We start from the raw sequence: 72,089 nt of genomic DNA on the forward strand, positions 1-72,089 counted from the left end.
AACTCAAATTCTGATAGTTTAAATTCTTAAAACATTAAAAGACTCTATCTCAAAAAGTCAAATATAAATTAAAAAAAAAAACATATGCAGATCTTATAAAATTATACAAACCTCTTTTTCCCAAATTCTTAAGCATTTTAAAAATATTTCAAAAGTACTTAAAATAGCTACATTTTTTTTAATTTATTAAAGCCATATCTCACAAGTTTTTAATGTTTTGCTAAAAGAAAAAAATGCTTGTAATTATTTATAGGATCTACATATCTATATTTTATTAACAAAAAATATATCTTAATTTTTTAGTTGTGGTCCTTTCAATTTTTTTTCCATTTGAATTGTCGGAATTTAAGCTGTTCAAATTTGAATAGTCGTGCATCTTTTATAAACGTAGACTTGTAAAGATTAAATTTATTGATTAGGTGTTTAGGGTATTAAATCAGTAACCTGCCACTAGGGTACGCGCTTACAGCGCCAAAGAGCTTACCAAATAGGCAGTGAGTAACTAAAAATTGTTGTCTTTAATTACTTATATTAAACCTAATACAAACATATTAAAAGCAACTAAAGTTTACAATTAACATCAAAACCCCGTCTTAATTGTTACAAGTACTATTTATTAATATTATATTATCATATTGTCATATACTACGATATTATCAAAGAAAAAACATTTGAAAATAAACTATATTTATCTAAATAGCGTCGTTTCTATATATTTATTATAAAAATGCAATAACAAAAGTTTAAATGTTTCACAAAAACTAACTGTAGTATTAAAACATTATGACTCGTTTGAATTGATTTTGCCCACTACTGCTGGCAACTTGGTATAATTAAAAAAATATGAAAAATATAATAAATGTAACCTAAGTAACTTAAAGCAGTTTGTGATTTATAATTCTTTAAATGGAAAACTGTCTGCAAAGTTTAATTTAATAATTTATTGTATAGTACTGTTTGTGTAATAGTCACTAGCACAGTAACCTACAAAAATGCATTATTGTATCAACCAGTAGAGTTAAAAAAACTAAATTTTGTTTCAGAAAATTAGTACAATTTAAACATTTTCGAAGTTAATTTTTATTCAAACCATTTTTGAAGACTTACCTCTTGTAAAAATTATTTTTTTAATCAGATACGTGCTTATTAATAAAAAAACAAGTTTTTAAAACTGTAAAAGCTATGTTTTTGAATTTTGAAAACTTTATGATAAGCTTTTAAAGATTATCTTAACTTTTAAATTTCATAATAAGTTTAGGTTATACATTTTGAGATATTTTTTTGGAAATGTATAATTTTTCTATTGAAAACTAAAGAAGAAATTAACAATTTCTTTTTAAAGTCAACAGGTATATATATTTTTAAAGAACATTTGTGATTAGTTGACTTATAGTATTATAAGCATCATACATATAAGTGTATAAGTATATACATATATATATATATATAGAATTAAGTTATTTAACTTGATAAATTAAATCTTTTACACTGAGCCCACCTTAAGGGCTTTATTAATAAAAAGGTTTATTTCAAGATGCAAAACTCAAAGGACTCGAGTTTCGTGCCTATCCACTCATCAGCTTCAAAACAAGTTTAAAATAAAGCACAAAACAAAACACACAAATAAAAGTTAAAAAATTTAGTATAAGTAGATTATGATTTAATTTTGAGACTATCAAAAATCATGCAAAACGGCTTGTGCAAAAATTAATTTACCAATCGACAATAAACTGGCAAAAGTTCATAAAACTTCAGTGAGTAACTATATATTAGGACAGATATTTGAAAGAGATAAAGATAACCCTCCTTTTAGCAATTCGGTAAAAACTAATATTGGAAGAAAATTTATATATCTAGTCAAAAAACACTTCAACAAACAAAATCCGCTAACAAAAACTTTTAACAAGCATAATATGCGAATAAGTTATTCGTGTACGGCAAATTTAGAGAATATCATTAAGGCACACAACCAAAAAAATTTAAATCAAAACTCAGGAATTCGAAGTCAATGTGGCTACGCTGGTAGCTGTAAACATAATTTGAAAGGGGGCAATTGCCGTTCAAAGAACATCGTTTACAAGGCCACAGTTAACTCTGGCGTTGAGAGTTAACAAGGCATTTGTATAGTGTTTTAACATACATTTTTAAGCTTATTTTATGATGATTGTACCCATTGATAAAAAATTATCTTTTACTACTTTTAAACCAATTTAATTTTTAGCCCTTTACTACTTATTACCCACTGGCATACAAAATCGCCCTAAAGAAAGCCATACATCCGATTTAAACCTATTAAAAGTATAAACCACTATTTCTTTTTATCTTTTTAATAAATATTTGAGTTAACAAGGCATTTTTTTAGTGCTTTAACATACATTTTTGTTCTTTTGCAGCCGTTACAATGGCTTGTTTTCAAACTATATATGTTTAAAATGAACACAATTTATTGATAACTTAGTCAACTGATATAAATTTATATTTGTGAAAAAAAAACACTTGATTATTCCAGCTATAAAATGTTAAAGAATAAGTTTTAACACTTTACTAAATGTATATCTAATTAACTAATAATGTTGAAAGAGAAAATTAAATTTGTCTTCAAACTTGTGATACACAAAAACAACTGGTTTTATACGACAATATATTTTATATAATTTAAATACGAAAAAATATAAAAAGGTATTGAATATTTATGACATTAGAATCAATACTCGGTGAAATGAAATAAAAAAGTGCTCTACAATTTAAAGTATTAATAAGGTATTATATAAAAATAAAACTGTTTTTAAGTGACAAACAATTTTTACCACTTAATCTATATAATCAAGCTTTCAAATTTTTTTAGGTAGAAAAAATTAAACAAGTTTGGGAATGAAATATTATTAATTTCTGCTACAAACAATAATAAATTGTAAGATGTATAAAAATTAAAAAAGTAAATCATCATTATTGTTATATAAAAAAGTAATTAGCTGAGGCGTTGAAAGCAGCAGATCCTATTTATTTTTAATTTATTTTTGTAAAATAATAACTTAAAAAAGCTGGGAACAGAACTGAAACTTTGCATAAACCCAAAATGCCCTTAAAACTAATATTTTTTTTAATTCAGAGTTCAGAAAAATGTAGCACTTTTTCAAATTTCCTTAGTAAAATCTGATGAGCTTATATTTTTGTTAGTCGCAAATAAAAATGGTGAAATAAAATAAATAGAGCCTAGTTTATGCGGAACGGCAGATTTTTTTAAAATATTTTTACCGCCATCGCGCGCCAGAGAGCTCGAAACTTCCAACCGAGAAAGAATGAATTGGTCGCCATGACAACCGAAACCGTGACAACCATGAAAAAAATTGAACCCTTTAGATTTTCGAAAACTTTTTCTGATTTACATCTTATAAATTAAATATTATTAAAAAACATAAACAAAGACAAAAAATAATTTTTCGTTATTCAGGGGATTTTTCGGTGACGTCACGGTTTGAATCACCACGGCAACCACCCGAACAATCACTTTTTGGTCGGTTGCTCCGTAGCCATTGGTTGCTCCTGAACCTTGTTGTCGCCTGACGCGCCGCTTTCCTGCTTCTGGGTATTTCCCTCCTGCTTCTGGGTAATTCCCTCTTGTGAGATCGCCGACGAGGGCTGCGGAGCTTCGGTTTGGGGAGTTTCCACTTCCATGGTCGGTTTGCTGAATTTTGATGAGTTTGTAAACTTGATGAGGATTTTTTGTAAAATTGCGCTGTACAATAAACAAGAAAAAAAGGTTGTTTAATTTATAATTAATTCAAGTTATTATCAGATTATTTGTTATAGATAAACAATATTTCTTTGTATTCTCAATTAAACATTATAGTTGCGTATGAAGAGCTGAGAATAAAACTTTAACTTGGTAATACCTAAACAATTTCCCTACTAAAAATAAACCCTGTAAATTACATTATTTTACAAAACATGCAATATAAGCATCAACTCTGCCAATTTTACAAGATTATTTTAATAATTAACTTAAAGTTTTAATTATTTATTTTTCAAGTTTTTTTTATAACACTGACCATACTTTCCATTTGCTCTATGTTTTATATATTTTTAATTTATTTATTTATTACCTGACAACACTTTCCGCTTGTTCTTCTTGCGAGTCGACCTCCATCTTGCTGGCGGCGTTCGAGTCTCCTTTCTCCTCTGACGTCACTCCTACGTCGTCCGTCTGCATCGTGACGTCATCCGCGTCCACCGATGACGACTTCGCGCTGGTTATGACGTCACTGTCGGTTTTGTCGGTCGTGGTGACCTGCATCGGCTGCACTTCCATACTGCTGTTGCGGAATGAAAAGTTTTATTTACTGAGTATGGTGACATAAAATTGTTGGATATTGAAAAAAGTTTTTCTCGGGAAAAACCTTCGAGTTGTTTGTTGTGTATTTGTGAACTTTATTTCAACGTCTCAAGTGTTGGAGTTACTATGTGATAGAATAAAATTAGTTAGTATGACAAGTTTTGGGTTTAAAGTTTTTGTCAAAAGTAGAGAATTCTGATATCTACTTGGATTGATGAGTAGCAAATTATATTCAATTATATAGACTTTCGTTAAAACTGGTCAAAGTTTAACAACCAATTACTTATAATCTGATTAATACCTGGATTCGTTATCTTGCTTCATTTCATCAGATTTTTCCACAACATTTTCTTCCGTTTTCATTTCCTCCGTTTTCATTGGCTCTTCTTTCGTTTGTTCGTCTTTCATTGGCTCGTCTTTTTCTACTGCTGAAATATTACAAGTTGAGTTAATTGAGTTTCGAACAATTGATAGAAAAGCATCTCAAATGTGTTGATCAAGAAAAAAACAACTAAAATGTATTGAGCATAGCAAAAGAACAAAAAATCTTCAATTATTTTTTTTATAAAAAACCTCATTTTTAGAGCAGTAATATGCTTCGTTCAATTATATATATTATAATAATAAAACAAACTCATTTTTTACTTGAAATTAACAAATAAATCAATCAACTCACAGTAATTTTGAGCTCTTTCGGGTAACTTTTCTTCAGCTGTTTCAGTGGGCTTGTCACTGGAAGAAAATTATATTGATTATTATTGTTTAAATATCAAAATAATTTATAGTTTCTTCAAATTAATTTAATAACTGCTTACTAAGTTTTTCTATCAAATATAAAACATAATATTAACAAAGTTTTTAATTTGTTTCAGTTTCAATTTTTAATTTTCAACGACTCTTCAAAGTTCGATACTATCTTAAACTTGATTAAAGTATTAAAAATATAAAATAAAAACCTGCTCATATCATCAAAATTTGCCCATCCTTCATCTGAAGGTTTTTCTTCTGTCTGTTATTCAAATAAAATTAAACAATTACTTATATGTTACATAATAAAACTTTTTACCGCCTAAAGTAAGTAATGCTGAAAGTTTAAAAAAACTAAATATTTTTATGCTGAAGCAACTGAATTTTACGTAAATTAAAATAATAAAACATTTTACCAACTAACACATTAAAGTTTGATTGATTACCGAATTAAGTTATTTTTTCAAAAATCTTTTTTATCATTATCGAACCAACACTCTCAAGTAAAACAATATAATGATAATAATGCATACTTTATATATTAATAAATTTATTAAATATTCAACTAACTTTTTTATCATTATCAAACCAGGGTGTTTCTGTGGGATGGGGTGTTGTTTGGTGTTCAGGTTTTTCTGAAAAAATATCTATTATTTATTTCATAAAACATAAGTGTTTACAAACTTTAAGGTTGTTAACATCATATGATGAGCAACATTTAATTTTACAGTACATTTAAAACAAAAACATCCTAAAAAAAATTTAAACAAACCACAAAGTAATTTAGATTGTTTGTAAATGCAACGCCTAATTCTTGCAATATTTATTAAAAATATTAAGATCCTAAAATATTAATTAATTAAAAATCAAATGTACTTAAATATTGTGTTTATGTTATTTATCATAACATTATTAATGTCAATTCAACTTTACCTTCCGCGCTCTTGTTAGCAGCGTCAGTAGTACTGTCACCGGCAGAAGTTGTATTGTCACTAGTTTCATTTGTAGTGCCAACCTCCATTTTGTCGACTTCGAAAGTTTCCTCGCCAGTGGGCTGCGCTTCGTCCGTTGACTTCCGGCTGTGACGTCATAATTAAATGTATATATGACGTCATAGTAAGATGTTAACAATATTTTTATGATGATGGAAAATGGCAGTAAAAAATCTAGGTTCAAACCACAAAAGATTTTGGACTGATAATTAACTATAAGTTGAACAGTAAAAGATAATCATGTTACAAATATATATATGGAAACCAAAGGTTTATCTGTGTAATTTCATATGTTGCAAGCGATAAAATGTATAAGAACTTAAGTGCTCATAGTACAAATAATTATTAACTATATTTTTCTAAACAAAGCTGTGGTTTGTTTTTTTGTTTTAAAAATATATGTTTATTGTAAAAGATATGAACCTTTAACTTAATCAGATAACATTTTTTTTTATCAGGAGAAAAGGGGTATCTATTTGCTTAGTTGAAAAAAGACTTGAACAAATTTAGAAACCCATGTTAAGCTATAAGTTTTTATAGTAATTGTAAAAGTTTTCAGTTAAAAAAACAACAAGAACAAAGTTTGATTGTGGCAAACAAAGTGTTTAATACGTCATAATGAAGAATTTGTAGGCATTATGACGTGTTAGTAGTTAATTATTAAGCCGCCACTATTCAACAAATCACAAGTTGTTTGATAATGACAACATAATCAGTTATTTTGGTATTGAAACATAAAAATTACAAACTAACTTAGAATAGTAATTTATGTGGCCAAACTAGTCTGTTTTACGAAAAAGTAATAATACTATACATATATATATATACAAGAAACTTTATAATAACTGTTTCATTAATCAAATCATTTAATCTCATGTTAAAACATAAAAAACTGAAAAAATGACAACATTGGCAAAGAAAAAAAAATTATAAGGAACAAAAAATCTATTTTTGCAGCAAGTTGTTATGACCAGCACACTTTTTTTTTTAAATAAAAAATAAAAAATTAGCATTACATCAAGTTTAATTTTTCATTCATGTTAGAAATTTTATTGATAAAACTCAAAAGTTTGTTTACGGCAAAAACAAAAACGATTTTTTTTACAATCGGTTGCTTTTCTCTTTACTTTTAATGACATTTATTTCTTGCTGTTTGGACGCGGAACTAATGTCACATGAACTGAATAAAATAAATAAAGTTTTAAATAAATATTATAAATAAAATGTGACATTTGAAAAAATAATGTAAATAAAGTGTGACGTTTAAATAAACAACATAAGTGTTTACAGATTGTTGAAAAAAAATCCATATTATTAATTTTATTGTTTGAAAAATTTATGCAAGTTTTAATAATAGTTTAAAATATTCTTTCTAAATATTTTTAAATATTAATCAATATAATTATATTACTACTTAGGTAACAGATAATTTAAAAAAAATTGCTACTAATTTTTTTTAAATATTGATGTAAGTTTGAAACTTTTTTATGAGTACTTGAAGTTTAAAAAAATAACAATTTAAAATATTCTTTTAATTATATTTTACTACTTAGATAACAAGTGATTTGAATATTAAAAAATTTCATTTAATATGAGAAATTTCCTATTAAAGCTGTTTACAAAATTTTATTGATTTTCATTGGTGATAAAATACTTGTGAAAGCATTCAATTTATCAAAATTCAAACCAAACTCAACAAACCAAAACTTAAATTTTCGCATTTTAATTCGTTTCTCATTGCTTAGCTATTTATACAAACAAATTTCAAAGATATTAACTTTATAAAGCGATTCAACAAGTTAAAATTATGAGGCTTACAATTTACATGAGTGTTTCTGAACGTACAGTTTACACTTGCACTAACAAGAAATGTTTAAACTTTAGTTTAGAAAAAATCATTTTATCGAAAACAGACCAATGAACTTTTTCTTGTTTCCTCGTACTTACATTTAATGTTGTAATGAATACTACAACTACGTAATCCATTTACTTTATTTAATCTATTTACTTTTGCAGAATTACTTTTAAAATATACAATCGAAAAAGTTCCAACATTTACTTTTTATTTCCCACGGCAGTTTTAACTTTATGAATTTTTAAAGAAAGAGAAAACTTGAAATATATTTTTCTACATTAGAATCACCAAACATTACAGTATTTTAACTAAACAAACAAAATAATTCATTATTTAATAGAACAAACCTATTATGAACATTAGAATCATAAAATGTTTCTGTATTTTTGTATTATAAATACAATTTAAATACTTTTAATAAAACAAACCTGTTTTCTGCATTAGAATCACCGAAAATTCCAGTATTTTCTTCCCCACTGTTGTTGGGCCAGTCCTCATCTAAATACATTTCAAAATCTTCTTAAAGTACAAAATTTTGTTGTTAATATTTTATTTTTAATTTAAAGGCTTCTCGTTATACAGTATTACCTCAATATGTTTTTTTTTTTATTTTCATGTTTTTTTTTCAGAAAGTTTAATGAAGAGTATTTTAGAAAAATTATTAAACTCAAAGTAACATTTAATGACTTTTAACTCTATAATAAAAAATTTTAAACAATAAAACTTTTACTTATGTTTTCTAATGTATTTAGCGAAAATAAAAAAAATATTTAAACTTTAAAAATAATATTTAGTTGTTTCAAAAAGAATAAAAACAACTTAAATAATAATACTTTAGTAAGCTTCATTACAAATTTAAAGAAGCAACATCAATAATTAATAAAATGCTTTTAAAACTTTAAAAATTAATAAAATAAGCTCAAATAAATTGGAATTCATTTCAAAATTTACAAATACCTACATTTATTTTAAAAAATATTGTTTTTCAAAATTCTTAAATAAAAAAAAGTAAATTACACGCCATTGTAACTTTTACTAGGTATTAATTTATAAACGTATCTAAAAAACAACCCAGGTATGTAAAATTGGGTACAAGATTTCAACTGCTTGAAATGTTTCAACATTTTTTTAACACATATTATAATCTAAAACTAATTAAAAATGCCCAATGCAATTTCAGTTATATCCATTTTTCAGTTATATTTTTCAAAACTTTCAAAACAAATTTTACTACTGAACATGTGAAATTTGTTAAAACTCCAAGTTTTTTTTCTAAATTTTTCAAATTCCAGGTTTTGCCAGGTTTTTTTTTTGCCTAAATTGCCAAACTCCAGGTTTTTCCAGGTTAAGTAGCAACCCTGTATTTTATCACACAAACCGTCATCGACGTTTTCGAACATGGAGTCGCTGTCGTCGATGTTGGGTATTTGCGAAGTGCAGTATTTTTCAAACTGTATTCTGCTTTCCTGTATGAGAAAGTCAATTGTTTTATCGGCGCCCTTTTGCAAAAAACAATGATTATGTTTTTTTACAAATCTTATAAAGTTTTAAAATGTTAAAAAAAATTAATTTTAAAAAAACGTAGAACCTTATTTATTTTAAACAAATGTTATTTTAGCATCATGATACTATATTACGGTTATAAGCAAACCAAACTTTATCACTCTTTTTATTTGTTTAAAACAGTTTAGAAATTAAACTAATTAATGAGATAAATTTAAAAACAAATGAATAACTAACAACGTCGGTATCTGTCTTGATGTCGAAATTAACTTGATTTATTTTGCTGAACCTGCATAAATCATCCCTTTTATATCAAAATAAAAAACACATCATCTTAAAAATTATAATAACACAACTTCAGAAACAACCCCTTGTAGTTGAAATAGATCATTTACATTAATTATTACTACTAACAATAGAAAAAGTTTTCTAAATCATTACACATAATTTTAACTAATGCATTACTTACAAAAGACTTTAAAGGACGTTTCTTCTTAAAAAAGTTCAAGTTTAAATCAAAGTGCTTCTTATAAAAACAATAAAAATGTTGATGAAACTCTACATAAGCTGCATAAAAAATTCAATAGTAGTAAGATGTTAAAATAAATTCACAGCAAAAACTATTAATGTTTCAGCTGTGTACTGCTTTAATTTAACTTCTTGTCTACTTTTTACGCATTGTAATTACTTTTGTTTTTACAGTGCAAGTAGAAGAAATGTATAAGTTATACAACTTTGTCAAAATTAACTTATAAAATTAATTAGTGTTGTATAAGCATTTTAGAAGTATGATGTAAACTACTATTACACAACTAAGTTAAAAATCAAATTGTATTCAGTTTTATTTTAATAGTTTTGTCTACAAAATAGAGTGACTAATTATTTTTACAGTGCATTTTTACGAAACGTTATTTAAATGTCTATTCGTATAAAATATGTTTTGTTTAAAATATGCATAAAATATAATATAAAATATATGGTATAATATCTTATAAACCAGAAAAATCAAGAAAAAGTTTATGGAAAAGAAAACTTTACGAATACTCAAGTTTGTCAATTGCAGGTATAAAGGACTGTTCAACTACACCTCTAAATACAGGCGGTTAATCGAGGTTGAGCGTAAAATTTACTTAAAATTTACCTTATAAATAGAATTGGGCAGTTTCTAGCAAGATTGTTATTAACAAACATAAACATTTACCAACAAATATTGAGATATGAATAAAAAGAGAGAAAAACGACTTATATGTCGCAACACTATTTAAGGTAAGACATTGTAATCAACATAAATAAACAAAACACCTTTATTAATAAGTTAGTTGAAGAAGAAAATAATTATTTGAAAAATAATATTTTTATAGGGTTATATTAAAATACAAATAAACTAAAATAAATAGCTAAACAAACTGATGATATTGATATATAATTAATTAAATTGATACTAAATTTTCTAAATTAACTAAATATAAAAACAATTAATAAGATAAGAAAGTAACTTATCAAGTACTAAGATATTTACTATTATATATATTTAGTTTTAATACAAAAAACAACTAATTTTTGTATTGTTTACCAAGTTTTAACTAAGTTTATAATATACATATATACATACTACATAAAATAACACAACATTATAAACATAAATAACTAGCCACATTGAAACTACTTCTTAAATAAGTTAAAACAAATAAACAATACAAACTAATAATTTAATAAAATTAAATAAATAAAAAACAAACTAACTTATCGTGCTCATCTGCTTCCTGGTAGTCTGAGTCGGAGAATCCAAACTGATCAGAAAAATTCGATGTGATTTGTTGGAGTTGGTAGTCATTGAAAGCCTTCAATATAGAAGGAAGTGTTTTAACTCTTAATTCTAATTACTTTGACTTCAATGCTGCGCAGCCAGACACACACACACAACAAGAGAAAAAAAAGAAAAAAAAAATCACACAATTTTCAGACTTTTTAATTTATAATGAAAATTGAAGGTGTCACAACAGATTGTAACCCACAAAAAGATTAGAAAACTCCATAAAATATTTTATAAAGAACATGAATCTAGCCAGAGAACTGAAAAACAATGAGACAAGACGATAAATTGTAAATCAATACAGACTTGTTCTTAACATTCATAGACAACATAAAGCTTTTTTAGAAATATCCAGCTTAAATTTTTACTTAATTTAGTAAAATGCAATGAAAGATAACATTTGTCAAAGATTTAAAAGCAAAACATTATTTACTAGCCCAAATAATACAAAGTTTTTAAATTCATAAAAGGCAAAAAAAGATAAAAAATTAAACAGTTTTATATTCAGCTTTTTGACTCAATAGAATTTTATGGGTTAAAGTGACTGAATTAAAAAATCTGATCTATTACAAATAAATTCATTTAATCAAAGCTAAATAAAGTTATTTGAATTAGGAAGGTTCAAAGCCAAACAAACATTTTCTGATCAAAAAGTTTTGATAGTTTTTCAACTCAGTCAACTAAACTTGTTCAAAGAATGTTGACAGTAGTAGACCAACATAAACCATAACTTACACAATCTAAATATTAAGTCCTCCTAGAGACTTTCAATTAATATATGAGATACAATACAATATAAAAGTAAAATGTAATAATTCTGTTGTAATAAACTTATTCATTCAACTTTAGTCTTGTTTTTTAATTCATGCACATTTTGAACTATAAACATTGAACTTTTAGCATGAGACTTGAGGAAACCCTGTAGAATTTAAACCCGGAAAACACCGTTTTATACTAAATGAAATAAATTTAAGTTTTTTTTCTAATTTAGAAGTCTCATAAATCTTAACTGCACACACAACCTTAAACTGGAGATTGAAATTCATATGTAAATGTGTTTTAAAATTTTAAATTAAATAAATAAACTACAAGACATTAAAACTGGTTAAAAAATGTACACATGTTTTCTAAACAATCATAAAAACCAATAGAACAGCTTCAAGTTGCTTAAACGTTAAGATTTGAACCAGGTAACAGCTTTTTTCAAAAAACTCATTAGTCCATTACATAAACTCAATGCAAAAAAATCTTTCCAACAAATAATATTTATAAACATAGCAACAACTTAGTTTTTAAAACCAGAACTAACACACTTAAACTTGGAATTAATCACATAAACCTTTTGAGACAAAAACCTAGTAAGTCATAGAATCAGGCCGTTTAAAAAAAAATAAAGTAGCTCAACTTCAATGGTAAAAATTTAAATATGATATCTTTAAATGATGACGATTTTCCCATTAATTAAACATGGTATATTTTTCTAAACATTTTACACTCAGAAATCACAGTACATACTAGCTTGTTTCCTTTTCAATTTTAATGACATTGGATTTGATTACATTGTTCAATTAGTTGAAAAAACAACATTCCAATCAAGTCAGATACTTATTGTGTTCAATTAAAATAATAAATAACACAATATATCCACAGATTTTGCAGTAAAAGTAGCTTTTTTTTTTTGTAGTTTTTTCAAAAAAACTTTTTATAGTGAAATTATTTTGTATATCAACATAAAACATGAAAATTTCGCTCACCTCAATCAAATATCGACTTCTCACAAAAAATCTGGCCGCAGACAGCATTGAAGTTTTATAAAAAGATTTTTATTAAAAGTAGTTTTAATTAGGGCTTTTTAATGTTTTTGTTGATCTTTTTACATATTTTGAGCTTATAAAAGAAACAAAAAAGGACATACTTAAATTTAAAAACAAAACATATCTTTAAATATAGTTTTGAAAATCCCTACATATGCAACTTTTTGTAAATTAATATTTTTATATTTTATAAAATACTATTATAAAATCTGTACTTTGTCTCAAGTCTTATAAATTATATAATGACTTCGATTTGAAATGCATTTAAGTAACATTAAAATGTGTAAATAAATGTTAAATTGATGTACAAACAACTTTATAGCAACTAAATAAACAATACTTTTGTTACCAGTAAGTTGTAAAATTCTAATAAATTTACAAAATATAAATTACATAATTGAGTATTACATAAGAAAACTTAGAAGAACATATATATTTATAAGTGTTGTATTTACGCTTATGTGATTTTATGAGTCACAGTAACTAATAAAAATTATAATGACTAGTGATTAAATCGTTAAAATAGCAATAATTATTTCAAAAATTTGAAATTAGTTTTAAAACATACGTGTTTACTGATTTATTATACCAAATAACTTATTCCACAAAAGATTATTAAATCTCATTAAACTTTAACTAAAAAAGCAAAAATTTATTGCTTTGAGAACACATTTAAAAACTTTATAATACTTAACAATCGAGCTTTTTTTTAATTTACTACAAGCTCTAATATGTTATTTGTAAAATAAAAACAACATACCTGCTGAGCGGAGTCGTATCGGGTGTAATCGTCGTTCTCGGTATCCGACAATATCTTGGGGTTGTGGCCGCCCAAATTGCTCGAGTTTTTCTCGTTTATCTCGGCCAGCGACTCGCCGACGAAATCCGACCACCTGTTCTGCTCGTCCTCAGCCATACCTGCGTTGAAAAGAATGATTTTTTTGTAAATATTTATAAGTTATTTTGTTAAATTTACATACATTTAAAGCTGTTCTCGGCCATACCTGCGTGTGTTCATGCATATTGTAAAGGTAAACTACAAATAAGTCACAATAACATTCTGAACTAGGTGTCAGGAATATTCATCTTACAACTCACATACATTAAAAGTCTGTTCTGTTCGTCCTCAGTCATTTTTGTGTTACGTCATGATTATTTTATATTTTCCATTACAATACAGTTTTGATGTCATAGTTATAATATGTCTAGGTGGAAAATAATTTCAAGTTTAAGATTTTTTGGTAGTATAAAGTTCCACAGTTTCAGAAACTGTTCTTATAAGTATTTTACAAGTCTGTCAGCATTGTATAACATCACAATGGTTTAATTAAAGTTTTATAAATATAACAAAGTATTTTGTTATCTTGCTATAAAATTCAAATAGGTCACTGTTTGGTGGTTTGATATATTTACGAAAAAACCAGAAACTCTTGTATCTTACATGTACTATATAATATTTTTAAATCTCCAAGCAGATTCATCGCTAATTCAAATAAGTAAGTTATTTTATTATACTACTTAGCTAAACATTGGTTATAATTAAAAACAAAAATATATTAATGAAACTTATAATTTAAAAGACTAAATGAAAGATTGGTGGCAAAAATTTAAACAACTACTTAAGGTTTAAGAAATTAATTAAATACCTTTGATTTTTTTCAAGTTAATTCATAGGATAAAACCGTAATCATGGTTGCCACTCATCAAGCTGAGAAAAATTTCCTGACTTTTCCTGACTTTTTCCTGACTTTTTACCAAAATTTTCCTGACTTTTCTAAATAAAACTCTTAAATTAAACTTATTCTAAAATACATAATCTAACACTTTAAACTATATAAAGCTTCCAATCTAATTTTAATACAGGTTAAAAACAATATTTTTTTGCTGAATTCTTTCATCAAACTTCCAGTACATCACTTAAACCATCTGTGTATGATTGATGTTTGTAATAAACAGCTCTATCAGCAAAATACTTGTGTTATTACCTTATAAACACAGCTTGTCTAAAAAAAGAAACAATTTTTTAGCAAACCCTAGCATAATTGTATCAAGATAAACAAACGACATATAAAGAACTTTTACAGTTAAAACCTTGAATTAATAACGAACTTTCACAAATAAAATCTTAAAACAATAACAAATTTTTACAGTTGAAACCTTAAAACAATAAAGAACACAATTTTTTACAATTTCCTAGTATAAATGTATCTAAATAAACGAAACGACATATAAGGAACTTTTACAATTAAAACCTTAAATCAATAAGGAACTTTCACAACTCAAACCATAAAACAATAACAAACTTTTACAGTTAAAACATTAAAGAACTTAATCAAATAGTGTTTTTTTTAAATGTATGTACTAAAATGTATTTTCTTAGTTTTTTTTATTAACACTTCAACCTCTTCATCTAATACTAAATTAGTATAAAATTTGTAACAAATAGATACACTCTTATTTACTTTAAAAACTTGAGTTACTCTACAAAAATACAAATAATAAGTAAACTTAAACTTCGCGTATACCTCTCTTATAACTTATTTTATAAATTTAAACAAATTTGGAAAAATTATAAAGAGGTAAAGTTTACACATTAACTTGTTACATAAAATACTAAACTAACTGCTTAGTTATAAAGAACTCAATTGTTTACTTAAACAAAAAAACTCTTTGATTCTAAAATTATGCTAGATAAACTTTTGTGTATATATCACAGTTTCACTATGAAAGTTTCCTTGCTACAGATCATCAAAACTAAAAAGCTTACAAAATCTGCTTGTTCAAGTAGGGTACTTGTTCAATATATTAATAAATAATTTTTCCAGTTTATTAAAGGATATTTTACTAATTTATACCAGTTTGAAGGCATTGGAAATAAAATTTAATATTTTTGTAAATTTCTAGGAAAATTTTGGAATTTTTTTCTGACTTTAAAGGACTTTTAATTAATTTTTACCACTTGAAGGCTTTGGAAAACAAGGAATTTGGTAAACTTAAACTGACAAAATATGAATTTTGTTTTTAATTTTATCAAATTTCCTGACTTTTCCTGACTTTTTTTCAAAACCCCTCATTTTTTCTTGACTTTTCCTGACTTTTGTAATTTTTTCAAATTTTTCCTGACTTTTCCTGATTTCCTGACTTTTCCTGACCGAGTGGCAACCCTGCGTAATACTTTTAAAAAGCTCAGTATAACTATGAAAATATTAAGAGATGAGCTTTAAAGCAGGTAGCTTACACACTTGTCGAAACGAAGTACGAAAATATAAATTATTCACCACTTCTAAATGTAAATAATTTCAGTCATTCATACTAGTTTTTGTTTTGTGGTGTTAAATGCTTTGTGAATAAAGCACCATTTATAGACCACGATCAATAATGAACGTTTCATTTTGGCTACTGGAATATAAAGATTCATAAAACAAAGCTTCTGTTTTGATTTTTTTTTAATATTATATACAACAAGTAAATAATTTAAAATGTATGAATGACTCATTTTAAGATTTTACTTATAACTATATAAAATAATGAATAAGCTTTTAAAGTGTACGTTAGACTATTATAAACTATCTATAAACGTTATATATAAAACTTTTATATAGAAACTACTACATTCAAGTCAAATACAAACAAACTTTATGGTGAAGCAAAAAATAATACAATAGTTATTATGTTATAACATAATTAAAACTTATTTATATAAAAAACTTTTAAAGAGAAACTGCAAAGTCAAGTGCTTATCTACAAATTTCTAAATTCTTCAAACCACTTAAGCATACAGCAAGCCACAATCAAGTTTTGAAAGTATTTTAATTTATCTTTATCTCATTGTAAACTTTTGTTATTTTAATGTGGCTTTTTATTATGCTATATAAATACAAACGAACCTTATAGTAAAGCATAAAAAATAACATTTTTTATAGTTCCTTAAATAAAAACAATTTATTTATATAAACATTTTAATATATTTTATACAGTTTATAACTATATATTTATCTCAATGTAAATATATTAAAATAGGTTGTATTAATGTAAAAAGTTTTGTTATCTTAATATAGTTTTTTATTATGTTATAAAAACACATACCAACCCTATTGTAAAGCAATTGTTCTTTATTGTCCTTAGATTAAAATAAACAGCATTTAATTATATAAACCTGTTAATATCTTTAAACTAGTCAAACGAGATAAATCAGCTGTAAATAAATCCAATTCAAATAGAATTTCGCATTTATTAGTTTAACAATTAAATGCTTTTGATAAAACTAACTCAACCCTGATAAACAGATTGACTCTATCGTGGTTGTCCTTATTTAGTTTAGAATTAAAACAAATAGTAATTTATAGACACACATATATATATACATATAAATTTTGATCAAAAACGCTTACCCCTGATAAACAGATTGACCCTGTCGTGGTTGTCTTGACCCTGTTTCTGGTCGCATATCTGTATGATGTGGTTGCATATGATGGTCAAATGGCCCATGTATCTGTATAAGTATATATTTTTATCTTTTTATTTACCTTTATGTATTATAAGTATATATAATATATTACTTGTTATTTACTCATTAATAAACTCTACAAACAAAGAAATATATTGTTTATATAATTTTTTTCATTTAGTTTGTTTTATTACATTTTTACGTCAGGTGCTTCATATACCTGTGCATATGAATACACCATACATTAGTTGCTTATTAGTGAACTTTATACAAAAGAAATGTACAACGTATTACAAATACTGATTGTATTTTTTTTAATTATTTCTAATTATTATTTTATTATCATTTTTATTATTTAAATATCATTAAATGATATATATTACTTACACATGATTCATTATTCCATGTTTATTTAAATTTATACACAAAAAATGTACGCACATATTGTCTGAAACTATCTAACTTTTTTACTTTCTTTAATATTTACACTTACCCTTTTCTCTGTCCCTTTCCTTCTGTTTCGTGGGTCGTGTTGTCGGCCCAAGCGTCTAAGATGCGCTGAATCAGCCTACAATCCTCGAATACCTGCAGTAAATATGAATAATTAATACTATGGCTTATATATATTTTTATGACTTTTTGCGTTTTTTTTTTAAAGTTTTTAATTACTTTAAGTATTTATTATGTCTAATACGCGCTGGATCAGCTTGCAGTCCTCAAAAACCTGCGGAGGTTGTTTTTTTTTTTCTTACAACACTTGTTTATGTTAATGAGCGTCTATAACATGTATAAAACGTACAGTATTAGCCAGAGTGTATACTGTGCGTTAGTCTGCAATACTTGAATATACGAATACTTTTCAGTCAATCGTTTACTTTATAGCCTTGCAATACATCCATGCAACTAGGGCAACACTAACTACCGCGAATAACCTTGAATAATCTGAGTAATTAACTTGTCAATGCAAGCTATTAAAATAGAAACAATTTGGAATTGTATGCTGCCCTATGGTTAAACACAGAAATCATACATTTTAAAAAACTCGACGTTTGTGGTTTTCATCAGATGACGTCATGAACAGTCTCACATGCAAACCTGACAGGAAAAACTTATTTGTTAAATGTTGATGATGCTTAATTTTTGTTGTCACCATTTAAAGCAGGGATGGACAACGTTACCGGATCCCGCAAAGTATTTGCCAGCTTGAAAACAACTTAAAGAAATTAAAACAAGACTGAACATATTAATAATTGACATTTTTAATCCTTATTTCAATCTTGCTAGAAAGTTGCCGACCCCTGTTTAAAAAAAAAATGAGATCTCATCATAGTGTTAACGGATTAACTCAGATAAACCAAGTATTAAGTACTATCTTTTAACACTAATCAGTACCGCTACTTTATATACAAAAGTGGAATACTACAGCTTAAAAAATAAATAATCAAAGTTTTATAAAAGTTTGTAATAGTGTAACGGCGTAAGATTAAAATAAAAAAATCGAAATATTACAAAACTTATTTGTTAGATCATAAAATATCATTAGCAAAAGTATCAATTACTTGTTTATTTTACATATTTACATACTCATAATAATTTTCCTGTTGAGTACTTACTTTGATCACAGCTTAAAGAATAAGCATGAAAAGCTTACCTAAGATGTAAAATTCGGAATGAAAAATAGCATTTAAACACAAAATATTTGGCTCAAAAATTCCTGTTGAGTGTTTGCTCGTTTTGTTATTTTGACTTTGTTACGCTTAACGTTTAAAGTTGCAGCCAACAAATGTTTGAAAGAACTCAAATTTCAAGGATTTGGTTAACATTAACTTGCCTAGGCAAGTTTACAAATTGTCATACTGCATTGGACTCTATGCATTACTTTGGTTATAACACAATATATTCATATGAAAAGTTTTGAGTTAATATTTGTGATCTTTAAACGATGACGTCAATAGTCGTCTCAGAGGTTATAATATTTTTTTTGTTTTTAAACATAAAATAATAACTTTTATGGAAAAGAAAGACTTTATTCTTTGGAAGTGTTTCCATAACATTATAAAATATACGAGTAAGAGAAAATAAGATATACTTTGAATTTCGTGTTTTTTGAGGCGTAAGGTACTTTAAAACAAAACTTACACTTTAATATCAAAAAGTTAAAATGAATAGAGATTTCTAAAGAATGATATGAAAAAAAAAAATAAATAACTTTAAATTAATCACAATCATGACGTCACACAACTGAGATGGGTAAAAGGTCAGCTTATATAACTACTTGGTATATACTAAGTAAGACTTATAAAATCGTACTTTTCCAATAAATTATTTAAAAGCCCTTCAAGTGGGCTCTGTAGAAGATGTTCAAGTTTGAACATTAACCTTATTATATATATTTATATATGAATATAAATGTTATACATCTTATTATGACGTCACTAACGTGCGTGAGCAGCGGAGCGTTCTTGCGCATGTCGTCTTCCTTCTCCTCGCACTCCTTCCCTTCGGATTGTGACGTCATAGCGGTGCCGTCGAAGTTGGTCAATGAAGCGGTGTTGGAGAGAACTGTGTGCAGGCAGTTCACCACCTGCGTGTGCAGGAAATTGTTGTACTCGTACCGGAAGAACAAGTCCTGTGAAAAATTATTAAATAAATAAATTTGTACCGGAAGAACAAGTCCTGTGGGGAGAATAATATATTTAATTTAAATAATTATCTTACTTTATTATTTGGTCCATTTCATTGCCACATTTTATTATTTATTTTGAACTTAATATTATTTATTTGTGCAGGAATTTGTTGTACTTGTAAAGGAAGTACAAATCCAGTATAAAGGATTAATACATTAAATACTCTTTTGGTCAAAAATTTAGTAAAAATTTGTTAATCCAGTAACATAAAAAAAACTAGGTTTTGTTAGGAAAAGTAGATAACTAAATCAAGTTAATCTTTAAAATTTAGTATACGTATTTCTACTTGCAAAACATATGCAAATATCATATAGTTAATAACTAAATATCATTCTCAAGCTATTTATTGACTCTAGTAGTTCTTTTAATTGACAAAAACAATGATTAATTTTTAAAATGACATTTTAAAAACTAGATTTACTAAAATTATATATACCATAAAACTTATCATCAAATATAATACAAACAACTAACAAATATGATATTGAACACGTGAAGTTCAGACAGCAATTTGTTGGTTGAAGCATCGTTGATGAGCAGCATTGCAGATATCAGTTTGACAATGTGAAGTCTGGTGTTGCCGAGTGGGGGTTCCAACATTCCGAACGTGCAGGCCATCGACTCTTTCTGTATAGTGGTTAAAATAACGATATACTGTAAATTGGTTATTATTGACATTGAACAATTTAATTGAAATTTATGAAAAAATGTATTTTTTGCAAGATATTGTGCACTAAAGTGGATGACTACAATACTCACTAAGAAATTAGGAGATGAAAGAGTAAGAAAAATCAAATAATTTAAAGTGTGACTAAACTGCAAAATTAATTAGTTTGTTTAATTGAAATTAAAACGGTTTAAAAAGAATAAACAAAATATATAAAAAATGACATCCGATTCACTTTTTACATTAGACATGTATAAAATTTTAAACAACCCCTTGTCGGATCCGAAAGCATCTTGACAAGTAAAATAAATTACACTAAAATCAAAAACTATTACAAATAACAAACAAACCCTCGGCGGATCCGAAAGTAGTTTGACGAAGTCGGGCATCCGGGACTCCATGCCCTTCAGGGTCCTGGTGACCGAATGCTTTAGCCTTTCGACGTCCAGCGGGGTCAGCTCGGGGATGATGTCCGGGAACCTTAGGGGAGGTTGGTAATCTACATTTTGACTGTACATACATGTATTTTAGTTTTTATTTGTTTTTCTAACTTGTTTTTTGTTGTAGTGATGGCGAAATCATCATTAAAATAAATAAATTAATTATAGATATTATACTAGTATTTAAATTAAATATATTTTAGGAGGTTGGTAATCTACATTTTGACTGTACATACATGTATTTTAGTTTTTATTTGTTTTTACTAATTTTTTTTGTTGTAGAGATGGCGAAATCATCATTAAAATAAATAAATTAATTATAGATATTATACTAGTATTTAAATTAAATATATTTTAGGAGGTTGGTAATCTACATTTTGACTGTACATACATGTATTTTAGTTTTTATTTGTTTTTACTAATTTTTTTTGTTGTAGAGATGGCGAATCATCATTAAAATATATTAATATTATTACTATTCATAATATACAACAGTATTTAAATAAATTTTATTTGAGGAGATGTATAACCTACATTTTGATTGTACATACATGTATTCAAGTTTTTATTTGTTTTTTTAATTGTTTATTGTTGTAGAGATGGAGAATCATCATTAAAATATATTAATAAATAAGTATTATAAAAGTATTTAAGTTAATTTTATTTGAGGTTGGTAATCTACATTTTGAATGTACATAAATGTATTCAAGTTTTTATTTGCTTTCTTAATTTGTTTTTTGTTGTAGAGATGGCGAACTCATCATTAAAATATATTAATTAATAAGTATTATAATAGTATTTAAATCAATTTTATTTTAGGAGGTTGGTAATCTACATTTAGACTGTACATACATGTATTTAAGTTTTTATTTGCTTTTCTTAATGTCTTTTGTTGTAGAGATGGCGAAGTCATCATTAAAATAAGTTATCATTATTGTTATTATCATTAATATAATTTAGGTATTATAAAAAAAATTAAATTGAAATTATTTATTATGGTGTGTAATCTACATTTTGATTGTACATTCATGTATTCAAGTTTTTATTTGCTTTTGCTAACGTTATTTTGTTGAAGAGATGGCGAAATCATCATTAAATTGTATTAATGTTTTTTAGATGTTTATAATTTTAAATCTAGGTTAGTTATTTATATTTTTAAAATGATATGTATTAAAATTAATTTTATACATTGCTTTTATTTTGTGGGTAGTTTTTTTAAATTTGTTTGAAAACTGTTTGAAATAAAATAAAATACTTAATTTAAATTTTTAATTTCGAATTAATCTGACAAGCCATGTATCTTTAATAATGCTTTAGTTTTTAATATTTTGTTGTACAATTAATTATATAGTTGTCATAATTGTACCACAAACAAGTTTACAAAACCACGAGTTAATGAGTTCAAATATTTTCTCATACTTTGTACCAGGTAAAATAAAAATCTTAAACATCAAAATTATTTTTCAATTTAAACTTTAAACAGTTTAATAATAATCTGATAAAATTTTCATTGTTTTTCTGAGTTGACAGGTTTTAATTTGGTTTTTTGAACTTAAAAAATTGTACAATGCATTTATAGTTTAAAAAATATACATATAGTGTTGTGGGAGTTTAAAAAACTTTGATTTCTCAAATTTTCTTGTATTAATACTAACAAAATCTTTTTTTTTTGACAAACTTCTTTAAAATTTCAAATACACAAAAGAATGTTTTACGTATGAAATTCAAAAGCAAGTAATAAAAGTCGCTCAAATGTGTGAAAACAAGTATATCTGCATATTTGTAAACTTATCTACACGTTAACTGCTTAGTGAGTAACTTCTTGACAATAGGGCCGTTTGTGGGCGTGGTTATCAATATACTAGTGAAACTCGAGTTTTTAATAAAATTTACTGATATCAGCTTTTTAAAACAACAAAGTTTTTAAGAATAATTGTTTTTTATTAGTTTTAAGTGTGTTATTCATCCTTTTATCGTGGTTATCAATATAGTAGAAACTTGAGTTTTTAACAAAATATAATTGAAGTTAAGTTAAGTAAAAATTTCCGATATTATATGTTTTTCATTGGTTTAAACTGTGTTAATGACCTTTGATGGTATCAAATGTTGACTTTTATGGAAAGTTTAAAATTTCGTGTGGAATTTTTGAATATAAATAAAATTTTATGGTTCTTTTTGCAACTTTTTATTCTTTAGTTGTATTTTCCTTGATTTTAAATTTCAAAAAAATATTTTTACTTTAAATGAAGTTGAGAACTAAATCATCTAAATAACTTATTTTGTTTAAAATTTTGTAATTATCTTTCTTAACGTTTTTCTACCTTCATCTTGTTACAATTTAATCTGTACCAGTTGTTTATTCCAGTCAACTTACATATGTTTGACTTGGGTTAAAACATTGTGGCACATTAAAACAAATATCAATTAATATAAATTATCCATACTAGGCACAAAAATGCTCACAATACTTCGAATGATTCATGAGTTATATATCAATATGTCATACAAAGTTATATAAATTTTTCATCAAGTTTACTCGTATTTGTTTCAAGCATGTTTGCTTAATTGTTTTGCTATTTGTAAAAATTTAGTTTGTAAATGTAACAGTAATTTTGATTTTATTGCTATCCATTTTAACAAAAAAAAACACTTTTAAATGCAATTTTCAACATAACTTAAAATTTTGATATTTACGTACATATAATACAAACTCAACTGTTAAAAAAAAATCAATCAAACACTTACCCAAATGGCGCGGGTCTTCTGATTTCGAGCAATGCAAGCAACACACTGATTCCGTTTATTGTCACCGACTCATTGATGCCGAATTCGAACATGTTTTTCAACAACAGTTCGATTGTTTCTTGCCTATTATAAATTTAATATTATCAAATATAATTAAATTAAACATGATCTTTAGTAACAATTATGTTGCTTTTTGCCTATAAAAAATATATAAATAAAAATAATTCAAACATGTAACTTAATAGAAGTTAAACTGTTTCTTGCCCAAGTATACTAAATAAAATTAATTTGAACATGTTTCATAAGCTCATTTTAGTTCTTCAACAAGTTTAAGTCAGCTACTTTAAGTTTTAAGTGTTTTAAAACAAATACTGAGAATAACAATTAAGATTAATATATGATGCCAGTTTAGTTTAGTAACGCATCTTTTTTTTAATTTAATTTATTTTGTAGAGTTGCAAGAATATTATCTATTTTGATTGCTTAATAAAATTTCAACTGTTTTTTTACGTATACAATTTTAAACAAAATATTTTTTCTTTTTTTTTAATAGATTATCAAAATGATTTAAAGAAATTAGTGTCAAAAGTTTCCTTATATTTTACACAAAGTGCAATTTTGTGGTAAAAACCTATTTCCTCATTTAATTTTTAACTAATATTGTTTTATTTTTTTAAGTCTAAACAATACTAATTTTAAATCGATTTAATTTGGTTTAACATGTTCAGAAAAACAAGTGAACCTATAAGAATTGTTTTAAAATCGTATAAAACATTTATTACTATTTAATAAGTTTATTGTTTGTTAAATCTTGTTACAATATGTGATAAAACTTAAAAATCTAGTTTGTTTAGATTTTAGGTGGCTTTAATTTTTTTTTTTTAATAATAGATTTCGTTATCTTAGGATAGCTAATCGAAATATAGGACATCGTTGTGAATTTATTATTTCAAAATTATTCTTTTTTAAAACTTAATTTGCTAAATTAGTTAAATATTATCAAAAACTTATTATACACACCTTTTATTGTTTTTTCGAAGTTTAATCTTCACCTAAAGTTCGAAAATGTTTGCTGGCTTGCTTATATTCATAATAATGTGTAATATACATTATACAAATTTTACTAACAGTTAAAATGTAAGATAAGGGCTAATTTATTTGTTAAAAGTTACCTACTACTTAATAAAGGATGTGTCATAGTAATATAATAAAATAAATTACTTATAACCTAATTAATAATAGGATTAAAAATTAAAACAAATGAAACAATATTGAAATAGCTTCAATTAGGTAATTTTACACAAATTTATGCTGCAGTGAAAAAATTTGTTTTTACTAAATATTAGTTACTTAAAAGCAAAACAAATTTAAACATTCATCTATTTCCAGCTGATTTTACAATTGTAAATATAAAATGGTGAATGTTACAACTGAGTAAATAAAAACAAACATTATAACGTATTCTCGTTACGAAAAGCAAACAAGAAAAATTTTTGACATTTGAACGTTCAAAAGTCATACAGAATAAAGTTTACAAAAAAATTTAAGACCATTTTGAATAAAATTTAATATTGACTTTATTTTAAAAACGAAAAAGTTTAAGTTTGCAAATAAATGGTAGAACATTTTAAATAAAACATAATAATTTGATTTATATTTTTATTATAACAACTTTTACATTATTATTTGGTTATATTTATAAGCTAATTTTATTATACTAAAAATAATTGACCATTTTAAACGAAACTTATAACTGACTTACACGTAAAATTAATTAAGGTTTAAATTATTCAAGTTAATTCATAACCTAATTTTTTGAACCAAACTATCTACTTCAATTTTTGTTAATTTAAAAGTCATCAAAATAAAGTTTTCTGATGCAAAAAATAACAATTGACCGCTTTAAAATAAGCTCAATGCTGATTTGCACATTGTAATAAAATTATTTATGATTAAAAACTTGCTTATATTAGCTAATTTTATAAAAATAATTATTTTAGTATAATATTACTATACTAAAGTCTTACAAAACTGAAACTAATTAAATCAAATATATTTTTACTTTTTAACTATTACTGTTTTAAATTTAAGTTTAATGAAAATAAGTTAAAAAATAACTATAAAAAGTCAAATATTGTACATATAGAAAATTTTAAGTATTACAATTTCTACTTACTAAAAATTGCAAATTATAGCACTCGCTAGTATTTTTCAAATACTTACACTTAAATACTTTAAAACCTGAAACACAAAACAACATGTTTAAAAAACTGGCATTTTTCCAAAAGTGCCTTAACATAACATCTACGGTTCAGTTTTAACGTTGCATTATGAACATTAATACTATAACTTTCAAAATTTAAAGAAATAATTTATTGTGGCTTATATAAAATATCAAAACATTTTCCATTTTTTTCAATACTGCTATATAAATTAGTATATATTAATAATTAATAAATTATATTGGCTTGATTGTCCAACAAACTCAGTTTTGTGAATGAATAAGCAATTTTTAAGCTAATATTAGCATTATATTTATGCAAATAATAAACAAAACTACGCTAAGTCTAAATTGTTTAATGGGGTTTAAAAAAGCAAGTTTGTTACAAATTATTTAGTTATAAAAACACTATAAAACAATTAAGTTATGTTACCATATTCTTTATTCAAAAGAACAACATCTCTTAGCCATGACGTATTATGAACTACTTATTTGTAAGTGGGAAAAACTTTAAAGAAATTATTAAGATATATATAACTATTAATGGTATTGTTTATACTTTTTGTTAACTTTAATGCTCAGATTTATTTTTCTACAATTATTTTATTATTGTCAAGAACCTAAGATACACAAGGCTAAATCACTAATCATAAACAACTAATCATTTAGTTGCTTCAATGGTAGAAGTTATTCTTAGGTACTTTACTCATAGTAAATAAATTACATTTTATTTAACATCTTTGAGAAATACTCTAAATACTTTAATTTACAGGGTTGCTACTTGTTTTTCAAAAACTTTTCCAGGTTTTCAAAATTTCTTCCAGGTTTTTAAAAGTACACATTTTTGGGTCTATTTTTGGTTTAAAGTTAAGTCTAAGGTAAGAAACTGTGTTATATAGTATAAAAACATTGAAAAGATAATATAAAGCTACTATTTAATATTTTTTTTTTAATTACGACAATTTTTTTTTATTTATATGATAGATTTTTTGGGTCAAATCGAAATTTTACTACGGAACATCTGAAAATTGTTAAAATTCCAGGTTTTTTTGTTCAAAATTTCAGGTTTTTTTCAAAACTTCTCAAATTCCAGGTATTTCCAGGTTATTTTTGCCTAAATTGTCGAATTCCAGGCTTTTCAAGGTTTTTCCAGGTTTCCAGGTAAAGTGGCAACCCTGAATTTAGTAAATTCTTTTGAAATCCAAAATAGTAAAAACTTGGTTGAAACACTTTCATATCTTTCACAATGCATATAAATCCCTAACAACTTTAAACGAAATTATTTTGAACGAAAAATCATCAAGAAACAAACTTTTCAAGAACTTTCATGATCTATAAATTCATCATTTAAAGTCAGTTGCTAACAAATTTCTAGTAAAAGCATCTTAAGTAATATAAAACCTTTTATCCATTAAAATCTCAAAAAACTAACTTTTCAAGAACTTTCATGATGGGATCTTCCTAAGCTAACAACTAGTAAAAGTATCATAATACCTATTAAATGTAACCATAAAACATCAAACAACTTTTCAAGAACTTTCATGATGGGATAAAAAGCATTTAATGATAATTTTAAGAAGCTCTTTTTTAGATATTTATCATTTAATTCACCAAAAAATTTATCACAATAAGCATAAATTACATTCTTATTCCATTTAAAATATTAAACCAAATAATTAAAAATCATAAAAAAACAACTTTTCAAGAACTTTCATGATTTTAAATTCATGATTTAAAGTTAGTTACTAACAAATTTCTAGTAAAAGCATCTCAAGTTATATAAAACCTTTAATCTATTGAAATCATAAAAATCATCAAAAATCATCAAAAACCAACTTTTCAAGAACTTTCATGATGGGATCCTCCTGGGCGGACTCCTGGCACGTGAACATGTGCTCCCTGCTCAGCCTTATGACGTCACAAAGGGACTGGGCGGCGTTCGTGTGAAGTTCCTCATCGTGCTGCGGGTTGATGTGGTTGATCAGTCGCTCTACCAACTTGTTCTCGCACAGCCACTGTGAAAAATACAAAGTGCAAAAATCTTTGTATACATAGAGTACTTGTATGACAGCTGGTTGAAATGTAAATATGTTGTAAACGTGCCATGGTTGTATTTTAGGCTACTATTTATGTCCTATATACATGTGTATCATATAATGTATTTTTTGTTTTAATATATAGCTATGAGGGTTGATGTGGTTTATCAGTCGCTCCAGTAGTTTGTTCTCGCACAGCCACTATGAAAGAAATAGAAAGTGCAAAAATCTTTGTATACTGAGAGTATTTGTATGACAACTGGTTGAATATCAAATGGTGTAAACGTGTCATGGTTGTATTTTAGGCTAATATTTATGTCCTGTATACATGTGTATTAAATAATGTATTTTTGTTTTAATATATAGATAATGAGGGTTGATGTGGTTGATGAATCTCTCCACCAGTTTGTTCTCGCACAGCCACTGTGGAAAATACAAAGTGCAAAAATCTTTGTATACAGAGAGTATTTGTATGACAGTTTTTTGAATATCAAATGGTGTAAATATGTTGTAAACATGTCATTGTTGTATTTTGGGCTATTTTTTATTGTTTTGCCAGTTTGTTCTCGCAATATTTATGTCCTATTATATAATTGTTTGAATGCACAGCCACTGTTTGAAAGAAAAAGAATACAAATATACTTAATTAAATAAACATATTGTGTATTTTTAAGATGTTGTGCGATTTAATATAGTTTTTGAATGAATGTATTTATAAATTATAATATATATATGTAAAAATGTGAAGGTTGATGTAGTTGATGAGACGTGTAGTCAGTTTGTTTTCACACAGCCACTAGAGAAAACGTATTTGGTGCATACATATTTAAGTTGAAACTTGTGAGAATATATGACTTGTTTGAAACATTTTTGTGAGCTGTTTGTGTCACTGTTGTGAACAGTGAATATATTTGTGGTAATAAATTTATGAATAGTTTGATAATGTTGGTGAAGCGTTCCACCAGTTTGTCATTTTCACTGTTTGAATAAAATATGTACTAAGCACAGTTGAAACAAGTAGGTTGTCATGGAAGGTATGTGAATTGTGTGGAATTACATATAACAATAGTGTGATATGATACAGAGTAGTAAAAAGTTTGAAAGAATGTATGGTTCAGTATTTATTTAACACTGTTTAAAAGCAGTTGGATTGTAAATGGTTCAGTAGTGGTTTATAACTACAATCATTGATGAAATATGGACATAAACTATTTTTTTTATGTAGGAATGATGCATTTTATTGTGGACTTTATAATATTTATTATTATTAAACAACTAACAAGCATACATTATTTAAAATGTAAGAGTTTGTATCAAATATCAACTTTTTGGGAAGATTCGTTTTAAATCAACAGAGCAAAACTGAAAGTATAAAAAAATTAACCACTTCGTATTACCAATGTTTTTTTTTTTTTTGTAAAACAATATTGATTTGAATGATAAAATATGTGCTGAAAAAGTGAAGAAAAGGTTCTTTTAGAAAGGTACTTATTTCATTGTCATAAAACTGTCAATTCAATTCTCACTCAGCACATCTGTTGGTCATAATTTCAAGTTTGTGTATTGATAATGAATAATTGGGGTTATCAGTATGTATTTCAATATGTATTGTATCGTCATAAAAGTTTTTAATAACAGTTTTGGTTTTTCAATTGTTTTACACAAGTACTGTGAATTTTCTTCTTTTTTAAATTGCAAGATATTTTAAAACGTCTGCAAAAATAATCATTGTTTGTCATAAAATTTTAAAGTATAAAGCATTATAATTGTTTGTTCTTACAGACAACTTTATCTTAAAATAGATTTTTTCAAATGTTATTTAGGAAAATAACAGCTTGGGTTAGATTTAAAATATAATAAAACTACTTTATTTGTTTACAATTTGACCATGACATTTAATGTGCAAATTTTACATGGTTCATTTGAGATGTAAAAGATTGAAAATAAAGTAGAGCACAATATTTTTGATATATTTGATAATGTATATTTCATTTTTATCTATTTGGAGACTTTTTCAATTACAGTTTAATATTGTTGAATTTAGATTTTTTAATTACAAAAACATTTTTAACCCTTTTAAAAATAATATTAAATATTTTATAGTTTTTACAACAAGTAATAAGTATATGCATTTAAAAGTTATTGTGTGACAATAAATAATGTTTATAGTTTTTAAGCATGTGATATTATGAATGCATATGTGATATTTGTTGTTAACATGAAGTTTGTTTTCTTGAACGTTTAGAGATGTGTACAGTTATTAATAAAAACACATAATACAATAAACTTATTGCTAACTTAATTATAATTAGAAAAATAACTGAAAGCTTTGAGTAATTAACTAACAGATTTATCAACAATAAATATCTTAATAAGTTTTTCGATATGATAAAAAGCACAAATTAAAACATTTATACTTAAAATTAAATAAACATAAAAAGATTAAAATGTAGTTTTACAAATGTAAAACAGAATATCTAACTTTAACTTCTTAACTAAGCATCCAAAAAGTTTATACTAAACAAAAATTTACCGGTAAGTATTTTTTTAATTTGATGCAGTTTTAATCAAAAATTTTTTTCATGTTAATACAAATACAATCACTAGAACGACACATGCTTGCTATAAGCAAATGTGAACAATGCAACGTATGTACAGGGTTACCACTTGTTTTTTTTCTTTTCCGGGTTTTTCAAATTTTTTCCAGGCTTTTAAAAGTACACACTTTTGGGTCTATTTTTAGTTTAAAGTTAAGTTTAAGGTAAGAAACTGTTTTAAATAGTTGAAAGGATACTGTGAAACTTAAAATATGTTTTTTAATAAAAAAAAAATTGATGATGACAATTTTTTTTAATTTATATGATAGATTTTTGAGTCAAACTGAAATTTCACTACTGAAAATGTGAAAATTATTAAAATTCCAGGTTTTTCCAGGTTTTTTTAGCCTAAATTGTCAAATTCCAGGTTTTTCCAGGATTCCAGTTAAAGTGGCAACCCTGTATATATTAGGGTTAACTTGAAAATAATAAATTAGATTATTAAATAAACAAATGACTTACTGTTTTATTCTCGTATGCCTGTTGGGTGAAAATATAAAATTAATTAATTTGAGTTGACTGAATTAAATTTTTTTAAAAAGTTTCAATTGAAAATAACATGAATTTACTTCTTAAAACTCAAATTAAAAAAAAAAGTTATTACGAGTTTTTAAATGATTAAACAGAAAAACTTAGCTTGTTAAGGCAAAATAAGGAGGGTAAAATATTGCAATTAAATACAAATACTTATCATGCACAATCTATTAGTTATTGCTGGTAGATCAGAAAACATTTCAAACAACAAACTCTTCATACTTTTATTTTAACAAACTCAGTTAACTTTTTTTAAATGATGCATTAAAGTACTTAAAAATACATCAAATTAAATTTCAAAAACACGCTTAAATATTTAAATTTTGTCTATAAACCAGATACAAAAACTATAAAGAATTTCAGTCCAACTCAAAGGAAATTCATATTACTGACTGAAAAAATATATCATATAGTTGTAGAATCAGACTTTTTAATACTTAAGAGAGTTTCTGTAAAGAATGTTGACTGATCTACAAGAAAATAACTTAATTATGTATGAAATAACTGCCCTCTTGTAGTGTGTTTGTGAAAACTGATTGAAAATAAAACTAGGTTTGTGATGCATAAAAGCAACTAAACTACTGAACATCTATGTGTGTGATTAAAGCACGAGTAAATGCATCAAAAAACATTAACACGTGCAAACTTTCAAACCTAAAAAGCAAATGAAATCAATAAAATAATAAGAATTATTTGTTATTAACAAAATTAGCTTGTTAATGTTTTATCTCTTTGAATGTTTTATCTCAAATTTTCAATATAATTTAAAATAAAGCATACTTAACATTAAGTGATTGCAATTTTAATTAATTTTAGAAAGAAAGGTTGTAAATTTTTAAAATAAAATTCCATAAACCACAAAAAAACTAAGAAAAGAATCTTTGAAATCCTTTTTTCAATTTGTCTCAAAAATACTTAAGAATTGTGTTTGCAATTACTATAATTATCAGTTTTTTCTATAGATTTATGATATAGTGTTGTGTCATCTGTGGTTGCTATATAAAAAATCATAGAAAAATTATACTTTTCATAGTTTTTAATGATTGCAAAAAAAAATAAAGTTTAATGATTAAGTTGCAATAATTTCGTAGACTACTTTGATGTGGCAATACCTTGTCAATAACTTCTTTATTGTTATTTAATTTTATCAAATTAAATAAAAAAGTCAATTTCACTGTCACAAATTCACACCCTACTAAATAGTCCAAAAAATTAAGTACTTCAACTGATCATACTTAATATTTATTTGTATAGTGTTATGACAATACTAATTATTTCTAGAATGTCTACATAAAAGATGCTTTTCTTAATTCTGCCAAATTAAAGAAAAACCAACTGAAACACAACACAAATTAACAATGCAGTTTTCACATCAGCACACATATTTTGCCTCAATACTAACAGTTAACACACGTGCCTTCAACGACGGGGCTTCGATGCAGGTGACCAGCCTCAGAAGCATGTCCATCACCGCTGACGTGCCCAGATGCTTCAGTATCAAGCCGAGGTAGTCTTCCTTCTTCTTGATGTGCTCGAATGTCTGTTAAAAATGGTAATAATTTAGCATTAAATGAAGTTAAACAAAGTAATATTTTAGGTATAAAGAGGTGATGCTTTTTCTTTTTGTGTTCAACAGTTTAATTGATACAGTATACATAATGTGATTGGTGAATTAATTGTGTATGTGTTTATTTTTTATTTCTATCTATCAAGACGAGGTAATCCTTTTTCTTCTTAATGAGTTTGAATGTCATTTATATAGAAAAAATTTTAGTGCATATGATGTGTATAGTGTTTTTATTTTCTATTTATTTACTATATATTTATCATATTAAATAAACAGAGGTAATCTTCCTTCTTTTGATGTGCTCAAATGTCTGTTGTATAAAAAAATCATTACTTATATATAGTCTTTATTTTTTATAATCTAATTTATTATACTTTATCAAATAGAGGTAATCATCTTTTTCATTAAAATGTGTTACCTACTACAGTAATAATAATTACTTTATCAGTATTTAGTTTTGTCTTTATATATTATTCCTTCTTCTTTTTATTATGCTGTCATAAAAAAATACCCCAAACGTATAGATACTTATATCTTGTTTTATAAATTAATTACTTTGTTTAACTTGCTTAGTGTTAAGAAACTTGTACTATAATTGTGGAAAGTTGTTTAACATTAATATATGATAGTATTACTGGCATAGGGAGGGATCAAAATTATTTTTTTTTATAAAGATTAACATTGGCTTATATTCAAAAGCTTAAAGTATTTACTACACTATTTTTTTATAGAATAAAAAAACTTCAATTTACTTTTGGAATATAAAAATTTTTGTTAAAAAAAATTATCCAGTACAGTATAATAAAGTCTAGAATTAAAAATTTCATGGCCAATAATCTTTGAATACTGAAAAACTTAATATAAATTTAATTCCTCCTTTATTTTTCAAGCAATTTAATTCAAATATTTTTAAAATATTCTTTTCAATATTCCAAACAACTTGTAGCAAGCGCATTTTTGAAAAAAAAACGCATAAATAAAAAAATAATGACAGAAAATAAAAAAAACTATTTCTTTTGTTTATTGTTAACTTTAAAAACAATTTTACAAAAAAATGGACAAAAAAAATTTGTTTCCTACAAGTTGTTTAGAGTTTATTAAAAATTGCCACACAAAAGTTGAAGGAGAAGATAGATTTTTAAATAGATACTCTATTTTTGACATTTTAGTTTCCGTCTCCCATAGAGCACCTATTGAACGCTCTAATTGTGATCACTTATATCTCAAAAGTTAATTTTGAAAACAAGCAGTAAAAAGTAATAAAAGTAGCACCTCATCTAATTATGTAAAAAAAACTAAATTTTTTAAATATATTTCAATCGATCCCTTTATACCTTTAAGAACTGACACTAATACTTTTATTTGATACATTTATAACCGACTTAAGATGTCAGCTTTAATTAATATTTTTTAATCACAAACAGCGTTACTTTTCAAAATCTGAGTAGTATAATTAAAATAGCTTTGAATTTTTTTTAAACTTTGACTGTTCTGTGAAATTGCTTTATTTATCTTTAAAATAAACCATTTATTTTAAATTTTTTAATTATAACTTAAAAATTTGACAGATGTTTGAAAAAAATTTAATTAACATTTTAGTAACTTTGTTTTTAAATACATTTTATCTAATTATTTTATATTTATATGTGGCCGTTATTGTTATATCTTTCAAGAAAGAGATAATACATTTAGATAGTACTTAATATGCTAATAGCAGTACGAATTTTATTAAAATGCAAAGTTAAGATACCAAAACAAATGATTTTTGAGTTACTAAAGTTTTTAATTAATTTTGATCACAAAAAACAAACAACATATTGTAAGTTGTATAAACTTCAAACCTATCTGTTTGAAAGCCTGTGTTAATAGTAGAAAAATTAGGCTTAGTTCAAAATGTGTTTGTTTTTTAAGTCAATGATCTTAGATTCTACTAGCAGTTTTAAATTGTCTTAAGCATACAAACTTTTATTTTGAATATATTACAAACAATAATATAACAACCTGTTCCGGTTTTCTACCCAACATGAGCCCCACCACTTTTGAAAAGAAGCTGGCAAGAAGTGAGTTGATTGGCGACGGATTCTCCAAGAATTTGAACAATTTCTCACGCAGAGGCTGTAACATTGTATAATTTAATAAAATAATTTTCTCCTTAAGTGATATGTATATAAAATTTATAAATAACAATTTCTCACAAGAGGCTAAATAATATTTATTGGGTTACATAAGTTTTTTTTACCTTAAAAAAGTTTTAGGGAAATGTTTTTTGATTTGACTTTTTCAAAGTTATTTTATATGAAACCCCATAGTAATCCTTTTTTATTAATTAAAAATTATACTTTTAATTTACTATAACATGTTTATTGATAATTAACATTACCATTATTTAGTTTTATAGAACTAAATCAACAACTAGATTATTACTCAACAGAACTTTTTGAAACATTTTGTATAAAATGTTGAGACTAAAAATAACTACTATTGTACTACCTCTGAATCGAGAGCATTGTTGATCTGAGCAACATCAGAGGTCAAAAGTTCACAGGCAGTGTTGGAATGCTTGTATTTGATTGGTTCAGAAGAATCGTCTTCTTCCGGTTCACTGATTGTCAGAGTGATCAGCTGATCCATTATCTCCGGCTTGCATATGCTGTGAAAAAAAATTATATAGAACACCTTTATTTGCAAATTGCATCAAAAAAACATTTTTTACTAGTTTTAACACAACCAACTGATATATTTTTCAAAATATTTGCAACCATTCTGCACATGGTTCAAAAAAAAATTGTTATTTATTAAATTGCATAAATTAATGTCAAATTAAAAACAATCTTTTTGATTTGAACTTATTTTCAAAAAATGAAGGGAAGCTTGCTTGGAAACAAAATAAAACCAATTGCTCTGGAACATTACTTAGATACTTAATTGTACTGAGAAGTTCACTATTATTGATTTCTTTACTTGCTACATACTACTGCAGGGTTGCCACTCTTTGAGCCAAAAAATCTTCCCTGAGTGACCAAAAAAATCCCTGAGTAATCTTAAATTTCCCTGAGTTTCCCTGAGTATTTTTCAAATCTTAAAAAAAAAAATTCTCTTCTAACACAAATTATTAATACCTCATTCTCATTTTTCTTCTTTAATAATAAAAGGAAGGTTGTATGTATAAGCTTCTGCATTAAATTTATGAAAAAAACTGTTTTCAAAAACTCAATCTTAAAAGGTTTAAACCAATTAAAAATTAAAAACTAAATTTTTGCACAACTTTGTGTAAACTTGTTAGTTAACTTTCTACATAAAAGAATAAAGTTCAATTTGTTTGACATTTAATTGCAAAAATTTAATTATACTATAATAATAATTTCACATGAAGAACTCACTTAAATGCATACATAATAACTTCATTATGACTTGTATGTCTTTCCTAGCAACTGTTCTGAATGCAGTAAATAAAACTTAAAAGCTTAACATTATTGTAAAAAAACCTGCAAAAAGAAAGTTTAAAGAAATAGTTAAAGAAATATCACATATCAAAGTACAACTTAATACCTAACAACTGATACAAAATAATCTAAAATTAAATTTTTTTTATGTCTTTTAGATGTTCAACACAATCTATTTTAAATAACTGAAAACATAATTTTGATTTTAAAACAATTTCACATTACCTAATAAAAAAATCCTAATACTGTTTTTTTAAGTATGCAATTTCTAAATCAATAGTTTTATTTTTATTTTCAAGTTTATTTTCGTTGTCCTTAGCAGCTATTCCTCTTGCTAATAATTCTTTCATTGCTCTAAATCAGACTGTTTGTTGGCATCTGCAGTATATTTGTCATAGTCTTCATTCAAACATTTGAGTTGCTTTGTAAGTTTACTTTTTTGTTCTCCTAACTTGCTCAAAGCATCACCTTTATTTGAAACATTTTTAGCAAAGCGCTGTTGCTCAAGATATGCCAAATATTGGGCCCTAGAAGATTTTACAAATTTTAACAATTCAGAACTTAGTTCAACTGTACTTGGTTCTAGACTGTTTGCATATAGATGATCTTTGATCATTCTTCAGGACCTTATTGTCATCTCTCTCATATTAGTTGATATTACTTCCTTATTTAACTAATAGAACTAATAGTACAACATAGTGTTTTTTAAACTACATAAGTAACTAAAAATAAAAAGTTTATTAGAACTTTTCAATGAATAGTTAACAACAACTTTCATTTCTCTAAACTAGTTGATTTTACTTAAGTAAATATAAATTTAAAACTAAAAAAAACTACAATGTTAATACTAAGAATATTGAAGAACTAGCCGCAAGGCTAAAAAAATTCTAAATAACCACTTAAATAATAAAAATAACTACTTTTGAACAAAATATTGAAACTGGATTAACTAAACCTCATTCTAGATCTAGAAAAAAAATTCCCTGAGATTTTCAAAAACTTCCCTGAAGTTTAGAGAAAAAATCAAAACTTCCCTGAGTTTCCCTGAGTTAAAAGATAAATGCCAAAATTCCCTGAGTTTCCCTGAGATTCCCTGAGTTTCCCTGAGATTCCCTGAGTTTCCCTGAGATTTTCTACAGTTTTAAAATTCCCTGAGATTCCCTGAGTTCCCTGAGTGTGTGGCAACCCTGCTACTGGCAACCAGTGTTTATATAATAAGGGTTTGAACTACTTTAAATACAGTTTACATTTTTCTGATTTAAATGTTACTATTTATCTTATATTAGCATAAACTTGGTTTATGAGACTTTGTTGAGAATTAAAATCAGGGTGGCACATGATTTTTGAGAAATTTATTTCAGGTTTTTAAAAGTACATACACGTGTTTGGGTCTATTTTTAGATTAATGTAAGTTAAAGGCTAAAAACTGTGTTAAGTTGTTTAAAAACATTAAAAAGATGCTATAAAACTACTTTAAATAAAAAATGACATACAATATTAATTAAATAATATGAAATTAAAAAACTAATATAAAATATATAATATAAATAAAGCTAGTTTTAATAAAAAAATATTTGATGGTGACAAAGAAAATTTATCTATATGATAGATTTTTCTTTTTAATCAAAATTTTATTATTTAACACAGTTTTTTAAATGTAAAAAATCTTAATTAAAAAATCCAAGGTTTTATAGTGATTTTTGTTTAAAACTCCAGGTTTTTCCATTTTCTATGAATTTCTCAAATTACAGATTTTTCTAGCCTAAAGTTTCAAATTTCCAGGTTTTTCCAGATTTTTTGGAATTCCAGATGAAGTGACTACCCTGTATAACAACCCTTAAGGTAAATTAAATAGCTCTGCACTCCCTATGATCTCATGGCATATTATATCAAAAATATTGATTTTTGTATTTGTAACAAACTTATATGAAATAAACATACTTTGTTATACATTCCAATTTTAAACAAAAACAACAAAAGCAAAAAAAAATTTCAAGTATGTCAGTTTTTTGTACACTTGAGTTCTTTTTTCAGCTTTTTTAAATACGCAAAAAATAAAAAATATGTCAGCTAAAAACTTGGTTACGTATATAAAACCTGAATGTAAGGAGCACTTACTAGTCAATGAGTTTAGGGTTCTGGCCTTTACATTCTTGCAAAATGTCGTCATCATTCAGCACTTCTGCTAACGTCACATCGGGCTTGTCTAAAGTGCTGTTTATTGTGCATGTGTTTGTGAATTTCCAAAACATTTTATTACTACTCTATACTTTTTTAAAACCTGTTAAAGTTATTTTCATACTTAACTCTAGCTTAAATGTCATGTAAACAATTTAAATTCCTAGGAACTGCTTAAAAAAATTGAAATTAAACTTTTGGTAGTTAATAATTATTAACTATTTAAGAAAGTATTTAACACCTGTGATAAGAAAGATTTAAATAGATGACAACAGTTCTAAACAAAATAGAGTCATTTTATGACATATAAACCTAAAAAACAACTCTTTCATAAGTGTTTATTTATTGTCAAAAATTGATACATAATCCTTTATAAAAATCAAATATCAATATTTTATATGGTTTAAGAAAATATGTATAACAATTTTTTTAATTTTTAACTAAAAGTATATTTCTATTATAAAAGATCAACTAAAACATTAGCATAAGTCTATAGTACATAAGCCTAGAATATTGTTCGGCGTGAAACAAGCTTCATTAATTATTTATTCTTTATTACACTCATTAATAAGTCCTAATAAAGACAAAACCTGTCTCAGTCTACCAAAAGCTGATTGATCTGAGGATCAAACTGACATGTTTAAACTTAATGATAAACTTTAAAGTAAAAAAAAAAGACCTTTTTGTCACTTAATTTTTTTGTTTTTTGTCAAGACATAATTTTTTTAACATTGTAAGGAAAATTTCCGAAAAAATTAGGTTTTTGAAACTAAAAAGTTTTAGGCTGTTTGTGAACTTTTTTGTGTTGGAACAAAAACTTTATTTTATCTTTATTTGCTTATGTTTGGGTAAGGGTAACAGTAAGTATTGGGTCTCAAGGACAAGACTTAAATGTTATTTATAAACTGCTGTCTTAATTCCTTTTTTATTTTGATACTATTATTAATGAAAAAAATTCCAAAACCTACTACTGCAACCAACCAACCCCTATGGCCTCAATAAATATTTAAGTTTTCAAATCTTATGCTCGAGTAATTTTGCATGATGCATTTATTTCTTAATTTTAAATATGCTACCTATGTTTTCTTTAGTGAAATACAAAATAAGAATTTCCAAAACATTAGATATTAAACTAACATAAAGCTGTGCTTACCTAGACAACTGTACTTATAATTTTTTCATACAAAGTACCTCTAATAGTATATTTTTACTATATTTCTGACAAATTTAGTTTAAAAAAAATGTTCATGGTCAAGACCATTAAGGTCATTCTACTTCAAACAACTGTTTGGTAAAACTTTTTTGAATTAAAAAATAATAATAATGTTTTTATGACCAATATATTTTGAACATAGTATTTACAAGAAAAAAATAGAACTGTAAGAAAAAAAATTTAATTATTTTGATTCAAATTATGTTTGAAACCTTTTATTTCTAAAAATTAAAGGTCAATCTAAACATCCTTATATTTCAACAATAAAAGTTCTCAAGTTGTTGAATAACTTAACACAATCTTTTGATTAAGGGCATAACATTTTTTCACATCTTGATCTTATTTTGTATAGTTCTTACTAAGCTACAAAACGCTTTTTACAGACTCTAAATATTTCAAAATAATTTTTTAAATATAGCCAGTCAAAGTTGGGGGCAACAATAGGTTCCTTTTTAGAGGTGCAAACTAAAACTGCAAATAATTAGAAATCACTAAAAATCTATCACCTCCTACGTTTTCCTCAAACTTTTAAGAAATTTTCATTGCAACATTTAAAAATTTATGTTGCAAGGAATTTTTAAAAAGCATAATAAAAAGTTAGAACAAAAAAAAAACAAAAAAACTGTTTTATGTTTATTTTTTATACAAAATTTTAATTTTTTAATTTTTGAAATCTGCCAAAAGCATCTTGTAGCTCAGTAAAAAACTATATAAAATAAGATCAAATAGTGAAAAAAGTACTATAATCCCCCCTATGCCCTTAAGTTTTAAGAAACTGTTGATAGACCAAATTAAATTTCTAATTCTTTGCATATAGTGTTGACATTATAACTTAACTAAGTTGCCACAGTCAAAGCAAAAAATAATTTAGAAACAGAACTATAAGGCTTATCTTGCTTCAAAATGAACTGATTTTGGATTTAGTGTCACTAGCTACAGGCAAGGTTACAAATAAAAACTTTGAGTTGAAAACAAATTTAAAAAGCCATAACATAAATCTAATAGAAGGGTTGCAAACACTGCTAGCTGATTTATAAGGAGTGAATCAGCAATTTAACTTGTCTATTAGCTTATGATTTGTGGCTTAAGTCAGGATATTTCAAAAGTGTGCGCAAAAAAAAATTCTAAAATCACAAAATTCTAGCATTTTACAAAATAAAAAAAAACCATTTTATATACCATTTAAAAATAAGGTGCCACTAAGCAGAAAAAAAAGCAATTAGCTTTTATGCTTTTTTTTTTGGTTAAATTTCTTAAATGTCAAAATAATTCCAGTACAGTGGGTTGCAACTCTTTCAGTCAAATTAAACCAGCCTGAGTGAACCAAAAACTATCTTAAGCTTTTGAACAAAATTTTATCTGCTATAATTCCGTTATAATTTTTTGTTTTATTAACAAATTATGTTCAATGTTATGAATTAGCTATTTATCAGATATATACAAAAAATAATACTTTGTTTGACATGTATACAAGTCATTAAACAAACCATGTGTTTTTTAATAATATATTTTACTTTAATTATTCAACTTTATACTTAACAAACCTCACTTAAAATGTAATATAGTTTACAATACATAGTTAGTATTCTAAAAATATATGCTTTAGACTTCATAGTTTTTTAGTAACCAGACAATTTACTTTGCTGTGGTAGATATTTAGAACTTATAGCTTTAACTTTTTGAAACAAATAATGTTAGAAGCCAACTTTTAAACAAAATTTAGAGAAAAGTAATAAAATTAACAAATAAAAAACTAATTTATACACAAATAGTTTAACAGCAGAATACATTTAATATCCTCATGTAATAAAACTAACTAATTAAGTGAAGTAACTATAAAGAAGCTAATTTATTTTAATTTTATTGTTGTTCCCATAGTAATACTTATTATGAATAATATTATAAAATGTACTGGAATTTTGTTAAGCTTTAGCTTGTATAAATTAAAACCAACAGGGTTGCCACTAGTTTTTTCAAATTTTTTTCCAGGTTTTTCAAATTTCTTCCAGGTTTTGTAAAGTAAACATTTTTGGGTTTATTTTTAGTTTAAAGATAAAATTAAGGTAAGAAACAATGTTAAATAGTATAAAAAGATTGGAAAGATACTTTAAAGCTACTTAAAATTTGTTTTTTAATAAAGATATTTTTGGTGACAACAAATATTTTATATATATATGATAAATTTTTTGAGTCAAACAATAATTTTACTACTGAACATGTTAAAATTCTTAAAAATTCTAGGTTTTTCCAGGTTTTTTGTTCAAAATTCCAGGTTTTTCCGGTTATTTTTGCATAAATTGTCAATGTCCAGGTTTTTCCAGGATTCCAGGTGAAGTGGCAACCCTTAAACCAAACTGTAAATGTCAAAACATTAATCATAATTTCCTTTTGTATATGTGTCAACCACAAGGTTTAGATCTTGCAATAATCAACTCGGAGAGTTTTCAGAGGCATCATTAAGACACCACCAGGCTGCATGTTTTAATTGATATACTAAATGGTACATTAAGTCAAATTGAAATTTAAATATAAACTTTATAGGCAGAAATAAATTTTGTACACCTTTTTCACAATTAATAATGCACTCAATTAGCATGAGTGTGGACTGAACATTAAATGCAGTTTTTTATACAGTTTTTGAAAGAGTGTCAAAAAACAACATGACACAGAGAATTTGTTAAATATTTCATTCTGTTAAACATTCTGTCTTTTTTACATCCGGGACCTGTTATGCACACTATAAACTGGTAAAATTGAAACTTAACAAAATGGATTTTTAATGCAAGTTGTAAGCCTGCAAGCTATATCGTGAGCTAAAAATTATTTTTGATAAAACTAGTTTATATGTTGTACTAAACTTGTATATTTAGTACAAAGTATTTAAGTAATTTACGATGGACTAAAAATCAGTTAAAAGGTGTGATTTTTTATGAAGGCAAAAGTACTATTTTATCCTTAAAATAAAAATATTTTATGTCAAATTCAATCAACATTTTTAACAGTTTATCTTTAATTTAGAAGTTTTAAACAATTGAATAATTTTTATAAAACATATTATTCGTTCTTAAACTTGCGTAAGTACATGTTGAAACAATTAAAAGGTTTATCTATTTTAGATTTGTTACTTAGTTTACATTAAAATAAAGTATTGTTTATTTACAAGCAAAAAATTGCTGTAGTTTAACCAGTACGTTTGAAGTAGATAAATATAATTTTTATTGTCTTATTTTTGATGTAATTTTGTTTTAATTAGTTCTATTATTTTGAAGCAATAAAAAACCTTAAATGTTTTGGGAGTGTAAAATGTATTGCACTAAATTAATCTAGCATGATATTTTATGAAATTAAAAAATACAAAATGTTGTTCAGTGTTCAAAACTGGTTAAGTTTAGTAACCGTGTAAAATGATAAACGACAACTTATAATTCATTACATACATTATTTAATTATTTAAGTTCAATTAACTAAAATTAAAAACCTTTCAATTTAGAGTAAACCTAAAAGTTTAGTATTTAGAGAATACTTTAATATGATTAAGTTATTCGTTATGTTTCTACAAATAATATGTTAAAAAAACAACTGTAACATAAACAAACATTTAAAAATCAAACCTGTTTTCTATTTAATTTTTCTAGGTTATTTAGGTTTTTACTCAAAAAGCTTTCAGACTTAATTGTTTAAACAAGCAAACAAAAACTGAAAAAAAACTTAATGGAATAAAAGTAATAGTTGAGCAATTTTAATAAAAACAAATATAAACTTAAAAGAAAATCTAAGTAACTAATTTGGTAATAATTCTGTAAATTATTTTTTTATTTTAAAGATCATTAAATAAAAAACTTATAAACAGTTAACCTCCAAAAATCTGTATAAATTATTTTTATTCTAATGAACACATGTATACATTTACCTTAGCTTCTTTTTTTTCTTTTACAGTATTATTTAAAGAACTCATTGAAGTGTATTAAACCATTAACACACGGAAACATAAGTCGGTACAATAAAAGAAGATACTGTGTTATTTGTTTTTATTAAATATTCCAGTGAACTTGTTTCACTACTGACAATAATTTATCAAATCTGACAATAATTTATCAAAACATTATTTAGAATCAGGAAGAAAAAACGAAGCACAGTAACGTAAAAATGTTTACAAAACGACAAAAAAAACAAACTCAAAATAGGTGGTCCTAATACGTGGTGTACGAAAAAACTTCCACTTATCGACTCGTAGATAAAATGTTTACTTTCAATATTATTGTTTGATTTAATTATTAGAATTTTGAATTTTATTTTACTACCTAATACTTGTACATGCTAGTAAAAGCGAAACTTTTTAAAGATTTTTTGAATAGTTTATATAGCGAATATATATTGTATTTTAGGGTAGTAAGAAAGTTCAAATTCTTAAAAAAAAAATAAAGGGCCATAACAAAATTTAATGTTTATTTATTTAAACTAAAAATTTTTTTTAGTTAAAACATTAACTACAGACTCTTTTTTTAAACTTTTAAAATACATTTAGATATATGGATAAAAATGTTTTAAATAAAGTAAACTTAAAAATAATACTTTATATGTTTTTATATTTTAAGAAACAAAAAAATTAGAACTAGGTATTAAGTAAAACTTTAAAACGATTTTTTTTCCTATATATATAACTTTTTGAGTTGTGGCTCTTTAAAAAAAGCTAAGGATTTGAACTGTCAGAATTTGAAATATCGTGTAACCGTATTTTAAAAAAGTGTTCAAAACTGTTTACTGTTTAATATTACTTAGCACACATGTGTCAATTTTATAGATTTTAACATGACTTAAAAATTTAGCTTCCAATAAAACTTATTTTTTTATTAAAAAATTTTGTTTTATTGGATGTCGAATAAGGCACTTATTAATGTTGTAAAACTAAAAAAAAATGTTTGAAATAAATAAAAAAGTTACAATAAACTGAGAACAAATTTTATCTTTAATTGAAATACACTTAAAAATATTTTTTTTGAAGTTAGCTTGTTTTATAATTCTAAGTCTTAATTCAAACTTTTACATAAAACGTCTCCCAAAAATGTCTGAAAAGAATACAATTTCCCTTATTTTAGCTTATAACATATACTAAAAATGCTTTTTTATTTAGTTCAACAAAATGCTGTATTAATCACAAATTCTAGAATTATTTATTTTACAAATTAAAGTCCATTGTAAATAAATGTTGGATTGAGTTTCCGTTAACAAAGCTTTTTGGCGCCATTGAAAATTGGCTAAAAATTTATAGTTAAACTTTAAAAGAATTTTATAAAATGCTATACTTAAAAGAATTGTTAACGAAACTAGTGAGTGTAAAAATAAACTTTTAATTAATATAAACTAAATTTAATGGACTAAATTTTAAAATTTTTTTGTAGGTATATGTTATAAATTTTGCTTTACTAAAGAGTATTTGGTTTTGAACATAAAAAAAATTCGTTCATCTAAATAAGTATACTTTTTTATTTTATTTTATTATGTAATATTACATAAAATACATAATATTAAATATTATTGAAACTATTATAACATTAAAAGCAAAAATAATTCATAATGATCACTCTTTGTTTAAATAGAAAAAATAAATTATAATAATATAATATTTAATAATCAACTGGTTTTTTTAAACACCTACTACTTCATTCTTTTAAAATTTCCTAATCAGAATATCAGATTTAAACAATACTTAGCATTATATTTAAAAAAATCATTTGAAGTTTTGAAATGTTTTTAGTAAACAAAATCTCTATCTAGCATAATACTTGAAATTTTTACAAAATCTAACGTACTCAAAATGGTCTAATGTTTTAAGGTTTTTATTTATTTTTTTCTGAGAAAAAAAGGATATTTAAAAGATATATTATTTAAATTAATTTTTTCAAAAGGTTATTAATATCCTATTTATTTTTCTTATATCAACTTGTTTTTGATATTTTATACCCCTACATGATCTTTTTTACTTAATGCCTCAAGTATTTAGATGTAATAGCTTTAAATTAAAAAAAGTTTTGAAAAAAATTTCTTAGCAAAACTTCATATTGACTTTAAAAAGTACGTTTTTAAAATGTCAAACTTCAATAAATATTTCACTTTGTGTGCCATTAAAGAAAACTGTTTTAATATAAATGTTTAGCTAACATAATTATTTATATAGATCAGCACATATGTGTAATTTATCTCAGTTTTAAAACCAAAATTATGCTTACACTTTGAGTTTTACCTATTTAACATTGAAAACAATGAAATAATTCAAATAGTTTTTTAAAACTGAAATTTAAATTAAACCTAGTTATCTTAATACAAGTAATAATTTTTTTAGAAACAATTTGAAAAACTTTTTTTTTCTACTACTGTAAAATAAGTATGAGAATAAAAGAAATGATTTAACAATTTATTGTACTAAGTTTAATTCATTTTTATTATCGAATATAACAAAAGATCTAATTATTTTTAAGTACCAAATTATTTAGACAAATCTAAAAAATAACAATTTTAGCTAAAAAACTACTTATAGTAATTTCACCTATAATTAAACTAAAATAATTTGGATGCATTTTCTATACACTTATTTGTTAAAACATAATCTATTCCGACTAATAAAAACTAGTTTTATTTCTCGTTTTACTTTGATAGTAATTTTCTAATAATCAAATAAATACCTTAGGTCGATTAGATTAAACTTAATCAATTCTATTGTTTAAATGCTATATATAAACAAAACAATAATCTAAGTCCTAAAAAGATTATAACAAAATAAAGAGTGAACATTCAAACACCTTACAGTTAGTTTTTCTTTATTTCTCTTTCAGTTTCGTAGATTTTTGTTTTTGGTATTTCAAAATAATTTAGGTAACTGGGAGATCAACTTTTAAAAAAATTTTACTAGGATTTTTGAAAATTGTTTTTTAAAAACTTATTCTGTTATTGTGTTCTTAATTTAATTTAAGGTAGCGTTGACAACTTCAATGTGCATTTTAGCTTCAAAACAAACAAAACTTTGATAAAAAAATGTTTTCGAAAGTGCTTTTAATTCAATTCAATTCGCCGCAGCAGATTTACTTGAGTTACAAAAATAAAATTATTTAAATACTAAATAAACGTTTATTTATTTTGACTTTAAGTTTAAAGTGATTTGCCAATGCAATCTGGAATGATTGTGGTTATTTTTTGATCATTCAATAAAGTTCTGCTTATAGAAAATTTTCCAAATAAATAAGTTTCAGCAAGTACGGTTGGTGATAGTAATTTTTATGCTATATTTGGATGGTCGACTAGAAAAGTTGCCAACCCCTAATCTGATAATAGTAAATTAAAGTTTTAGAATACTAGTATTTTGAATGAAAAAATAGAGTAGCTTAAAATAATTTTAAAAATATTAGTTATGATAAATATATTAAATTTATGTTAGCATATTGAAACACAACTTAAGCAGTTTGAAGTTGCCAGCCCCTAATCTAAAAATATAATTCTAAAGTATTAGTTTAAAAAAACAAAAAACAAACTAACTTTATTAAATGCTTTAATACTATTTATGAAAAGTATATTAAATTAATGTTTAAATTGAAAATAAACATTTAGGCAGTTAGTGTGCAAACATGTCACTCAAACTGGTAAAGATTGATTTCGACGAACTTATTTATATGTTGCAAAAATTAATTTTAAAGCAAAAAAAGCTGTTAGATGAAATTTCGAAATTCTTGAAAACATCACAATTTGAATATGTGACAAAAAGAACAGGTATTTTTGTTCCAATCTATCTCATTTAATTGTTACTTTTTGAAAGTTTAAGCGTGTTATCTATTTTTAAATTGTTCTATAAATAAAATGATAGTTGTATTAATTTCAAGTTACGGAGGAAGTCGAGTTTGATGATACAAATGACACTTGTGACAATTCAACTGCAACAAGTAGCGTTAGCGATGACATTAGTGATGATACTATTGAGAAAAATAAAAATGAAAGTAATGAAACTAAAAATATTAGTACAAATAATACTAGAGATGACATTACAAATGATATTAGTGACAATACAAACAAAAGTAGAGATGACAGTAGTAATTTAATTACAAATGATGATAGTGGTGACGCTACAAATGATAAAATTTCGATTACAGCTTTTGATGACGCTACAAATAACAGTGGTGATGACTATAGCAATAAAACTAGTTTAGACGGTACAAATGACATTATTGACGAAAATGTAATTGAAAAGAGTGATGACACTTTAAGCAACACTAGTGGTGACAATACAAATGACACTAGTTATAACACTATAAGTAGTGCTCGTGACAATACAAACATAAAAAGTGATGGTATTACAAATGACACTGACAGTGATGATTTTACAAATGCAACTTCTGATGACACTACAAACAAAATAAGTGATGTCTCTAGCGATGAAACTAGTAATGACATTACAAATGATATTACTGATGAATATACAACTGAAAATAGTGATGACAGTACGAATAACAGTAGTGAGGATGACAGTAACAATGAAATTAATGATGACGCTGTAAATTATACTAATGACAATATGAATAACAGTAGTGATGACGGTTCAAATAAATTTATTGATGTCGTTAAAACTGATACTGGTGATAATATTACAAATAATGACACCACAAATGAAAACAGTGATGACAGTACAAATGCTACCAATTATGATGAAGCTACAAACGAAAATACTAACTACGCTTCAACTTACAATTGCAATGACATTACAAATGATAAATGTGACGACATTACAAATAGTTATACTGAAAATGAAACTACTGATGATAGTACAAATGTTAATAATGATGAAATTACAAACGAAAGTAGTAAAAAAACTGCATATAAAGTTAATGATGACACTACAAATAAAAACTCTGATCACACTACAAATAACTCAAATGTTGACAGTACAGATGACACTAATGTTAACGCTATAAATAATGTAAGCAGTGACATAAACAAAGTTGGTGATGACATTGTAACTAAAACTAATGATGAGAATAGAAATGACAGTTGTGATTGCGCTATAAATGAAAATTGTAATGACAATTCAACTGCATTAAATAGCATTAATGACAAAAATACAAATGAGATTAGTGATGTTTCAAATACAAACTTGGGTGACACAAATACTGAAAGTAATGATGACTTTTCAACTGAAACTGGTGATGACCTTGCAAACAAACTCAATGGAACTTCAACTTCTTCTTCTAGTGACACTATTGATGACACTTCAACTATCGTTAGTGAGGATAGCGAAAAGAAAATTAAAATCCCCCAAACCAAAGCTCCCCAACCTTTTCCCAGATTGTGCAGAAAATAATTTAACAAAAAAAGTGTTACAATATTTCAGGCTCGGAATTTTTACATAGATATTTTATAAAAATAATGTATTCGTTTTAAGGATATTTTGGGTTTACGCAAGTTTTAGCATTCTTTCCGGATTATGTGTTTTAATTTTTTAATAATTGACAAATTAGATTGAACTTGCTGTTTTGAACGTCGCAGCTAATTTTTCTATACATTAATAATTTCAGACTAATTTCTTTAAATTTATAGAAATCTTACAGTTTTTTGTAATAGAGATTAATGATACTTTATTTTTTAAGTTGTTCAAACTCTTTTAAATTAAATACTTATGTATTTTTTGATAAGGAATTAAGTAGACAAGCATAGTCGATACTGAATAGGTATAGTTATGTCTTGTTTGTATTTAAAAAACGTTTTTGTTTCACAAAGTATTTGTTCTTATTTCATAGTTATTCACTGCTTTTTATGTTTATCAAATATAAGTTAAATATATTATATTGTCCTAATAAACCCTTTTTTTTTATGTTTTACCGAATAGCTTTTACCAGTTAAATTTTAAACATAGATGGATTTAAATAAAAAAAAAACATTAAGTTGTAAACTAAATATTGTAAAATAAAAAAATGTAATGGCGACTTATCACAGCTGTCTAGAATCTTAAATTAAAAAGAACAGATTAAAACATAGTCATTAGCTGTTCACACAAACCCTTGTACTTTCTTTTATGCACGCACTTAGTGTTGAATGGAGCCGAAAACTTAGGACACTTTAATCATAAGACATCTAGATGTATTTAAAGTTTTCAGCCTTAATGTGTTGAATCTTATCCAGCGGAAGATTGTTGTATGAAGATAAAAGTGTAGCAGATGCCTGTGAAAGCAAGTAAATTTTTGGATTAAATTAAAAAATTATAAATTTAAATTTAAAGTAAATTTGTCTGTGACCGATACTTAATTTACATATTTAATTCTAATAAGATAAAGGCAAGTTTTGCGAAAATAAGTTTTAAAGTTTCTTTTTTATTCAGGGTGTCCGGAAAAATGTGGTTTGCTTAAATGCACATAAAGTTTATGAAGGTTTATTGTATTTTTATTGTGTTATTATTGTATTTTTATTTTATATTTATTTATTTGTTTATTTTGTGTTATTATTATTTTTTCCTATACCATATCCAATAAGTTATTTTATATATAACTTTTATCTAACTCCCATTATTCCTTTAATTATAGCTCTTTAATAATTATTTACATGACCATCGAGCATTTTAGAATTAATAATTAGTTTAACAAACTCCTTTTATTTAATCAGTTTTAGTTAGAATATAATAAGTGCTCGTTATTATCTCCTAATAGTAGTAAATATGGCTTTGTCTGTCTTACTCTATAGAGTTTTTTAAATCGTGATCATCGCGTTTGCATAAAGCACTGTGTAGAGTAAAAAATCTCAATTTAAAATTGTCTAATTAATGTTTATTTGCTCCTTTTCACTTGAGCTCTTTTTTGTGAAATTGTAACTCACCATAAAGTTAATACAAGTAAAGGTTATAAATCAATAATCTTTAAGTAACATGATAATAGAAATAATAATCATAATAAGTTATAATAATTTTAGATAGCAACCATAATCAAAAAAAAAATTAAGTGATATCAATAATTTTTAAGTGATCTTTAATGCGTTTCAAGGTTATAAATCAATAATTTTTAAGTTATACTTTACAATAGTTGATAGTTTAATAAATCAAACTTTGTTTTATAAGAATTAAAAAGTTAGTAAATTCCATATCTAGTTTATGAACGACAGAAAAAAAAACAAAGCTCAAAATATTTGGTCCTAAGACTTGGTGCACAAAGAACCTTTCGGTTATCGGGTCGGACACTATGGATATCTTTTAATGTCTTGTCCAGGACATCTTTTGACGTTTATTGATCAACGCAAGTCATTTTTTAAGTATAATTTTTGCTTTTCATGTAAAAGTTAAAAACAAAGAATAAAAACTTTGATAATTTTGAAAGGTTAAATTTTACAAATGCTTGGGTTAAAATTTATGATTCCAGTAATCTTTTAGCACACAATCTCTCAAACAGTGTTCCTGTTTTTAACAAGTTTTAGTTATCTCTAACTTTAAGACTATAAGAGTAAAATAAAATTATAGCTAAACTAATTTTTAATATTTTTATGCTTGCATAGGTCTCAATTTATAATTTTGTTATTTAAAAGTTTTTATTACAAAATCTACATGTATTTAATTTTATGAAAGTTTAAGAGGAGTCAGTAAATTCTTACCTCCTTAATTAAACTAATAGCGAACAAAGTAGGTTTAATTCTAACTAAAATAAGTAATCTGAACAAGATGTATAGGTGAAGTATACCGATAAAAATGTTTACATGCTGAAAATCAGGTACAGAGCAAAATAAACAAACCAAAAGTCAGCAGACAACTTTACAAATACTTTTAAAAAAATTTGTAAAATATTTATGAGAATTCCTAAAGTTTAGTGTAAAAACTACGTTGTTAGAAACCAATTACTATGGTTCGACCATTAGCAAAAGTTATGAACTTAGTTTTTTTTCAAATGCTCATAAGCGGGAACTATAGCACATGTTGAGTACCTTAAAGCTAAAACTTTAATTTTATCCTTTTTCTTAGCTGTTAAGACATGTTTTTACTATGTTCAAAGGAACTTTTTGCATTAAAACAAGAGTTTTAGCTATACCTTAATAAACCAAAGTAAAGCTAAAATAGTGATACATAAATATTATTAATCATTTACATTTTTTTAGATAAAAATTTACTATATTTATTTAACCAAAAGTTTACTATAATTTTACAAGTTGTTTTACGAACTTACAATAGATAGTTTGGCTGTCAAGCATCTTAATTAATTGGCTGAGAACACAAATGTATTGTTTGTAAATATACCTGAAAAGTTTATTTTTTATTTTATTGAGTACTTATCGACTGTTAATTAAAAATTTTTATTTTTTAAGAAACTTTGATATTTATAGATATAGGATTATTCATTTTACACTTTAAATGGAATCATATAAAAAGTTTACAAATTAAATGTTTAATAACTCTTAAATTATAACTTTTTATAAATCAGCCATTATAATTAAATAGACAAGAATGCTACCATAGACATTTTGTACAACTATGAACAAAAGTAAATAGTTTTTTAGTAAATATTAAATTTTATGATTAACTTACTTAGTTTTAAGCCAAGTCTTTAACTTAAAAATATTATCAATAAAAATATTTCTATCTATTTTAAATTTTTATAGTCAAAATTTAACAAACTTTAAAAGTCCTTATTTTATAGCTGCATTAACTTTTTTATTGGTATTTATGTTTATATAATAAGACACAAAAACTACTGTTTTTATAATTGAAATTAACTACATAAGAACATTTTTTACTATAAGTTTGTTAATTTAGTACGTAACAATTATAAGAAACAATTCTAAAAGTAAAAGTTCTGTATTTAGATTAGAAAAAGTAGAGTTTTTTCAAAACTAGAAATCAGTGAAGCAATAAAACTATTAAATACCTTCTAAAATCAAATTTCAAATGGTTTATGCTGTAATATTTTTTACTATTTGTAGTATCTTCCACATAAAAACTAATATTTAAATTTCATTAGTAGTTTTTGTTTTTAATTATGTAAAAATACTTTCTTTTTCATTCCAAAAGATAATAAGAATTTATTAAAAAAAAATTAAAACATCGATCAAACTTAATGAATTTTGCTACTTTATTAGATAGGATTAAACTTTAGTAATAACTTAAGTTTAAATCCATTTTACCATATTAAAGTACTATAATGGTTAATTATTGGCAATCACTTTTCAAGGAACAATTAATTTTTTTACACAAACAAGTTCAATTGGTTTGAAGTTCAAAGCTAAGATAACTCAAACATTATGTTAAGTTTTTGTGAATACATATCTAGAAAATTGATTTGAAGTTTTATATGAAGTTGAAAAATTAATTTTAAAAACAAATAATTCACAATATCCAGAACTTGAAGTGTTGGAATTTTAGTACATGACTAATCGTGGATTCCTACCCTGATTACTCATATATTAGCATGACTTTGACTAATTCAAATATTTTCTGTTGTAGTTATACTTATACATTACAAAAAAAATATATACTTAATTAGACAATAAAAAACAGTTTTTACAATTTTTCATATAAGAGATATTTATTTTTTATACAATCATCAGAAAAACTTCAGATTATTATCAAGAAAAACATATATTTACTTATTTAAAATTGGTAGACTTTTTATTCAACTTGCGTACATAAACAAACTATTGCGTGTATTTATATATTTGTTTATATCTAAATTATTTGTTTTAATAGGTTTACTAACTACAATTCTAATAAATTTAAAGAAAAAAGAAACTTGAAAATATTTTATTTCACAAACAGATATATTGCAAGTATTTTATATTACTTAGGGTAGTCACTAGTACAACAGCTAAAAAAATTCATTCAATAAAATGGTGTTAAATAAATTAAACATGTATGATATTAAAGTTGAGGATTTTGAATTTTACAAAAGTAAATCTGTTTAAAACTTGTGCACCTAAAATCTAATCAGTTAAAAACAAATATAGATCTTTTATTGATAGCGATGATATCAATACAAAAAAGTAATTCTACACATCTATTTTTAGTAGTTTTATATCACAGTCTAACTTAAATATAAAAAGTTCGTTATGATGATTGTGCAGCCATTGATTTGACTGTTTAAAAATTTGTTCAAAATCGCAAGATTGTACGGAAATTGTAATGTCAGAAAACTTATTCAAATTATAAGTATTTTGCAAGCTAGCGTTTGGCGTGAAATTAATACATCATATATTTTGTGATGCAAAATTTAGTTCTTTGTAAAAGTTTTGTTTTGTTATATATTAGTTTCTGCTAAAAAAATGTAAAACATTTATTTCTAAATTATAAGTAACCTCGAGATATTTTTTTAAATGACATGTGTGAATCGTTTTAAATATAACAACTTATCATTTTTAAAGTTATCTTTATTAAACTAATTACTTGGCTTTAGTTTTCTTTCAGTAATTTTATAAGTTTGAGAAATATTATCAAAACGACTTGAACATCAAAAGTCATTTAAAATCAAAGTAAATATCTTCGTATAGCAAAAAAAAATTTTTACCACAATAATTTTAAGTATTTATCAAAACAAAAGTTTTAGTTTTAGTGATAATTCGTTTCCGTAAAAGTTGATGCTTAAATTGTCATAATTAATTAGTGTAATTAGAGTAATCGTGAATTCTTACCAACTATCGTGCACGACTTTGATCAATTAAAATATTTTTCTGTTGTAGTTTTAGTTGTAAAATGTAAGGAAAATATATATTTGTTTATTCTTATCTTTAAGTTTTATAGACTTTATATTTAGTTTGCATACTTAAAAAAGATATTGCGTGTATTTGCAAATGTTTTTTAACTTTTAACATACAAGATACTACTTGTACTAGTATGTAAGCTTATGTTTTTATGAGCATACTAACAACTATTGTAATTAAACAACAAAAATATTTTTTTTTGAAATATTTAATTCACTAAAGGGATATTGTAGGGAACTTTATGTTACGTTGGATAACTATATAAATAAATTTATATACAGATATATAAAGAAAATTAAATAAGAAAAGTTAAGAATTTTTCTTCAAAGATTTACTGTGTGATGAGTGGGTGTCACTTTTGCACAAGAGGATACTTTTGCGCGAGCGTCACTTTTGCACGGCTACTCTTTTGCAAGAGCTTCACTTTAGCACGTTGGGACACTTTTCCGCGACGTCACTTTTACACGCAGGATTACTTTTGCACAATGGGACACTTTTGCACAGCGTAATTTTTGCACAAAGGGACACTTTTGCTAGGTGACTCTTTTGCACGGTCGTCACTTTAGCACGAAGGGACACTTTTGCACTGCGACTCTTTTGCACGGATGGTCACTTTTGCACGGTGTCACTTTTGCACGGTTGTCACTTTTGCACGCAGGGTCATTTTTACACGGCATCATTTTTGCACGAGATGACATTTTTTACGGCAGCATTGTTGTAAAACAATACACTTGCACAACATAACATTTTTATGATGAAATTTTTGCACAGCTACATTTAGGTACAATGACTTTTTCGCACGGAACATCAATTTTCCATACAGGTCGATTAAAAGTTTTTTAGCTAGTACTAAATCTGTAACATGGAAAGAATCTGAAAACTAAAATTTTATAACATACCTATATACCTATATTAAAGGCAAAAAATGAAAGATTTAAAATCTTAAACTGTAAAAGTTAATGTTAGAAACAAACTAATGAAAAGATAAAATAAAATTATTTATAAAAGATTCATACTAGGGACAATAACTTAATTTATTTAGAAACTAGGATAAAAAAATACTTCAAGTGTATGTAAATTGTTCTAGTTTATTTTGAGTTTTAATATGTTAATCAACAACTATGACTTTTTATATATTTTACTATACGGTTACACGTTTATTGTCCATATAATGGACCTAAGCATTAAAATCTAGACCACTTAAACTGAAATAGACATGAACAAAAAATAAACTTAAAACAAATAATATTTATATTTAAACAAAGATCATAACATAATATTATATATAATTTATAGGTTAACATAAAATATTAATTAGACAATTTCAGATAGAGAATTTTTTCAACACGGTGTTTCATGCAAACGCAATGATGACAATTTAAAAACTTTATAAACAAACATTAAAAGTTAACATTAAAAGCAAAATTCTAACACAAACTTATACTTATTTACGCTTTGATGTAGAACGATCAACATCAAATATTTAAATTAATTAACTAACAACAAAAATAAAAACCTAACGCTCCAAGGACATTAACAATAGACTGGCCAGATAAATAACCATTAAATACATTGAAAAATGACTCATCATTATTAAAGTAAAGTTGCTGCTAATGAAATTGAACTATAAACTAAGCTAAATATCAAAATTAAATCAATTTTTGAAAAAAATTACTTATTAATTTTACTAACACAGATATAATTCAGATAAAACCTTTAAACTTTAATCGAAATTGTTTTAAATTTTGCAAGAAACTTATTCATTTGGAAGTTTGTTCCATATTTCAACTGACCAATAAAGAAAAAACAAATTCGGCCAAGCCTCATTATTGAAATATTGCAGCGGTTGAAGACTAATATGGTATATTTACTTTGAACAGATTTTATATGGTTAATATCGTTATTCAGTTTTGTAGAACAGATTGGTGATTTATCTTTTTATTTTAAGACGAGTTTAAATGAGAAAAGAACTTATTAAGGCTGTTTATATCCGGAGACTGAAAGCTTTTTAAATCTTGAAAAGATGTAGTTCATGCAACTCGGTAAACGTAAATTAATATGGTGACTCCATTTAAAATTTTTAGAAATAAAAATTTAAAGATTAAAAAACACTTTAGTTGAAGATAAGTTTATATTGTTTATTTAAAAAAAAATGTAGAGATAGTAGTTTTTTTTTTAATATTTAGAACTTGAAATTTAATAGATTTTTATTTAAATTTTATTTATTTAAATTAATCGTAAATTATATCATAGAAATATTGTAAATTTGTTTTGATTGGTAAAGCATTTTTTTGTTATCTGCAAAGAGGCTAATGTTGCTGCTAACATCAACATTTGAAGCTATATCATTTAGAAACTCTTTTAATTGACTAGACTGCTATAAATTTTGTATTGCAATAACTTTTGTTTTTAAATGTAGAGTCAGAGTCAAAACAGAATCACCGTTCTAAATTGACTAAATGTTTAAAATTTTTGCAGTTTATAAATATATCCATGAAAACATAACACCGTGCAAAAGTAACGCTTTGCGAAAGTTTTGACGTGTTAAATTGTCACTGTGCAATAATGACGCTGTGCAAAAATGACCCTGCGTGCAAAAATGTCTCCTTGTGCAAAAGTGACACCGTGCAAAAGTGTCTTCTCGTGCAAAAGTGACCCTCCGTACAAAAGAGTTGCCGTGCAAAGGTGCCCCCTCGTGCAAAAGTGACCCTCCGTGCAAAAGAGTCGCCGTGAAAAAGTGTGCCCTAGTGATAAAGTGACGACTGTGCGAAAGTGTCCCCTCGTGCAAAAGTGACGCTGTGTAAAAGTGTCCCCTAGTACTAAAGTGACGCTCGTGCAAAAGTGACCCACGTGCAAAAGTGTCCCCTCGTGCAAAAATGACGCTCGTGAAAAAGTGACCCTTTGTGCAAAAGTGACCCTCGTGCAAAAGTGTCCCCTCGTGCAAAAGTGACGCTTGTGAAAAAGTGACCCGATCCCCTGTGCGTTATAGCATGCAAAAACATTAATAAGGTTAAAACAGAACTTTTGGAAGTTAATAAAAAAAGTATTTTATTATATTTGAATTATATTTATGTAGAATATATATTTAATAGAAAACGAGGTTAACTTCTGATACTTTCAGAAAGTCAACTTAGACTTGAAGAGATTATTATAATGATTGAATGTGCAGCCAACTATATGACTGTCTAAAAATTAGCTGAATTTGAGAATAAAATACTTTACTACTTTAAAAATCAGTTTTAATATTTAAGTTTTTTGAATGCGAACGTTTGTTGGCTATAACTATGACGTCACTAGTATTTTAGTATTTTGCGATGCAAAATTTAATTTTTTGTAAGAGTTTTACTTCAAGTCGTTTTCATAGTCTATACAATAAAAGTATAAGTTAAAATATATTTAAATTTTATGACTCCGAGGTAATTCTTTGGTCTACATGCTTTAAATAATAGTTTGTATTACTTTTTTGGGGTATGATCATTAAACTGAATTCTTGGCCTTAGCTTTCTGAGATTATTTGAGTCGTATAATGATAAAACCGAAATATTTTTTACTGTAGTTTGTAATTCTATAAACAACTTAAAAAGCAAAATGTTTGTTTCTGATTCAGCCTATAGATAACTATCAAGTTTTTTTGTTATATAAGAAATAGTTATTACTTATACTAAAGTTCTTATACCAAGTTTTTTCTCTGAAAATGTTTTTAGACTATTGTGAGTTAAAAATTAAATTTGACCATTTTACAATAAACAATAATTATTTTACTGGCTTTTGTTAGTTGTTTTTTAAATTTTTTTTTAAACTTAAAATGTTTTACTTTGTCTTTAAATTTTACCTTAAACTATACATATGTTTATTAATAACTATAACTAGAATTTTATTAATTTTTTCAGTTTATTAAAAGATATAAAATAATATAAATAAAACAGAAACAATAGATTGCATAGAAATAAAGCTACTTTAAAAATAAAATACTAAAAAAATAAGTAGTAGTTTTATTTTAAGATATACAAAAATTTTAGCTTTTTTTAATATTGGTTTTCGTTAGTTTAAATACTTGAAAAACTGTATTGTTTCGAATGTAAGAAAACTTAAAAACTTTACCAAAAACAAATTTTTCAGTAAGTTTAACAAGTTAGCTGTTCTTTTAAAGTATAAAAACTTTTAGAAAAAAATTTCCTAGTCTTTTGTTTAAAAATATTAAATTGCATAGAAAGGATACAATTTTTATCTATAAATAAAATTATAAAAATAAATAAAAACAAAATATATTTTCATTAATAGCGAAACCCTTTAATGTAATTTCAGCCAACAGAACTTCGAATAAATTTTATAGTAAAAATTTCACCTCCATGGTAAAATTTTTAATTTTAGTCAGCACCTAATTGTGTTTATATTTGACGACAAACAAAAAACACAAAACGTACAATTTGCTAATCAAACTGTCTATTCGAAGACATTAAATGCGCTCAAGTGTACAAAAAACCTTCCAGTCATCCAGTCTATTAATATTAATATATGTAGAAAATAACTACTTTAACATAACTGTTATCATTTGTTTGTCAATTTGTTTATAAAGCTTTTACAAACAAATAAAAAAACAAGAACAATTTCAATTTTTTAGTCTATTAATATTAATATATGTAGAAAATACCTACTTTAAACAGAACTGTTATCTTTAGTTTGTCAAGTTGTTTATAAAACTTTAACAAACAAATAAATAAACAAGAACAATTTCAATTTTTCTTAAGTATATTGCAAGAAAACATGTTTTTTTTTAATGAAATTAGTTTTAGAATTATAAAAATTTTTTTTAAATTTATTTTAAAAATTTTTTAATAACATGCTTTGCCTAGCCTTTATTCAGGTTCGAGTTTAAGTTTACGACGTTCTTCTAAACCAGGGTTTCCAAACTCATTTACTAAATCGCCCACTTTTCAGAAATTTGAAAAAAAAAATCGCCCCCAATATTTTAGTAGTTTTCCTGTTGAGTACGCACATTTAAGCCAAAAAAAAGTTTTGTTTAAAATGTAATTTATACTGGTACTTTTTTGGAACGCACTTTTGAGCTGTGTTCAAAGTAATTTACAGGGCTTAAGAAAATATTTTGCAGTTATTTTATTATAAACCTGGTAAAGTGTTTTAAAATACTTAATTATTTGAAAGTCTTATGTATTCTGTAATCAATTCTATTTGTGTATGAATTGTTTAGAAACTAACAAACCCTTTAGGTTAGTGGTGGACAAATTTTTTGACAGCAGGTAATATTTACTAAAAATAACTTATCATGTCGACTTGTTAAAGAAGTTTACTTGCGGGCTGCGTTATTTAAAAAACTAACACCTAAGAAATTTAAAAATCTTGAGCAAAATTGTAATAAAATGATCTAGTATTATTTTGATCTACGAAGTGCTAATGTGAACTGAAACCCCAATTGAAAACGTATTTTAAAATATTAAGCATCAAAAGAATAAATTTTAGTAGTTTTGCACAAACAGATTTCAAGCTACTTGACTGTATTTGGACGTACGTTACCCATCTGAAATCTTAACTGAAACCTGACATTATAATTTCTCTGATACAACAAATTTCGCACACTTTGTAAATAATGCTAAGTTACTTATTTAAGCCGCACAATATACTTAAATTATTGTGATCATTTGTTACCTATAATAATAACTAATTTGTTGTTATACTACCTCGAAACGGGTCAAAATTACACGAGAACATAATTACACGAAGAAACTTTTGCAGGAAAACAAATATGCACAAGGGAACAAAATTGCACGAAGAAATATTGCACCAAAGGTCAATTTTGCGCAAGTTACATTGTTGTACGAGAGTAAAAAACAGAAAAAAACAGACAAAAACTACAGAATAAATTAAACAAAAACAAAAAAAACTACCAACCGAGAGTTAGGATTAGGGGTAATAATGAAAGAAAAAATTATAACTGAAAAAAATAAAAAACAAAATTAAATAAATTATTAAAGAAAAATTATAAAATATTATTAATTAGAATTACTAACCGAGGTTAGGGTTAGGGGTAACATTTAAATTAAGAAAAAAGTTAAAATAAAAAAAAAAATAAAAAGAGAAAAAAGAATTCAACCCAGGCAAAAATCTCTCAGTGTAAAAGTATCTTTGTGCAAATGTGACCCTTCGTGCTATTTTGTTCCCTCGTGAAAATTTGACCGCTACTCACACTACCTATACTTCAAATATTTGAGTACCATAAGAGTACATGATAATAAAAAGTTACTTTTTTAAATTTAGTAATGCAAGATAAAAAACAAAATGTAAATTTTAAAACATAAACTACAAAATATATCTTTATTAATTACAAAAATTTTTTTATTTGATTGAGAACTTTACTTGATTATAATTGTATATTTTAGTCTAAGTGGCTTTTCAAAAACAATTAAAAATATCATGAAGTGATAATTAATAATAGATAACATATATTTTTACAAACAATTTATAATCCCAAATAGCATATATGTCAGGTTATGGAATTGTGAGAAGGATTCCATTTTTTTATGACCTATGTAGTTCTTAAACGATAAATAAATTGAATAAAAAAATGTAATTTACTTGAAGATAGTAGTCCTAAGCACTTAAATACTTTTTCTTTATTCTACAAAAAAAAAGGTTTTTTTTTTCAAGTTTTACCAAAGGGTTAAATATTCAATAGCAAACTACAATTAGCAAAATAGCTAGCTAGAAAATAAAAATTTTGTTACTGGCAACAGTTAGAAATTCCCCCTCTTTTGCCCCTTTGCTTGTTATTGCACACCGACTTACTAAAATCGCCCCCAGGGGGGCGGTGCCGCCCGTTTTCGGAAACCCCGTTTTAAACTTTACTATTAAAAATGATCATTTTAAAGTTCGTTTAAAACAATTCAAATAGACATTTTTACGCTTAGTTAGTTGAGATTCATCAGATCATAAGACTAATTATAATTTGTCTTTAATTTTTGAAAGTGTTAAATAATCGGTTCACAGCCAGTTTGTATAGGCTGTTGAAATTGGAGGAAGTTAATATACAAGTACAGAGATAATATATCAGGAGTTGGTTTTAAACTTAAAGTGTTTCGGAAGCGAGCGTTTGTTAGGAACATATTGAGGTCATTAGAATTTAAACGAAGCAAAAATGTTTTTTGCGACAATTTTCTTCTAAAGTTTTAGTTTCAGCCAATTTTATTATTTTTAACAACATTGAGATAAATGTAGATCATATAGTATTGGGTAATAAAATTAAAGTTTTAACTGAGAATATACTAACAAAGTTGCAACAATTACTAAAATATATTTTGATTGTACTGTAATATAAATATTATTTTTAAGTCAAATTTTATTTTACTATTTTATAAAACTAAAAAAAATTGTTTTCAAACAAGTTTTCTATATACTTAAAACCATAAGTTTTATAATGTTTTAAAATTTAAATAGAATAGATAACTTTTATAAATTAAATTATTCAAACATTTTAAACAAACAATATTTTTTTTTACTTTTAGTATTAAAAAGTTATTTTTATAACTTAGCCTAATTAAAAAGCGTAACAAGAAGTTATTTGGTTTTAATTTATAAACTAACCTACTATGACTATTTATATTAATAGTTTATTTTCTAAAAACAAGTAAGTAAAAAAGTTGTTTTATTAACTTTAATTAATACGTAGCTATCTAATTTAATTCAAACTTTACAGAAAATTATGATAGCTATTAAGGTAATCTTTAACTTAGAAAAACATTTGAAATTTGTTCCTATAAAACCCGTTTAAAATTATAAAATTTTGATAGTTTGTATAATAATTTGGTTTTTTATACAAATTAATTTTAGCTTAAGATTTTGTAATAGCTCGTAGATAAACCACGTAATAATATTTTTAGTTTTAGTACTTCTTAGTTTTTCTGTAAAAAACGTGAATGAAATATTATGAGTAAATTATGATATTTTATCTTTTAGAATATAATTAAAAAGCTCCTAAAACTAGAGTGCACATATCATTTTTTTTTAAATTCAGCTGATTTAATAATCTCATTTTACTAAAATAGTCTAAACATCTTTAAAAAACAGTCTTAAGATAATGAAATAAAAGTTGTATAACACTTTTAAAATATTTAAGCTTATGATAGTTTCATTTGGTAGTTTTTTTAGTAAGCATTGGATAATTTAAATAGAAGATAGTTTAGCGATTTAAAATTTTGGGCAATTTAAACTCCAAAGCTGGCGAATTAAATTTTTGAAGATTAATTTTTATTAATTTTGAAACTTAAACTAGATATTCTTGAGTTGCATATAAAGAGCAAAAAAAAAAGGTCTTAGGTGTTTCAAATGTAGTTTTTTGAGTAGTCTTATTGGAGGGGGCAATAGCTTATTTAGTTTATTCAAAGGGGGCAATTTGAAAAAAATAATTGGGAAGTCCTGGTCTAGATTAACTTTAAGATGTTTAGAAATAAATTTAAATAAAAGTAATAAAACTTTTTATTTCCGTATTTTTTATTCCAGTAATAAATAAAAAATCTCCGCTCCGTTTAACTTGTATTTTATTATTTAGTTTATTAGTTTTTATACAATAATTATGACAAGTTTTCAATTATTAAGTAAAAGTTACTATTTTTAAGTTATACTTATTGCTTATTTAATAATAACTCTTAATTTCTTACAACTAGACGTTTATAATCATTTAGTTTTTAAGTAATATACAGTTCATCTCATGCTTTTTTTTTTGTTTATATATCAAATATTTTTCCTAGCAGAAATTCTAAGCAGGTAGAATTTCAATATTACTTAGCTTTTATTCTTAAATAATTTTTTGTGGGTACTGTAAAAAACTATTTATATTTTTTAATTCAAACGTGTTTTGCCTAGTAGAAGCAATATTAAAAATTTAAAACATTTAAAACTAATAGCTTTTCTTAATAAAACAATAAATATTTTATATTTTCTACTATTTTACTTTTGTGGAAGCCTAAAACAATTGAGAGCAATATTACTTTTATAGTTTATTAAGTAACTTATATTAACTTTTTTTAAATTTTATTTGTTTTCGACTTTTTTTGTTTTAAAATTCACAGCTTAAAGATATGGTTAAATTTTGTTTGAGAATGTTAAGCATTCGTAGGTCACTGTTTAGGTTTTACTATATTTAGATTCTATTAAGTTTAATGTAGTTTCAGTCAGTGAAAACCTTTTACAGTCGTATTCTGTTGTTCTGTTTGGTAAGCTACAATAGCGTTGTAAGTGTGTAAGATTGCTTTTATTTTGATAAATGAAAATTTAAGTTTATATAGGGTTATGGGTAATCAATTAAAATAAAACTGATACACATTATTTGCACAATTATACAACATTATAAGCCTAACAAAGCTCTTAAAAGTAAACTTTTTCGTTTTTATTAAATATGTTTGCAGCCTTTTGTAAAGCTGTACAAAATAACAACACCGAAAATGTCTTGAGTTTGTAAATTATAAAAAGTAATTTTATTACGAACATTTTGCGAAGATCAACGTTTGTCGGAACACAAATTTGACGTCATTAGCATTTTTTTTAAGCACGCAGCGTTATGCGACAAAAATTGTGCAACAAAAATATGCGACAAAAATTGTGCAACAAAAGCATTCGACAAAAATTATGCGAAATAAATGTGCGTAAAACAAACCTAATTTTTTTGCAAGAGTTATAGTTTTGAAGATCAGTATTTTCTGTCGTTTTTCAGTTCTACTGGATGAAATTCATTTACTTACCTAATTGTTCATTGCAAACAAAAAACACAAAGCAAACAATTTTTTAATTTAACTTTCTGTTTAACGACATAAAATGCGCTCAAGTGTACAAACAAACCTTCCAGTTATCGAGTCGATTATTATTAAAAATTCTAGAAAATATTTATTTTAAACAGAACTATTATCTTTTGTTTGTCAACTTGTTTATAAAACTATAGAAAAAAAATAAACAAATAAAAAACAATAACAATTTCAATTTTTCTTAAGTATAATTATAAAATAAATTTATCGTGTCGACTTGTTAAAAAAGTTTACTTGCCTGCTGCGTTATTTAAAAAAACTAGCGTATAAGAAATTTAAAAATCTTGAGCAAAAATGTAATAAAATGATCTAGTATTACTATGATCTACGAGATGCTATTGTGAACTGAAAACCAATTTGTTGAAAGTGTATTTTATAATTTTAATCATCAAAAAACTAAATTTTAGTTGTTTTGCACAAACAGATTTCAAGTTACTTGCGGGCCGAAACTTGAATGGATCTGGACCGTACGTTACCCATCTGAAATCTTAACTAAACCTTACAATATAAATTCTCTGATAAAACAAATTTCGCATGATTAGTAGTTAGCTCTAAGTAAATTATTTAAGCCGTACAATATACTTAAATTATAGTGATTATCTAATACTTATAATAATAACTAATTTGTTTTTACACTACCTTGAAACGGGTCAAAATTGCACTAGAACAAAATTGCACGGGGATACTTTTGCACGAAAACAAATTTGCAAAAGGGAACAAAATTGCACGAAGACAGTTTCGCACCAATGTTCAATTTTGCACAAGTTACATTGTTGTACAAATCTAAAAAAAAACAGAAAAAAAAAACAGACAAAAACTAAAAAATATATTGAATAAAAAAAAAAAAAAGCTCCCGACCGAGAGTTAGGATTAGGGGTAATAGTAAAGAAATAAATAAACTTAAAAAAGACTATTAAAAATAAATTATAAAATATTAAAAAATTACCAACCGAGGGTAAAGGTTAGTTGTTACAGTTAAAGCAAAAAAAATTTAAATAAAAATATAAGAAAAAGAAAAAAGATTTCAAATTGTGCAAAAAATATCTCTGTGCAAAATTGTCTTCGTGCAAAAGTGAACCTTCGTGCAACTTGATCCCAAATAGCATATATGTCAGGTTATGGAATAGAGAGAAAGATTCCATTCATATATGACCTATGTAGTTGTTAAGTGATTTATGAATTGAATAGAAATATGAAATTTATTTAAAGATAGTAGTCCTAAGCACTTAGTTTTTTTTATTTTACAAAAACAAAATAAACTTTTTTTTTAAAGTTTTACCTAAGGGCCAAATATTCTATAGCAAACTACAATTAGCAAAAAAGCAAGCTAAAAAATAAAAAAAATGTTACTCAAAATTTTAAAATTGCCCCCCCCCCCTATTACCCCTTTACTAGTTATTGTCTTTCGACTTTCTAAAATCGTCACTAGGGGGGCGGTACCGCTCACTTTTGGAAACCCCGTTATAAACTTTACTATTAAAAAAGATCATTTTAAAGTTTGTTTAAAACAATTCAAATAAATATTTTTAAGCTTAGTTAGTTAACATTTATTAAATCATAATATTAATTATTAGTTGTCTTTAATTTTTAAAAGTTTTAAATAATCGGTTTATCAGCCAGTTCGTATAGGCTGTTGAAATTGAAGGAAGTTAATATACAAGTACAGAGATAAAACACCAGGAGTTTGTTTTAAATTGCAAGTATTTTGGAAACGAGCGTTTGTTAGGAACATTTTGACGTCATGAGAATTTAAACGAAGCAAAAATGTTTTGCGACATTTTTTTCAGAGTTTTAGTTTCAGCCACTTTTATTATTCATACAACATTGAGATAAATGTAGATCATATAATATTGGGTAATAAAATTGGAACTTTAACTGAAAATATAATAACTAAGTTGCCACAAATATTGAATAATTTTTGTATATACTGAATTATAAATATTTTTTAAGTTAAGTTTTATTTAAATTTCTTAATATACTAAAAAAAATTAAATAAGTTTTTTATATACTTAAATTCAAAAGTTTTATAATGTTTTGAAATTAAAATAGAAAAGATAACTTTTATGAGTTCAATTATTCATACAGTTTAAGTAATCAATATAATTTATTTTTACTTTTACCATTAAAAAATATATCTAAAAACTTAGCCAAATAAAACGCGTAACAAAAAGTTATTTGGTTTTAATTTATAAACTAACTTACTGTTACTAATTATATTAATATTTTTTTTCTAGTAACAAGTAAGTAAAAAAGTTGTTTTAGTTTAGTTTAATTAATACGTAGCTATCTAATTTAATTTAAATTTTGAAGAAAATGATGATAGTTATTAAGGTAATCTTTAATTTATAAAAACACTTGAAACTTGTACACATAAAACTTGTTTGAAATTAGAATATTTTGAAAGTATGTATAACAATTTAGTTCCTTATATAAAGAGTTTGAGCTTAAGGTGTGTAATAGCTCGTCGCTTGTCAAGCGTAATAGTTTTAGTTTTAGTACTTCTTTGTTATTGTGTTAATAAAAGGTATACGAAACATTATTAGTAAATTACATGGTTTTATCTTTTAAAATAAATTAAACAAGCTTCTAAAACTAGTCGGTAGAAGTCATAGTTTTTTTTAATTAAACTGATTTAATAAGTTATTTTACTAAATAAGCTTTTGTTTTACTAAAAAACAAACTTTTAGTTTTTATAAAGTTATGGGTAATCAATTTAAAAGTAAATTAAAAACAAACTGATATACATCGTTTGCAAAAAAAAATATACACATGTTTCAATCAGTCAAACAAAGGTCTTAAAAGTAAACTTTAATGTTTTCATTAAATATGTTTGCAGCCTTTTGTAAAGCTGTACAAAATAACACCAGTGAAGGTAAAAATTAAAATATTGTAAATTAAAAAAACTAGTTTTATTACGAACGTTTTGCGAAGGCCAACGTTTGTCGGAATACAAATTTGATGTCATTAGCATTTTTTCAAGCACGCAACGTTATGCAAAAAAAAATGTGCGACAAAAATTTTGCAACAAAAATATGCGACGAAAATATAGGACAAAAATTGTACAACAAAAAGTATGCAAAAAAAATTGTGCAACAAAAATATGCGACAAAAATGTGCAACAAAATTGATAAAAAAATATGTGTAATAAAAATGTGCATTAAACCAACCTTATTTTTTACAAGAGCTATAGTTTTGGAAATCAATATTTTCTGTCGTTTTTAATTCTACTGGACAAAGCTTATTTGAAGTAATTTTTCATAGTACTTTAAGTGATCGGATTTCAATTTTATTGTAATGAGGTTTGTTTCTTTCTTAATTTTGCTTTCTAAGGCAAATAAACTATGTTGAAAAATAAGTTTTGGTAATCTCAAAACAAAAATTTCATTTAAATTGTATCATATTATGTTTAACACTTTGTAAACAAATTAGTAAAATAAGGTCTTGGACAAACTTAGTTTGTTTGTGTTTGAAGAAATGATGACTATAGGCAAATTTTTTTTTATTTAACTTAGCACTTGTTTTTATAAAAAGTTTTGAACTTTAAAATATTATAATGCGATGCAATTGCCGAGCAACATATAATGGCTCGTGTCTTGAGAAAGAATTAAAAATTACCAATTTTCATGACAAACCTTTATCTTTCAAGATATATGCGTTAGTTTTGAGATGAAATTTATGAACACTAAATATTACGACCCTAAAAATAAGCACATCAAAAGAATTTCGTGCCTGATTATGAGTAAAAAGCTTATTTTCGAAAACGCTGGTAAAAATCACAATCAGCAAACTACTTATGGAAGCTAAACAAAAACAATCTTAAATATACAAACTGTTTTTTAGCCTGTAAAAAATAATGCCAATTATAACATTATGTGTATCTTATGCAGCTTGGAAAGACATTGTATTATTAGATAAAAGAATATACTTAAATGAAAAAACTGAACTACTCCTATATAAAAAATATCTAAACGATTTTTATAAGTTAACTTGTTTAAATTATGTTTAAAGCTTTAAACAAGTATTGTGTTTTTAATATAAATACTGTTTAGGTTTTAATATATTTAGTTTCTATCAAGTTTAATGTAGTTTCAATCAGTGAAAACCTTTTAAAGTCGCATTCTGTTGTTCTCTTTGATAAACTACAATAAAGTTTTAAATGTGTAAGATTGATTTTATGTTCTTATATAAGAAAATTTAAGTTTATATAAAGTTATGTGTATTCAATTAAAATAAAACTGATACACATTATTTGCAAAAAAAAATATATATTATAATAAGCAAAAAAAGCTCTTAAAAGTAAACTTAAAGGTTTTTATTAATTATGTTTTCAGCCTTTTGTATGGCTGTACAAAATACCACTTGAAATGTGAATTGAAAGTCGTAAATTATAAAACAGTAATTTTATTACGAACGTTTTGCGAAGGCCCACGTTTGTCGGAATACAAATGTGACGTCATTAGCATTTTTTCAAGCACGCAACGTTATGCAAAAAAAATATGCGACAAAAATTTTTGTGCGACAAAAACATACGACAAAGGTTGTGCAACAAAAATATGCAACTTAAATATTTTTTCTTTCTTTGAAATAAACAAAATGAACTTTTTTTAAGTTTTACTTAAGGATCAAATATTCAAGAGCAAACTACAATTAGCAAAATAGCAAGCTAAAAAATAAAAGCTTTGTTACTGCCAATTTTGTTTTTACTTATTTAAAATTACGTTAAAAGTTTGCCTTATAACAAATTTATTTAATTGGCAAGTTTTTCAGCTTTATACTCCAAAACAAGAAATTTAAAGAATTTAGACTGTTAATGCTTAAGTCAAGCGATCAACAAAGAGGTTAGATTAGACTTTCATAAAACGCAGTAAACTACTACTAATATTTTCAACAAGCTTATAAAAATGTTTCAAGTATTTATTTACAAAGTTTTATTTGTAATAATACACAATTAGGACTTTGAACTATCTAGAAACATGCATTATTTATTAAACGATAAAAAATCCACTTAAAATATTTGGTCCCAATACCTGGCGTCAGTTATTGAGTCGTACTCGACTAGGATACAGTTTAACGCCATTTTCCAGGCAAACAAGTTAATTTACAGAAACAATTTAGTCTCTTCTGAGCACAGATACTGCAAGTACAATATTTACATTTAAATTAATTTACATTTATTTACAATAAAGCAGGCTGTTTATTAGACAAATGATACAATGCTGAATAATTTAAGAAAAGTCTGCATCACTGTATCAATTAAGTCTAAACAGTGTGCATATGCACAACCGAAAAACACAAATGTACATCAATTAAAAATGTTCTTATCCAAGAATGTTGTCTTTGTGAGTATTTTTTAAATATAAGCTTGCGGCTTTTCAATTTCAATAGTACTCAAGAAGTTTTAATATGTTTTATACTCATATGAGTATGGCTATAAGTTTGAAACTATCAAAGCAATTATCTTGAGTACAAATAAGGATGGCATGAGAAAACCGAACCATAAAAGAAAATTGTCTTAACATAAAACTTTTTCTTTGAATATTGTTTGCACACTGTCTGCACGATTTGGTATTTTGACTATTTTCTGATAAAAACTATTTTTTTTCAATTAGACTATGATCATGAATTCTCGAGTAGACAATTTGATGAAGACTTTTAATTCTTAATGAATTCATATTCAAAATAACTAGATATTTAATGAAAGTATTTTTGAAAATTAATTGGTAAAACTGACAGAAATACAGATTAAATCAAGAAAGAAAGTTTAGAATGTCAGGTTTTCGTTTAGTAACCAATTTAATTGGCTTGTAAACAGTATACAGGCGAAAAGTTGTCAATGTTTGCGAGCTTAATGATGACATAATAATGACCCAATAAAGTCTTAAATTAAACTGGATTGCCATTCCAAGTCCTTGCTACAAAAAACATTGGAAAATGTTTACGAAAAAAAAAGTATCACACTAAATTAAAACCGATGATTGTATCAGAATAAGACAAGTTGAAAAAACATCAGGTTTGAGTATTTAACCAAGTATTTGCCTCTAAGAACCTCGATTTCCGAAAAATTTTTAGGTATTACAATAAGATGCAATAAAAACAATAATTTTGTCATAATGAAAAAAAGTATTTTTCCAAGTAACCATATTTAACCATTTCTTCCACTGAAACGTCAGAAGCAATATAAATTTCTGTTTCTTACTTCAGTTATGTAAACGTGAGCAGAATTTCTGTGTCGCAACGGAAACGAGTGTAAATGGACCAATATTTTTTCATCAGACTGATCTCTGTAGTCAGCGTTGAAATCAAATACTATTTTATTAACATAAATTCGATAGTTGCTATACTCAAGGTAATTTAATGAATGTCCTGCAGGTTGTACTCTTTACAACTTAATACCAAATATAACAAAAAGTTCGATATCAATCACAAAACCATTTACTTACTTTATTTCTTCTACATTTTATATATTTAAAAATTTTTAAGGAAGCGGGATAAATAATATTTGTAAATCGTTCAAGTAACAGCGACTTTCTGAGAGTTTCGATTAGTTTTTACGGTAAGAATTGATTGCAGTTTAATCCAGTTGAAACATTTCAGGACATCAAAATCATACTATTGTAGTTAAAATCAATAAAAAATGTTTCTGTGACTAATCAATTTATCAAAACGAAAATTCAAAATATTCTTTATTGAGTCTTCCCTAATACTTTGAAAGAACTTATGAGTTTTGTTGTGTTAAAGAAAATTAAATGTACCTACAATAAACTTTTTCAAATATTCATTAGAAGCTCCTGTTGAAAAGTTAAACTTTTGCTTTCAAGATTGGGCTCCCTCTGTGCAGTTGGTTACGAATTATGACTTTTTTAAACTGAAATCGTGAAATATATGTCTAATAAAAGTAAAAAAGCAAAAATTCTAACATAAAAACATGAATGTAAATTTGCAATTTTTTTTTATCCTAAAACGTTATGACATAACAAGTTAACACTCTAATTTATCTGATTAATAAAACCAGAATTTAACAGTTTTATTTTAAAAGATAGGTCACACTAAACTTTATTATTAAACCTTTAATATATGGTTTAAAACTTTGAAACAAAAAAATACTTATTACCTCTACATTTATAAGACGGTTCAAATACTTCGTTTAACATTAGTAGAAAAAAAAAGTTATATGAATCTTTTTTTCTTAAAGTATTAAGTAAAATAAAACGACTTAATACAAATATTTAGCTTTGAATAAATTGTTAGTTATTTTTGATTCCAAAAATTCTAAATAAAATATACTAGTAAAAATTCGTTTAAACTGATATAATCTATATTCATAACAGTTAAAATGTATTTTTTTTAAAGTATTGAATTTAATTAAGATGTATTTTAAAACTCAGAACTTTAGCTCTATATAAAAAAAGTTATATTTAATTTTTAACATTACGAAGTTTTAAGTGTTTTAAAGGTTACGACATTTTATTATTTTTAACTACTAATTTATAAATAAATAGTAAATAAAAACATTTAATAAAATGCAAACTTTTTAATTTCTTTGTAGCTCATATTTTATTCTTTTAGTATTAACTTTAAATAAGTATAGATATTAGTTTAAACATGATTTCTTTTTATAATAAAACATCTCAAAAGCAAAACTTATTTTATTTTTTTCTAAACATTTAAAAAAGCTTTTTTTAAATTACTTTTTAGATATTGAATTTCGTAAGTATCTTGACATAAAAGCTAAAATGAAATATAATTCG

General features: G+C 25.2%; 1 protein-coding gene across 7 annotated transcripts; it reads right to left on the reverse strand.

Annotated features, from left to right (window-relative positions):
- Positions 1 to 2,657: 2,657 nt before the first annotated feature.
- On the reverse strand, positions 2,658 to 38,718 carry LOC145840915 (serine/threonine-protein phosphatase 6 regulatory subunit 3-like). 7 transcript variants are annotated; one of them, XM_082948269.1, is made up of 24 exons: positions 38,560 to 38,718; positions 35,489 to 35,648; positions 35,000 to 35,113; positions 32,849 to 32,971; positions 31,360 to 31,377; positions 28,101 to 28,279; positions 24,044 to 24,166; positions 21,209 to 21,368; positions 20,666 to 20,818; positions 19,945 to 20,133; positions 17,998 to 18,089; positions 17,449 to 17,549; positions 13,818 to 13,975; positions 11,174 to 11,271; positions 9,668 to 9,719; positions 9,306 to 9,393; positions 8,356 to 8,425; positions 6,014 to 6,159; positions 5,651 to 5,715; positions 5,290 to 5,342; positions 5,010 to 5,065; positions 4,635 to 4,761; positions 4,104 to 4,310; positions 2,658 to 3,685 (listed from the first exon to the last, which is right to left on the reverse strand). In XM_082948269.1, the coding sequence occupies exons 1-24, from the start codon at positions 38,691 to 38,693 to the stop codon at positions 3,505 to 3,507; spliced, it is 2,847 nt and encodes a 948-aa protein (XP_082804395.1). In that variant the 5' UTR covers positions 38,694 to 38,718; the 3' UTR covers positions 2,658 to 3,504. The 7 variants fall into 7 exon arrangements, with proteins under 7 accessions (XP_082804395.1, XP_082804399.1, XP_082804397.1 ...); XM_082948273.1 differs by having other exon boundaries at positions 2,659 to 3,685; positions 4,104 to 4,313; positions 11,174 to 11,220; XM_082948271.1 differs by having other exon boundaries at positions 2,664 to 3,685; positions 4,104 to 4,313; positions 21,209 to 21,338.
- Positions 38,719 to 72,089: the final 33,371 nt, after the last annotated feature.

This window comes from Thalia democratica, chromosome 7 (assembly GCF_965202585.1).
Source record: "Thalia democratica chromosome 7, ktThaDemo2.hap1.1, whole genome shotgun sequence".
Classification (NCBI taxonomy): domain Eukaryota; kingdom Metazoa; phylum Chordata; class Thaliacea; order Salpida; family Salpidae; genus Thalia; species Thalia democratica.

What these genes read in the sequence shown, in the direction of transcription:
- LOC145840915 (XM_082948266.1), bottom strand. Translation starts at nt 38,693, where the DNA reads ATGTTTTGGAAATTCACAAACACATGCACAATAAACAGCACTTTAGAC. An exon ending in AACCCTAAACTCATTGACTA is followed by an intron (nt 35,649 to 38,559) that starts GTAAGTGCTCCT and finishes TTTTTTTCACAG; the next exon opens with CATATGCAAGCCGGAGATAA. An exon ending in CAAGCGGAAAGTGTTGTCAG is followed by an intron (nt 3,686 to 4,103) that starts GTAATAAATAAA and finishes ATCAAAATTCAG; the next exon opens with CAAACCGACCATGGAAGTGG.